The 70961-nt window shown below is 46.6% G+C and overlaps 4 protein-coding genes across 5 annotated transcripts; 3 read left to right on the top strand and 1 right to left on the bottom strand.

Annotated features, from left to right (window-relative positions):
* Positions 1 to 39914: 39914 nt before the first annotated feature.
* On the top strand, positions 39915 to 42916 carry LOC123144210 (chaperone protein dnaJ 6). The gene is made up of 8 exons (XM_044563267.1): positions 39915 to 40175; positions 41260 to 41358; positions 41435 to 41536; positions 41617 to 41676; positions 41768 to 41874; positions 41977 to 42059; positions 42240 to 42330; positions 42459 to 42916. The coding sequence occupies exons 1-8, from the start codon at positions 40065 to 40067 to the stop codon at positions 42670 to 42672; spliced, it is 867 nt and encodes a 288-aa protein (XP_044419202.1). The 5' UTR covers positions 39915 to 40064; the 3' UTR covers positions 42673 to 42916.
* Positions 42917 to 44272: 1356 nt separating this feature from the next.
* On the top strand, positions 44273 to 45143 carry LOC123144213 (arabinogalactan protein 23). Its single transcript, XM_044563270.1, has one exon. The coding sequence runs from the start codon at positions 44638 to 44640 to the stop codon at positions 44866 to 44868; it is 231 nt and encodes a 76-aa protein (XP_044419205.1). The 5' UTR covers positions 44273 to 44637; the 3' UTR covers positions 44869 to 45143.
* A 324-nt stretch (positions 45144 to 45467) lies between these two features.
* On the top strand, positions 45468 to 50114 carry LOC123144211 (zinc transporter ZTP29). Of its 2 annotated transcripts, none has more exons than XM_044563269.1 (12): positions 45468 to 45748; positions 46286 to 46344; positions 46451 to 46543; positions 46633 to 46722; positions 46833 to 46914; positions 47016 to 47071; positions 47269 to 47325; positions 48026 to 48066; positions 48518 to 48585; positions 48666 to 48722; positions 48799 to 48916; positions 49615 to 50114. In XM_044563269.1, the coding sequence occupies exons 1-12, from the start codon at positions 45685 to 45687 to the stop codon at positions 49658 to 49660; spliced, it is 831 nt and encodes a 276-aa protein (XP_044419204.1). In that variant the 5' UTR covers positions 45468 to 45684; the 3' UTR covers positions 49661 to 50114. The 2 variants fall into 2 exon arrangements, with proteins under 2 accessions (XP_044419204.1, XP_044419203.1); XM_044563268.1 differs by having other exon boundaries at positions 46830 to 46914.
* Positions 50115 to 50581: 467 nt separating this feature from the next.
* On the bottom strand, positions 50582 to 61915 carry LOC123144209 (outer envelope protein 80, chloroplastic). Its single transcript, XM_044563266.1, has 16 exons — positions 61266 to 61915; positions 61084 to 61177; positions 60261 to 60343; positions 55350 to 55447; positions 55168 to 55237; positions 54669 to 54762; positions 54507 to 54588; positions 54298 to 54333; positions 53712 to 53865; positions 53478 to 53621; positions 53176 to 53246; positions 52810 to 52888; positions 52611 to 52726; positions 52337 to 52484; positions 51601 to 51670; positions 50582 to 51008 (listed from the first exon to the last, which is right to left on the bottom strand). The coding sequence occupies exons 1-16, from the start codon at positions 61749 to 61751 to the stop codon at positions 50854 to 50856; spliced, it is 1980 nt and encodes a 659-aa protein (XP_044419201.1). The 5' UTR covers positions 61752 to 61915; the 3' UTR covers positions 50582 to 50853.
* Between the last annotated feature and the right edge of the window lie 9046 nt (positions 61916 to 70961).

Below are 70961 nucleotides of genomic sequence, written 5' to 3'. Positions count from 1 at the left end.
TGTTTTTGTGCGGGTAAAATTTCATTGAATTTAAATTAAGGTATATTTAGATTTAAAATTAATTTGAATCTGGCTAGAAATTTCGGGTTGTATGCTGTTTGGGACAGATTTGGAGGCTGACTTGTGGGTCTACTAGGTTGACGTGTACTTTGGCTTTGTCAACTTAGTCCACAAACGATTCTAGCAGCAGTGACCGTTGGATGTTAATCCAACGGCCGTGCTGCTTCTTCAATATCTGATCTTCTTGCTCCAGCCGCCCAAACCAGCTCCGGTGGGACTGCCTGCTCCCGCCTCCCGTGGCCGGCTGTGCTGCCGCACAGGCCGCACCGCCCCACCCTACTTCATTGCTGGCCAGGCCATTCCTCTACTCACCCACACCTCCTGTTATTTTCCGGCGACGGCAGCCGGACCAGTAAACCCTCGTACTCCCCACCGCGTGGGCAACCATTGCCGAGTCTTCCCCGGCTCCGTGTCGTTCCCTTCCTAGGCCTCGCCGTCGTCCACCGCCATGGTGCTCTCGGCGCGGCCTGGTCAACATGGTCAACGAACGACATCCATCGGCCGTGGACTGTACGCGCAAAATAATGATTCCTCCACCTGACAGCTGGGACCCACCGGAAGGTGATAGAGGCAAAGGTGCCTCTGTATTTCGCAAAAAAAACGTTCCCCCCGCTGACATGTCGGACCCACCAGCTATATCTTCGCACGCAAGGAAGTGCCTCCTTATTACGCACAAAAAAATGAATACCCCCTGCTAGCTGGGACCCACCATAGTGGGAGGATGACTTGTGGGCCAACTAAGTTGACGGGGACGGAGGGCTTTGTCAACTTAGTCAATATGAACGATTCTAGCTCCAGTGACCGTACGATGTCCATCCAACGGCCGTAGTGCTTCTTCAACCTCTGGTCTTCTTGCTCCAGCCGCCCAAAGAAGCGCTGGTCGTGCCGCATGCTCCTGCCTCCCGTGGCCGGCTGTGCTGCCGCGGAGGCCTCACCGCCCCCTACTATTCCCACCGCTGGCCAGGCCCTGCGGTGACGGCAGCCTCACACCGCAGCCGAACCAGTGAACCCTCGTACTCCTCTCCGCGCGGGCTTCCACTGCCGCGTCTTCCCCGGCTCCGCATCGTCCCCTTCCTAGGCCTCGCCGTCGTCCACCGCCGTGGTGCTCTCGGCGCGGCCTGGTCAACGTGGTGGAACGACTTCCATCGGACGTGGACTGTACGTGGAGAGGCTGACAGCTGGGTCCACGGCCGCAGCAAGGAAGTGCCTCCTTATTACGTGGAAAATAATGATTCCTCCACCTGACAGCTGGGACCCACCAGACGGGCCACTGTATTTCGCGGAAAAAACGTTTCCCCCTGACTGCTGGGACCCACCAGCTTCATCTTCGCATGCAAGGAAGTGCGTCCGGGCAAAAAAAATGATTCGCCCCCTGACTGCTGGGACCCACCAGCTACACCTTCGCACGCAAGGAAGTGCGTCCGGGCAAAAAAATGATTCGCCCCCCTGACTGCTGGGACCCACCGGCTACATCTTCGCACGCAAGGAAGTGCGTCCAGGCAAAAAAACGATTCGCCCCCCTGATTGCTGGGACCCACCAGCTACATCTTCACAGGCAAGGAAGTGCCTGACAGTCGGGACCCACCTGGTCGAAGCGTACGTAGCGTTGTCATTCCGGTCGCGAACGTGTACGTACATACTGGTCGATGTAGAGGCGCGCACGTGTCATAGTAGAGGCGCGCACATGTCGTAGTAGAGGCACGCACGTAGCATGTACACGTACGTACAACGGCCAGGGTGCAAGAAAGAAAATACGGCCACGTATGTGTACATACGGGCGGGGTCTCGAACGCCTACTCGCGCATACGTACGGCCAGGGCTCGTGTACCTGGCTGGGTCGGAATGGAGAAACAGCGTTGTCGTTGTGTTCATGGGGAGGCAACGGAATGCGTCGTGTTCATGGGGAGGCAACGAAATGCGTCGTGTTCATGGGAAGGCAACGGAATGCGTCGTGTTCATCGGGAGGCAACGGAACGCGTGGGAGCCAACCGGCTGGGTCGAAACGGAATGCGTGGTCGTGTTCATCGGGAGGGCTTGGACGGAACAGGCGATGGAAACGAGGCCTGGCGTATCGCAAAACGGAGGAAACGGACCTCCTACGTTCGAAATGGGGTCCTGTTGATCGGGAGGGGTGTGGCGTACCGCAAAACGGAGGAAACGGACCTCCTACGGTCGAAACGGGGGTCCTGTTGATCGGGAGGGGTGTGGCGTTCCGCAAAACGGATGAAACGGACCTCCTACGGTCGAAACGGGGGTCCTGTTGATCGGGAGGGGTGTGGCGTACCGCACAACGGACGAAACGGACCTCCTACGGTCGAAACGGGGGTCCTGTTGATCGGGAGGGGTGTGGCGTACCGCAAAACGGACGAAACGGACCTCCTACGGTCAAAACGGGGGTCCTGTTCATCGGGAGGGGTGTGGCGTACCGCAAAACGGGACTCCACGGGATATTGTTCATCTCCACCATCGACCTCCTCCAGCCTCCACGGGCTACCGTCGACCTCCTCCAGCCTCCACGGGCTCCTGTTCATCCAGCCTCCACCGCGCGCTACTCCACCGGCTACTGTTCAACCACCCCTCCATGGGCACCCCTCCACCGTCTACTGTTCATCCACCCCTCCACACCACGGGGTCCTGTTCAACCACCCCTCCACGGGCACCCCTCCACCGTCTACTGTTCATCCAGCCCTCCACACCACGGGGTCCTGTTCATCCAGAGGCAACGCCACCGCTAACTATTCATCCACCCCCCCTCGCAACGATCACTGTTCATCCAATCGATCGTCTTCAGTTAGCAGCAGTAGCGAAGGAATCGCTCGATCGGGTTCAGTTAACAGCCATCGATCGATCGCTCGGGTTCAGTAACGCGTAGCCTGCAGTGCAATCGCTCGGGTTCAGTTAGAGCCCAACGCCTCGCTCGGGTTCAGTTAGAGCCAACGCCTCGCTCGGGTTCAGTTAGAGCCAACGCCTCACACACACGCGCGTACGTGTACGAGAGAAACGCGCATCGCTCGGCCGCCAACCTCCCACCGTAACCGGGAACTCCCCGAAATTTTCCTCCCCCTTGCTTCTACCACGGTTTTTCCGTCATGGACGGCCCAAAGAATGTCATGCAGCAGCATCTCCGGCCCGCATAGGACGAAAAGCCCATTTTCTGTCATGATTTTTGTCATAGAAGTAGGAGCCCACCACATCTATGACGATGCCGGGTTTTGTCACAATTATCGTCATAGAAGTGTCATATGTATGACAGAAAAAAATTCGTTCAGCCCAAAATGTCACGAATGTGTCTTTTTTTTGTGATGTTGGGCCACAGCAGGCTTCTTTTTCTGTTTGGCAGCCATCTTGGGGTCGATGCCAGGACGCCCAAGAGCCTTGCGCTTTTCTGCCTCATTGTGAGCTTGAACACATTTCGCTGCGAAGTATTTCATGCGCTCTCTTGAACCTTTTGCTTCCTCACGTTTCTTATGAAACTCCTCCTTGAGGTCATGCAGCATCTGCTTGAAGCTTTGAACATCAGCCATGCTGAGCTTGGCCATGTGCTTCTTGAATTGAGCCTTCTCATAGTCAATCTTGTTCTTCAGCTCGACGATCTTCTGAGCCAGAGCCAGCTCATGAGCAATGGCTCCATGGAAGGTGACGCTGATATCAACTGGCAGTTGAAGATCATCAATGCTGAGGTTGGGGTTGTCAAACCACTCATCGATGAAGTTATTGAGAATATCCACATCAAAGAGGGGCAGATCATTGAAGATCTGCGCCTCTTGCTTGCTCTTTATCAGCAGCTCAAGAGCATCATCACCAAGATCTTCGTCGCCTGACAGATCAATGGCTTCATCTTCATTTCTCAGAACGGCAGCTGGGGTCAGTTCTTGCCCGGAACTTTTGATGGGCTTCTTATTCTTGGGCTTCTCCATCTTCTTGGAGACACGAGAAAGATCTTCAGACTGCACACTGGGGGGTGCAGTGACCAGTGGCTTTGCACGCGAAGCTTTTGGTGTGGCAGGGGGCTTCGGCGAAGCAGGCGCTTCATCAGAATCTGCGTCATCAGCAGAGTGCTCCACGGCTGCCCCTTGAACAACAATGTGAGTGAGGAGGCCTTCGAGGTTGTAGAAGGGCCCGATGACATTTGGTTCAGCATCACGAGTGCCATCAGCCCTTGGAGCAGATGAACCAGGGTTGAAGTCAAGTCCAAGTGCTTTCTTGTTCTTTGCAGCAGAATCTTTGGCAAACTTATAGTTGCGCTTGAACAGATTGTCATCGCGACACCATATCAAAGAGGATGGGTCGGCATTCTCGGGTTGTGGTCCTCGGACCATGCAAGGATAGAAGCCTTGAGCAATGGCTTCGGACTTGGACTTGGGTTGAAGATTTTTATAGAGAATATCTCCCCACGGTCGTTTGATGGCATTCTTCTCTACATACTTAGTAGTGACGAATATGTACTTGAACCATTCCTCTGCCCAATATCTTCGAATCCATTAGATCCGAGTCTTGCGTTCGCCATAGGTTTCTTCAGGATCTGTCTTGTACATTTCATACAGATCAGGTGGCAAATCTTTGGATGTATTCCCACAGCGCTGTCTGCCGCCCTTTCTAGCTGTCTTCTCAGTGGCCATTAAGTTCAAACTGAATGGCTTCAGAACTGTCAAAGGCTTCTGTCTGCTGGTCAGACAAGAACTGGCTTCAGGAGAATTGATGTGACGCTGTAAGAATTCTGCAAATGAATGCAGACTATGAGAACCAAGGGATTCTCCCACGGACATGTACCTGTGACAGCATTAGAGGTGCGAGGGAAGGGAAGAGGTCATATGCATTCTCAGAAGATTTTGAAGATAAATCAGTTTGAAGACATTGTCCTCATAGCGCGAAGACATTCACTTATATGGTGAGAGTTGGTTCCATATTTGTACGAATCCAAGAATAAGTACAAGTGAGGAATCTAACTAGTTGTGAAGCATAAGTGAATATACTAGGCATGATATGAGATTCAGAACAAGATAGATCCAGATATGGAAGTTAAGAAACCACTTTTGGTGAAAGTAGATGGATCTGATGGATCAAAAAGGCAGTAAAAGTAAGATTTAATTACCGCACGAAGAACTTCTAGACGAAGTTGAGAGGGAGGCCGAGCAGTTCAATCTCCCATGCCCTAACTTGGCAACGGAAGACACCTACGGCGGCAGCGGAGAGGACAAGGTCCGCGGCCGGCGTGAGGACGGCGTCGAAGAGGTCGCAGCAGCTAAGCGCTTCTTCTCCGGCATCGATGCGAGCTAGCGAGGCGCTAGGGTTTGTGCGAGGTGGCGAGGTGGAAGAGGATATTGTGACCACGGTGAGTTGAGAATTTATAAGGAAAGGGACAACACAGCGCAATTACGCAGGTGCCCCTGGTGGTTCACATCTAAAGGACACATGGCAAACATGCAACACATTGGAAGTTGTTCCATGTTCCCACGCACGTCTGGACTGTCGGGTGGTCGTTCCGGCTTCTCCGGGTTTTAGGCAGTAAAGATATAGCATTAAAACAGATTCAACTTTTGTCTCTTTATCTTCTGCTGACAAGGACGCAGAGAAGACATTCGACAGTTTCAATAGAATGCATATGATTTGGATAGATGTAATTCGAGGTAGAAGCACAGAAGGGGTTAGGGTCCGATCACATTCACTTAGATCAAAAGAATCAAGCATGAAGACATAGCTATAAGTGAATGTTGTAGAGGACAGAACACAACTATATGTATATATCTGAATAAGACCAAATCAACATTGTGAAGATAAACATGAAGTTAAAACAATGTTGAAGACAAACCAAATGCGAAGCCTTTGCAAATGTGACGCCAAATGAAACACTTCAAACAAAGGTTTGGTGGTGGAGTTACCCACCTTATAGGAAGTATTAGACCCAGACACGGCGCACAATTATCGTGGCGCTTTGAAGTCAAATTCCACGTTAATGTATTCACACTTAGAGTGTATGTCTTCATTGATTGAAGATATACGTTACTTCGTGTATTGCACATTTAAGTCATCAACATGCATAAGTGTTAGGATGTGTGTCCAATTACAGGACATTTGAGGATTCTAAGATATTTAGCTCACACCGCAACTTGCAAAACCTTTTCTCATCCAAGGGCTTTGTGAAGATATCTGCCAATTGCTCTTCAGTGTTGACATGTATGAAATCAACATCTTCCTTCATGATGTGATCTTTGAGAAAGTGATGACGAATTTCAATGTGCTTTGTCTTCGAGTGCTGAACTGGGTTGTTGGCAATCTTGATGGCGCTTTCATTATCGCAGTAGAGTGGCACTTGCTTCAGATGGATACCATAGTCCTTGAGAGTTTGCTTCATCCACAGAAGCTGAGCGCAGCAAGATCCAGCAGCAATGTATTCAGATTCAGCAGTGGAGACAGACACACAGTTCTGCTTCTTTGAAGACCAACAGACAAGTGATCATCCCAGAAAGTGACATGTGCCTGATGTAGACTTGCGATCAACCTTGTCACCAGCATAATCAGCATCTGAGAATCCAACTAGATCAAACTCTGAGCCCTTCGGACACCATAATCCTAGCGTTGGGGTGTAAGCCAGATATCGAAGAATTCGCTTCACAGCTAAGTGATGCGATTCCTTTGGTGCCGCTTGGTATCGGGCACACATGCAAACACTAAGCATTGTATCTGGCCTAGATGCACATAAATAAAGTAAAGAACCAATCATGGAGCGGTATACCTTTTGATCGAACTCTTTACCATTGGCGTTGGGACTCAGATGACTTTTTTGGTTGGCATTGGCGTCATGTATCCTTTGCAATCTTGCATTCCAAACTTCTTCAGGCAATCTTTGAGATATTTCTCTTGAGGTATGAAGATGTCGTTGCTCTGCTGATGGATTTGAAGACCAAGGAAGAACTTCAGCTCACCCATCATGGACATCTGATATTGCTCTTGCATCATGTGTCCAAACTCATCACTGTATCTCTTGTCAGTGCAGCCGAAGATAATGTCATCCATATAGATTTGGCACACAAACAGTTCTCCATCATATGTCTTCGTGAAGAGTGTAGGATCTAGAGAACCAGGTTTGAAGCCTTTGCTCTTCAGGAAGTCTTTGAGTGTGTCATACCAAGCACGAGGGGCTTGTTTGAGGCCATACAGTGCCTTGTTGAGCTTGTATACCATATCAGGATGTTTTGGATCTTCAAAGCCAGGTGGTTGTGCAACATACACTTCTTCTTCAATCTTGCCATTGAGAAAGGCACACTTCACATCCATTTGATACAAAAGGATGTTGTGATGGTTGGCATAGGCTAGTAGTATGTGAATGGCTTCAAGCCTAGCCACGGGAGCAAATGTTTCATCGAAGTCAATCCCTTCAACTTGAGTGTATCCTTGAGCAACGAGATGAACCGTGTTTCTGACAACTTGACCATGCTCATCTTGTTTGTTGCGATAGATCCATTTGGTGCCTATGATATTGTGCTTGTGAGGGTCAGGACGCTTGACCAATTCCCACACATTGTTCAGCTCGAACTGTTGAAGCTCTTCTTGCATAGCTTGAATCCATTCAGGTTCCATGAAGGCTTCAGCAACTTTCTTGTGTTCAGATATTGAGACAAATGCAAAGTGCCCACAGAAATTTGCTAGTTGTGTTGCCCTTGAACGAGTGAGTGGACCAGGTGCATTAATGCTATCAATTATCTTCTCAATATGTACTTCATCTGCAACATGAGGATGAACTGGACGAAGATTTTGCTCTTGCTGATCATTGTCTTCATTTTGAGTATTGGCTTCAGGCTGAGCATTGTCTTCAGGTTGACTAGGCGCAAAAATGATGAGTTCTTCTTCAGCCTGAGCTTCTGAAGGTATGATTTCTCCAGTTCCCATGAGCTTAATCGATTCACTAGGAGGGACTTCATCTAGCACATTTGGCAGGTGCTCTCTTTGCGAGCCGTTAGTCTCATTGAACCGCACATCCACAGTTTCAACCACTTTATAGTGAAAGAGGTTCAAGACTCTATAGGAGTGCGAATCCTTTCTGTAACCAAGCATAAAACCTTCATGTGCTTTCGGTGCAAATTTTGAAGTGTGATGTGGATCCTTGATCCAACACCTAGCACCAAATACTCTGAAGTAGCTTACGTTTGGCTTCTTACCAGTCAGGAGCTCATAGGATGTCTTCTTCAGAAGCTTGTGAAGATAAACACGGTTGATGACATGGCATGCAGTATCAATAGCTTCAGGCCAGAACTTCCTTGGAGTCTTGTACTCATCAAGCATCATTCGAGCCATCTCAATGAGTGTTCTGTTCTTGCGCTCCACGATGCCATTCTGCTGAGGTGTGTATGGAGCAGAGAACTCATGAGTGATGCCTAGTGTATCAAGGTAAAGGTCGAGGCCGGTGTTCTTGAACTCTGTGTTGTTGTCACTTCTAATGTGCTTGATCTTGATGCCATAGTTTGTCATGGCACGATTGGCGAAACGTCTGAAGACATCCTGCACTTGATTCTTGTAGAGGATTATATGCACCCATGTATATCTTAAATAATCATCAACAATGACGAAGCCATAGAGGCAAGCAGTGGTAGTAAGAGTAGAGTGGTGAGTAGGGCCAAATAAGTCCATGTGAAGCAGCTCAAAGGGTTGAGATGTCGGCATGATTGCCTTCGAGGGATACTTGGCCCTTGTCATCTTTCCAGCTTCGCAGGCACCACACGGATGATCCTTCTTGAACTTGACACCCTCAATGCCTACGACCGGTTTCTTCTTCGTGAGTGTGTACAAGTTCCTCATGCCAACATGCCATAGCCTCCGATGCCAGAGCCAGCACTCTGAAGCTTTTGCTAGAAGACATACGGCCAACTGTGGTCCTGCTGAGAAATCTACCACATACAGGTCATCTTTCCGATACCCTTCAAAGACTAGAGACTTGTCAGATTCCATTAGAACAAGGCAACGATATTTTCCAAATATCACAATCATGTTCAAATCACAAAGCATTGAGACAGACATTAAGTTGAAACCAAGGGATTCAACAAGCATCACTTTATCCATGTGTTGATCCTTCGAGATTGCAACTCTACCTAGACCCAATACCTTGCTTTTACCAGTGTCAGCAAATGTGATGTGACTCTTGTCAGATGGATGTAAGGTTGAGTCCATGAGAAGACTTCGATCACCAGTCATGTGATTAGTGCATCCACTGTCCATAATCCATTCTGAAGCATGTGGTGTCATACCCTACAGTGCAGTTAGGGGGATAGGCTTCACCAAGGGTATTGTGAAGCATAAACATTTGTCGGACAAGCGGATTATGAAAGCTCAGATCAAGGTTAGGACTGATAGGATGATTGGCAAGCGATTCAGGAACAAAATACATAGTAAGACCATTTGGGCATTTTATCTTGCGCCCCACAAGATGTTTTAGGTCCCCAGCATAAACATCAGACGCCTTTGATTTCTGGCTGGAGACCTTTCCCTGCAAAAGAGAGTTAAGTTTTCTTAACCACCCACATTTTCAGGGGTGGCTTCGAAGCAATGAGTCTAAGTGCAGCATCTGAGAACTTCGGCTTTGGAGCCCTAGCAAATAGCCTTGAGGAGGTGAATAATACTCATATGAATAAGCAAAATAGTTCTTAGTCTTATGAACATAGTGGTTTGATGAAACACGCTCATATTCATTAGTCTAAGTATGATTTCCCTACAAAACATTGGCGTTAGGGTGACTCTGGTGAGTCCTCTGTCTGTATGAAGCCTTTGGACCATATGAAGCTTTTGGTCTGGGGTTTGTCTTCTTCCCAGGTGGTGTCATGATGACATTCACAGGAAGATTCTCAAGGCAACTTTTGGGTACCCAGATCTTCTTCATAGGTGGCCCATTCCTGCAGTTAGTACCAATATACCTGGCAAACACTTCACCATTCTGACTCTTAAACAATTTATAGTTTGCATCAAAGGATTCATCAATGATAATCGGGTTAGCACAAGTGAAGCCAGATAAGGTGGATGGATCCACCGAAGGTCCCTTTGCAGCAACCCATGTGGTTTTGGGGTACTACCCAGGCTTCCAGTAAGAACCATCAACATTCATTTTCCTCTTGAACCCAACACCCTCTTTCCTAGGGTTTCGGTTCAGAATCTACTTTTTGAGGACATCACATAGTGTCTGATGCCCTTTGAGACTTTTGTACATCCCTGTCTCAAGCAATGTCTTCAACCTGGCATTTTCATCAGCAATAGTAGTGGTATCCTCAATAGAGGGGTTAGTTACCACATCAGCAGTTGAAGATATTGCAACAGCAGTAGCAGTAGAACATTCAGCAACAGAGGTAGCATTATCACGCTCAAGGCATTTTAGACATGGTGGTTCGAATCCTTCCTGAGCGGGACTGATCTGTTGAGCGCGAAGTGACTCATTTTCTTTTCGAAGATCTTCATGAGCCGCTCTCAATTTCTCAAGTTCTTGCTTCCTTTGAAGATAATCGTAGGAAAGCTTTTCATGAGTTGTTGAGAGCGCTTCATGACGACTTTCAAGTTCCTCGTACTTAACATGAAGATTTTTTATGTCTTCAATTAAGGACTGAGATCGGGTCATTTCCGCGTCCAACAGGTCATCGCTTTTGTCTAGCAATTTTTGAATATTTTCCATAGCTTTCTGTTGTTCAGTTGCAATTTTAGCAAGTGTTTTGTAGCTAGGTTTGGATTCACAATCAGAGTCATCTTCACTTGATGTTTGAAAGTAAGCATCGCGTGAGTTTACCTTGGCACCATGTGCCATGAAGCAGTAGGTGGGGGCAGCATCGTCCTTGTCATTAGCATCAGCGTTGGTGACGGAGCCATTGTCTTCAGTGTTGAAGATGGACTTGGCAACGTAGGATGTGGCTAGCGCCAGACTTGCAACGCCAAAGTCGGACTCCTCCTTAGACTCCACTTCTGCCTCCTCAGAAGCAGACTCCTCCTCTGACTCCATCTCCTTGCCAACAAAAGCACGAGCCTTGCCAAATGAGCTCTTCATGTGTGATGAAGACTTGGACGAAGACTTGGAAGAAGATTTTGAGGACTTCTTCTTCTTGTCATCAGAATCATATTCCTTGCTCTTCTTCTTCTTCTTGTTCTCATTGTCCCACTAAGGACACTGAGAGATGTAGTGACCAGGTTTCTTGCACTTGTGGCATGTTCTCTTCTTGTGGTCATGAGTAGAAGCTTCATCATTTCTCGAGCTGGATCTTGAAGACTTTCTGAAGCCTTTCTTCTTGGTGAATTTCTGGAACTTCTTCACAAGCATAGAAAGCTCCTTTCCAATGTCTTCAGGATCCCCAGAACTGCAATCAGATTCTTCTTCAGCTGAGGAAACAGCCTTTGCCTTCAAAGCGCGAGTACGTCCATAGCTAGGACCATAGATATCTCTTTTCTCAGATAACTGGAACTCATGTGTGTTGAGCCTCTCAAGTATGTCAGACGGTGTCGGCGTTCTGGGAACGGGGGTCCCCGGACTTGCCTGCCTGCGGCCCACAGCGTGGCTCTGCGAGCGGGCCCATACGGCCCATCTTCACCAACAAGCATTCGAGACCCTCGCGAGGGGCCAAGCCTCGCAAGGCGGACGACACAGGACCTCCTCGGGAGCGGCCTCACTAGGCTGGCTCGTGAGGGGCGGAGAGATCAAGGCAAGGCAAACCTCGCGAGGTTCCAATGACACAAGCCATGACGATCGAGACCAGGCGGGCGCCAGCGTGCACAGTGTCCTTGCTCCTCTTTGGTGCTAAGGAGGCAAGCGCAGGCGAGGAGTACCGAGGCGTCAAGCAAAGGTTTCCATATCGGTGCAACGAGACCAAGACCAGCAGGACGGCAAGACGGAGGTCATCATGGAGCCCAAGCCAGCGTCACCACCAGAGCCTTTGGCAGGCGAAGACTACTTTTGTCAGGATAAGCTGTACTACCTGTCCCCTTTCAAATTGGCCGTTGTGGCATCCCTTCCCGCTCAATATTTGGGAAGAGGACCAGGGCCTCTATAAATAGGACTAGCCACCACAGTAGGAGGCGGCTCGAACTGATCTTGAGCAATCCTCACCCGCACACCAGCTCACCGAGCACAAGAACACCTCACCTCAGGAGGCTGTTCTTCCCCTTGTACTGTTCATCCTCAGCCCGAGAGGCAATCCACTACACCACACTGGAGTAGGGTATCACACCACAATGGTGGCCCGAACCAGTATAAATCTTGTGTCTCTTGTGTTGCGAGTTCGTCGAGCCAAGCTTAGATATCCCGGTGAGGCTGAGGGCGTGATTTGGTAGGGGGAGATCTTCGCGCGCACCCCAGTGTTCGAACCTTGAGGGTTTTGCCGGAACCCGAAATCCGACATTTGGCGCGCCAGGTAGGGGTGCGCCGGAGCTTTCCTTCTGACAATCTGTGCTTCGCCGCCACCGCGCTCCGCCCACATGGCAAGCGCAGTGCTTTCCGCTTCGACGACCGATGCCAGCGGCGGGGCCAGGGGCTCCGAGCCTTGGCCCCCGCCTTACGACAGGTGCAGTGGCCGCCCAAGTTCAAGCCGGAGATGCCACCACGCTACGGCGGCACGGCGGATCCGCTGGCTTTCCTGCTGGCGTACGAGGAGGCCGTCCTCAAAGCTGGGGGCGACGACAGGGTCATTGCTAACTGGCTTCCCATGGCCCTTGCGGGCGCACCGCGTGCCTGTCTGCTCACCCTCCCAGGATCTTGCGTGGCGTCTTGGGAGGAGTTGCGCGACCTCTTCACTGCACGCTTCGCAGTGTCGGCACCCCACGCTGTGGCGGCCCTCCTCGGTGGCTCGCAAGCGCTGTCCTCAGACCATCACATCAAGTCGTTCCTTCGCCAGATCGGCGCCACTTCCAAGCGCCCGGGGGCTCCCCTGGGCTGGGCCGCGCCCGAGGCCGACCTCACCTTCGACTCAGGGGATCATCCCGTCTCCACCGCCGGCTTGGGTATGCTCCCAATGCTTTGCACACCCACCATCTACAATGTGTCCGTCACCAAGACCCTCGTCGACGGCGGCGCCGGCCTCAACTTGCTCTTCGTGGAGGCCTTCAGCCTTCTTCACGTACCACTCGAGCGGCTCCGCCTCAGAAAGCCTTTCTCAGGAGTTGGCGGTGGCACTGCCCACTCCCTGGGACAGATCCGCCTTCCTGTCACCTTCGGCACGCGCGACAACTACCGCACCGAGCTGGTCGACTTCGACATCGCCCGCATCGTCCTCCCGTACAATGCCATCCTCGGGTACCCAGCCCTGGCTCAGTTCATGGCGGCGACCCATCCGGCCTACAACCTCATGAAGATGCTCGGGAGCAAGGGTGTCCTCACAGTAGTTGGGGACACCAAGGAAGCCCTGATGACGCTCAAGCTTGCCCTCAAGGCCGCTGCGACGGTGCAGCCCGCCGACGCGGACACCTCCAAGGCCAAGGAAGCCGCACCAACCAAGAAGAAGCAGTTGTTCACTCAAGACAAGGCAGAAACCAAGCAGGTGCCTGTCGAGGAGGACGGGTCCTCGGGGGCAACCTTTACCATAGGCGCCAACCTCGAGCCTGATCAGGAGGAGGCGCTGGTGAAGTTCTTGCACGCGAACAAGGAAGTGTTCGCTTGGGAGCCCAATCAGCTGGTAGGGATCCCAAGAGGGGTGATAGAGCACCACCAGAAGGTGTGCCCCGGCGTGTGCCCCGTAAAGCAGAGGGTGAGGCGGCAGTCCACGGAGAAGCAAGCTTTCATCGTCCAAGAGACCCGCAAGTTGGAGGCTGCGGGTGTCATTCGTGAGGTTCGGTACCCCGAGTGGCTGGCGAACCCCGTCGTCGTGCCAAACAAGGGCGGGAAGGAGCGCATGTGCGTCGACTTCACCAACCTCAACAAGGCCTGCCCCCAAGATCCGTTCCCGCTTCCACGCATCGACCAGATTGTCGACTCCACCGCCGAGTGCGACTTGCTGTGCTTCCTGGATGCGTTTTCAGGATATCACCAGATCAAGATGGCGGTAGAAGATGTGGAGAAGATAGCCTTCCTGACCCCGTGTGGGGTGTACTTGCATGCCATTCGGGATGTGCAACGCAGGCGCAACCTTCCAATGGCTGATGCACATTGCCTTGGGTCGGCAGCTCGGGAGAAACGCTGAAGCTTACGTCGACGACATCGTGGTGAAGTCTCGGGAGGTGAGAACTTTGATTCAGGACCTGGAGGAAACCTTCGCGAGCCTCCGCCAGGTGGACTTGCGACTCAACCCGGAGAAGTGCGTGTTTGGCGTCCCTTCCGGCAAGCTACTGGGCTTCCTCGTGTCCCATGGGGGGATCGAGGCCAACCCAGAGAAGGTCAAGGCCATCGAAGACATGAGTCCACCGCAAACCCTCAAGGAAATGCAGAAGCTTGCTGGACGGGTGACTGCGTTGGGACGCTTCATTTCCAAGCTAGGAGAGCGCGCCCTACCCTTCTTCAAGCTGATGAAGAAGAAGGGCCCATTCGAGTGGACCCCGGAGGCCGACAAAGCATTTCAAGACCTCAAGAGACACCTCTGAGACCGGCCCCCCAGTGATGGTAGCGCCACGAACCCTCGAGCCCTTGGTGCTCTACCTATCTGCCACACCCCACTCTGCCAGCGCAGTGCTGGTGGCCCTCAGAGAAGCGCGCCAGGTCAAGGGCCCGCCAAGTGAAACCTCCAAGCCGAACGAAGCGGCACGGCACCAAGGCGAAGCTCCTGAAGCAGCGACTGCTTCGACGGACCACCAAGCCCCTGAAGCCGAAGACCCCGAAGAGACACCTCAACCCCCGGAAGCCAAAGACTCCGTCATCTCTCCCGCCCTCGTTAAGCACCCAGTGTACTTCGTCAGCACAGTGCTGCGGGATGCGAGGGCATGATACCCCATGCCTCAGAAGATCCTACTCGCGCTCCTGGTGGCCTCGTGCAAGCTGCACCACTACTTCCAGGGTCACCCCATCAAGGTCGTCTTGGCTTACCCGCTGGAAAGAGTGCTCAGGAGCCCCAATGCTGTCGGGCGAGTCGCTGAATGGAACATCGAGCTGCAAGCGTTTGACTTGGAGTTCAGCACGACTAGGGTCATCAAGGGGGCTGCGCTCGTAGACTTTGTGGCGGAATGGACCGACGCCCAGAGCTCGAAGCAGGCGAGAACCAATCCCTATCTCCAGGGAGCAAAGCCCCGGACGGCTGGGTCATGTACTTCGACGGCGCATTCTCACGCCAGGGCGCGGGGGCTGGAGCGGTGCTCATCTCACCCACCCAGGACAAGCTCTACCTACACCGTGCAGCTCTGCTTTCAGCAGGGCGAGAAGGTCTCCAACAACATTGCAGAGTACGAAGGCCTAATAGCCGGCCTGAAGGCTGCGGCGGCCCTAGGGGTGAAGCGTCTCACCATCAGGGGCGACTCGCAACTCCTCGTCAACTTCTCCAACAAGGTATACGAGCCGAAGGACGAACACATGGAGGCATACCTCGCGGAGGTGCGCAAGATGGAGAAGCAGTTCCTGGGCCTGGAGTTGCAGCACGTGCCCCGTGGCACCAATAAGGAAGCCGACGACATCGCCAGAAGGGCATCCAAGCGACGGCCCCAAGAGCCTGGCGTCTTCGAGGAGTGGCTCTTCAAGCCATCGGCAACACCGCCGCTCTCAAGAGCAGCACTACCTCGGGAGGAGCTCCCTCAACCACCTGCCTCAGGAGCCCCGGCCTGCGGCCCGACCTCGGGAGCGCGCTTGCTCTTGGCGCTCGAACCTCAGGAGGGGTGCTGGATCAAGGAATTCAAGGAATACCTGGAGAAAGGGACTCTGCCGGAAGAGGAGGAGGACATGGAGCGTGTGGCCCGACAAGCCACGACGTACTGCATCCGGGACGGTGAGTTATACAGGAAGCGGCCAAATGATGTTTCCCTGCGTTGCATCTCCAAGGAGCAAGGAAGAGAGCTGCTGGCCGACATACACGGCGGGGACTGCGGGCACCACTCGTCGTCACGAACCCTCGTCGGCAAGGTGTTTCGCAGTGGTTTCTACTGGCCCACGGCACTCAACGACGCGGCTGAGCTGGTGAGGTCCTGCGAGGCCTGCCAGTTCCACGCCAAGCAGATTCATCAGCCGGCTCAGGGCCTCCAGACCATCCCACTCTCATGGCCATTCGCGGTCTGGGGGCTGGATATCTTGGGCCCGTTCCCTCGAGCGCCCGGGGGCTACCGATACCTCTACGTTGCCATCGACAAGTTCACCAAGTGCGCGGAGGTGGAAGCCGTCCGCACCATCCCAGCTGGCTCTGCGGTCAAGTTCATCAAGGGTCTCATGAGCCTCTTTGGGGTCCCCAACCGCATCATCACCGATAATGGCTCGCAGTTCACCAGTAATCTCTTCAAAACATACTGTGTTAACCTTGGAACACAGATCTGCTACGCTTCAGTGGCGCACCCCCGGAGCAATGGTCAAGCCGAACGCGCCAACGCAGAGGTCCTGAGAGGCCTCAAGACCAGGACCTACAAGAAGAAGCTCGAAGCCTGCGGCAGGGGCTGGCACGATGAGCTCCAGTCTGTGTTGTGGTCCATCCGCACCACCTCCACCAAGCCAACGGGCGAGACCCCATTCTTCCTCGTCTACGGAGCAGAAGCAGTTCTCTCTCACGAGGTCAAGCATCGCTCCGCACGGGTCCTGGCATTTGATGAGAGGCAGCAGGACGCCACGCGGGGGATGGACCTCGTGCTGGGGGAGGAACGCCGCCGCAAAGCTGCACTGCAGGTGGCAAGATATCAGCAGGCGCTGCGGCGTACCACTGTCGTAGCATCCGCTCCAGGACGCTCGAGGTGGGTGACCTCGTCCTGAGGCGGGTGCTCTCCAGGGAAGGGCTGCATAAGCTCTCACCCATGTGGGAGGGCCCGTTCAAGGTCGTCCATGTCTCCAGGCCTGGCGCCACGTGCCTGGAGACGCAGGACGGGGTACCCATCCAGAACGCTTGGAACATCCAGCACCTCCGGAAGTTCTACCCATGAAGAAAGGTCGAGCGCCTGTGAAGAAGGCCCAGTGCCTGTGAAGGTCTCCGCTCGTGACACTCTCAAGTAATAATGAGTGGGGATGTACACGCCCCGGAGTCTCAGGAGTGCCGCCCTCGGGCCTCGGGGGCTCCCTTCCACGTCCTAGTGGCAGCACTTAGCTCCGCGCTGGTGAGAAGACATGAAGACTAGACTAGGTGCCGGACACGGCTTTTCATTTGCTTTCCGCAGTTGGCTCGCCCCTCTTTAATTGAAGTTTGCTTCTGGTGTTCTTTGCTGATTTGGTTCCGTCGCCCTCTTCCTCTGTTTTCGTCTTCAGTTCAGCCTGTACTCTCTCTCTCTCTCGCATACCTCGCGAGGAGGCTGGACAGGTGCCCTCATGAGCGTTTTTCCTTTTTTTGCTTTTCGCGAGGCACCCTCGTTCGAGCTCGCAAGCTGGCTCACCTCTCCTAATCCGTGCCCCTCGGGTACCGCGATACGAAGTGCTGGGTCAAGGCCAGCGGCGCCTGCGACCAAGGCTCGGGTAAACGACAAGCCTCCTAACGAGTTTTTTGCAGTTCCTAAGCGCCTACCAGGCCAAGGAGGCCTCGACCGGCACCAGGAAGCAAGCACCTCGCGAAGAGGAGACTACTCTAAGCACGTCAAGCTAAGTTATCTCTACATAAAACGACGATGTCGCGACACAGCACAGGAATGATAAACATAGCATAATAACTGAGAAATCATAGTTCGTTGCACGCCCCTCCGGGGCCCCATACTGGTTTCTTTCTTAATACAGGAAGGAAAGGAAGAATGAAATAAAAGCAGCGCGTGCCCCCACAGCGGTCCGCGAGGGCGGGCTCTTGGTGCCGTCCCGAGCTCAGCCGGACCCCTCCTTGCGCTTCACGGAGGCGCGGCGACGAGACGACCCGCTGCCGCCTTTGAAGCGGGCGCGGCAGCGTGGCGGCTGGTCGTAACCACCGCTGCTGGAGCTGTCGCCGGAGGAAGAACCGCCGTAGCTGGACGAGACGTGGTCGGCACCAAGGGCGGGTTCGCCTTCATCCTCGTCGCGACCAGCGCCAAGGACGAGCACTTCGTCGTCGTCGTTGACCTCGGGGCAGCACCCGGCGCGGTGACCATCTTTCCCGAACACCCTCACATAGAGGGTCGCATCACCGTCGTACTTGAAATGGAGGGTGCACCGCCTGCCCAGGCCGCGCGCGCGGGCAAACGTCTGCCAGCCGCGGGCCAGGGCTATGTTGCCTGCGACGGAGACCTCAACCGCGACCCAGGAAGCCCTGCTGCAGCAGCCATCCGCCTGCAGCCAGAGCCCGCCTGGACCTGTAGCCGGCAGCTCGACGGCGAAGAAGCGCGGGAGCTGAAGCCAGTTGCCGGTCGGGTCCTCCGACCAGACGACGAACTCCGGCAGCACCTCCGCCGAGTGGAAGCGCGGCCGGCCGCGCGACCACGGCACGTCTCCCTTCACCGACAAGGCTGCCACGACCGGGGCGACCCCCACACCGCGAAGCGGCACCGCCGCGGCTGCGGAGGGCCGCGGCGGGGGTCGCGGTGTGCTTGCGGGGACGGCCGCGTCCATGCTTGGGCACCGGGGAGCCGGGCCCCTCCTGACGGGCCTTTCCCTTCTCCGCGGCGGAGAACCTCTTCGACGGCGCCATTGGTGTCGCTATTGGCAATGGAGCAAAGGGGGAGAAGCGAGAGGAATGGGAAGAGATGGGCGACGGGGGCTCCGCCCCCCTCCACATTTATAGCAGGAGAAGGCCAACCAGCACCCCCACGATCGCAGGCAATGATGGTTTTACCTTGCATGCAGCAGGGACTCGTCAAGTCGGGCAGTTGCCGAGGCAGCGTGGGGAAGCGGAGACGCCCACGTCCAATCAACCGTCACGCATCGACCGAGGCCGTAGGCTATTGGGGCCCGCGGCGCTCCGCACTTGCCCTTTGGCTTCGCCTCAAAGCCAAGTCCGAGCATGCCTTGGGCCCGGGGGCTACTGTCGGCGTTCTGGGAACAGGGGTCCCCAGACTTGCCTGCCTGCGGCCCACGGCGTGGCTCTGCGAGCGGGCCCGTACGGCCCATCTTCACCAACAAGCATTCGAGACCCTCGCGAGGGGCCAAGCCTCGCGAGGCGGACGACACAGGACCTCCTCGGGAGCGGCCTCACCAGGCTGGCTCGTGAGGGGCGAAGATATCAAGGCAAGGCAAACCTCGCAAGGTTCCAATGACGCAAGCCATGACGATCGATACCAGGCGGGCGCCAGCGCGCACAGTGTCCTCGCTTCCTCTTTGGTGCTAAGGAGGCAAGCACAGGCGAGGAGTACCGAGGCATCAAGCAAAGGTTTCCATATCGGTGCAACGAGACCAAGACCAGCAGGACGGCAAGACGAAGGTCATCGTGGAGCCCAAGCCAGCGTCACCACCAGAGCCTTTGGCAGGCGAAGACTACTTTTGTCAGGATAAGCTGTACTAGATGTCCCCTTTCAAATTGGCCGTTGTGGCATCCCTTCCCGCTCAATATTTGGGAAGAGGACCAGGGCCTCTATAAATAGGACTAGCCACCACAGTAGGAGGCGGCTCGAATTGATCTTGAGCAATCCTCACCCGCACACCAGCTCACCGAGCACAAGAACACCTCACCTCAGGAGGCTGTTCTTCCCCTTGTACTGTTCATCCTCAACCCGAGAGGCAATCCACCACACCACACTGGAGTAGGGTATTACACCACAACGGTGGCCCGAACCAGTATAAATCTTGTGTCTCTTGTGTTGCGAGTTCGTCGAGCCAAGCTTAGAGATCCCGGTGAGGCTGAGGGCGTGATTTGGTAGGGGGAGATCTTCGCGCGCACCCCAGTGTTCGACCCTTGAGGGTTTTGCCGGAACCCGAAATCTGACAGACGGATCGAGAGTCTTGAAGTCAGGGCGTTCTTGAATCATCAGGGCTAGGGTGTCAAATGAGCTGTCAAGTGATCTCAGGAGCGTCTTGATGATTTCATGCTTGGTGATCTCAGTGGCACCGAGAGCATGAAGCTCATTTGTGATATCAGTGAGTCGATCAAATGTGAGCTGGACATTCTCATTGTCGTTTCTCTTGAAGCGGTTGAAGAGGTTGCAAAGGACACTAATCCTTGAGTCTCTCTGGGTTGAGACGCCTTCGTTGACCTTGGAGAGCCAGTCCCAGACTAGCTTCGAAGTTTCCAAAGCGCTCACACGGCCATACTGTCCTTTGGTCAGATGACCACAGATGATGTTCTTGGCAGTATAATCCAGCTGAACGAACTTCTTGACATCAGCAGGGGTGACACCTTCACCAGTCTTGGGAACGCCGTTCTTGACGACATACCAGAGGTCGACATCAATGGCTTCAAGATGCATGCGCGTCTTATTCTTCCAGTATGGGTAATCAGTGCCATCGAAGAAAGGGCACGCAGCAGAGACCTTGATTATCCCTGCAGTCGACATAGCTAAAACTCCAGGTGGTTAAACCGAATCACACAGAACAAGGGAGCACCTTGCTCTGATACCAGTTGAAAGTGCTAGTTATTCACTAGAGGGGGGTGAATAGGCGTTTTTTATGAAAGTCTTCAAAACACGGGGGCTTTGAAGACAAACGATAGAAATGAACCTATTGATATGCAGCGGAAGGTAGACTACACTAGACAAGCCATAGTCAAGTAAGTAATGAAGTGAAAGTACGAAGACTATAAGCAGCTAGGTAGTATAGATCAGGATGGAAGATAGTATGAAGCCAAACAATAATAGTCGTCACACAGTGAAGTCAATCAGATAAAGCAAGCAGGCAATGACTTCACGAAGACAAACTGTAAGTAAAGAGAGGGAGAAGATAGAACCAGTAGCTTGGAGAGGATAGGGATTTGTTGGACCAGTTCCAGTTGCTGTAACAACTGTATGTCTGGTTAGGGACGTTGAGATTCAACTCAGAAGACCGCATTTTCACCTTATTCCCCTTAAGCTAAGGACACTTAGTCCTCGCCCAATCACTCTGGTAAGTCTTCAAGGTAGACTTCCAAACCTTCACAGACTTTGTTCACCGGCAATCCACAATGACTCTTGGATGCTCAGAACGCGACGCCTAACCAGCTGGAGGATTCACAGTCCTCAACTGTAATAAGTCTTCTGATCACGCGGATAGAAAGACTTCAGTGATGCCTAACACTCTTTGGCTCTGGGTGTTTTGGGCTTTGTCCTCGCAAGGATCTCTCTCTCAAATGCTTCGGAGGTGGGTTGCTCTCAAACGACAAAAGCCGTGCACTAACTCTGAGCAGCCACCAATTTCTGGTGTAGGGGTGATACGTCTCCAACGTATCTATAATTTTTTATTCTTCCATGCTATATTATATTCTGTTTTGGATGTTTAATGGGATTTATTATACACTTTTATTATTTTTGGGACTAACCTATTAACCGGAGGCCCAGCTTGAATTGCTGTTTTTTTTGCCTATTTCAGTGTTTCGCAGAAAAAGAATATCAAACGGAGTCCAAACGGAATGAAACCTTCGGGAACGTGATTTTCGAAACAAACGTGATCCATAGGACTTGGAGTCTACATAAAGCAATCAACGAGGAGAGCACGAGGCGGGGGGGCGCCTACCCCCCCAGGCGCGCCCTCCACCCTCGTGGGGCCCATGTTGCTCCACCGACGTACTTCTTCCTCCTATATATACCCATGTACCCTGGAAACATCAGATACGGAGCCAAAACCCTATTTCCAGCGCCGCAACCTTCTGTAACCGTGCGATCCCATCTTGGGGCCTTTTCCGGCGCTCCGCTGGAGGGGGCATTGATCACGGAGGGCTTCTACATCAACACCATAGCCTCTCCGATGATGTGTGAGTAGTTTACCTCAGACCTTCGGGTCCATAGTTATTAGCTAGATGGTTTCTTCTCTCTCTTTGGATCTCAATACAAAGTTCTCCTCGATCTTCTTGGAGATCTATTCGATGTAATCTTCTTTTGCGGTGTGTTTGTCGAGATTCGATGAATTGTGGGTTTATGGTCAAGTTTATCTATGAACAATATTTGAATCTCCTCTGAATTCTTTTATGTATGTTTGGTTATCTTTGCAAGTCTCTTTGAATTTTTAGTTTGGTTTGGCCGACTAGATTGATCTTTTTGCAATGGGAGAAGTGCTTAGCTTTGGGTTCAATCTTGCGGTGTCCTTTCCCAGTGACAGCAGGGGCAGCAAGGCACGTATTGTATTGTTGCCATCGAGGATAAAAAGATGGGGTTTATATCATATTGCATGAGTTTATCCCTCTACATCATGTCATCTTACTTAAAGCATTACTCTGTTCTTACAAACTTAATACTCTAGATGCATGCTGGATAGCGGTCGATGTGTGGAGTAATAGTAGTAGATGCAGAATCGTTTCGGTCTACTTGTCGCGGATGTGATGCCTATATACATGATCATACCTAGATAAGCCACTAGTGAAACCTATGGCCCTCGGGTCTATTTTCCATCATATTAATCTTCCAACACTTAGCTATTTCTATTGCCGTTTATTTTACTTTGCATCTTTACTTTTACTCTTTATCATAAAAATACCAAAAATATTATCTTATCATATCTATCAGATCTCACTCTCGTAAGTGACCGTGAAGGGATTGACAACCCCTTTATCGCATTGGTTGCAAGGTTCTTATTTGTTTGTGTAGGTGCGTGGGACTCGCGCGTGGCCTCCTACTGGATTGATACCTTGGTTCTCAAAAACTGAGGGAAATACTTACGCTACTTTACTGCATCACCCTTTCCTCTTCGAGGGAAAACCAACGCAGTGCTCAAGAGGTAGCAAGAAGGATTTCTGGCGCCGTTGCCTGGGAGATTCGCGCCAAGTCAAGTCAAGATTTGACTCCCAGCAACGAGCCATTTATGGCGCCGTTGCCGGGGAGTCTACGCACAAGTCAAGACATACCAAGTACCCATCACAAACTCTTATCCCTCGCATTACATTATTTGCCATTTGCCTCTCGTTTTCCTCTCCCCCACTTCATCCTTGCCGTTTTATTCGCCCTCTCTTTTCCGTTCGCCTCTTTTTCGCTTGCTTCTTGTTTGCTCGTGTGTTGGATTGCTTGCTTGTCACGATGGCTCAAGATAATACTAAATTGTGTGACTTTACCAATACCAACAACAATGATTTTCTTAGCACTCCGATTGCTCCTCTTACCGATGCTGAATCTTGTGAAATTAATGCTGCTTTGTTGAATCTTGTCATGAAAGATCAATTCGCCGGCCTTCCTAGTGAACATGCCGCTACCCATCTAAATAGCTTCGTTGATTTGTGTGATATGCAAAAGAAGAAAGATGTGGACAATGATATTGTTAAATTGAAGCTATTTCCTTTTTCGCTTAGAGATCGTGCTAAAGCTTGGTTTTCGTCTTTGCCTAAGAATAGTATTGATTCATGGAATAAGTGCAAAGATGCTTTTATCTCTAAGTATTTTCCTCCCGCTAAAATCATCTCTCTTAGAAACGATATCATGAATTTTAAGCAACTTGATCATGAACATGTTGCACAAGCTTCTGAGAGGATGAAATTAATGATACGTAATTGCCCTACACATGGTTTGAATCTTTGGATGATTATACAAAAAAATTATGCCGGATTGAATTTTTCTTCTAGAAATCTTTTAGATTGGGCCGCGGGAGGCACTTTTATGGAAATCACTTTACGAGAAGCTACTAAACTCCTAGATAATATTATGGTTAATTATTCTCAATGGCACACCGAAAGATCTACTAATAAAAAAGTGCATGCGATAGAAGAAATTAATGTTTTGAGTGGAAAGATGGATGAACTTATGAAATTATTTGCTACTAAAAGTGTTTCTTCTGATCCTAATGATATGCCTTTGTCTACTTTGATTGAGAATAATAATGAATCTATGGATGTGAATTTTGTTGGTAGGAATAATTTTGGTAACAATGCGTATAGAGGAAACTTTAATCCTAGGTCGTTCCATAGTAATTCCTCTAATAATTATGGTAATTCCTACAACAATTCTTATGGAAATTTTAATAAGATGCCCTCTAAATTTGAGACTAGTGTTAAGGAGTTTATGAATTCGCAAAAGAATTTCAATGCTTTGCTTGAAGAAAAATTGCCTAAGATTGATGAATTGGCTAGGAACGTTGATAGAATTTATCTTGATGTTGATTCTTTGAAACTTAGATCTATTCCACCTAAGCATGATATCAATGAGTCTCTCAAAGCCATCAGAATTTCCATTGATGAGTGCAAAGAAAGAACCGGTAGGATGCGTGCTAAGAAAGATTGCTTTGTGAAAGCGTGTTCTTCTAGTTTTTATGAGAATAAAGATGAAGATCTAAAGGTTATTGATGTGTCTCCTATTAAATCTTTGTTTTGCAATATGAATCTTGATAATGATGGGACTGGAGATGAGTCACCTTTACCTAGAAGGCGTCCCAAAAATTAGGAGTTTTTAGATCTTGATGCAAAAATTGGTAAAAGTGGGATTGAAGAGGTCAAAACTTTAGATATCAATGAACCCACTATTTTGGATTTCAAGGAATTTAATTATGATAATTGATCTTTGATAGATTGTATTTCCTTGTTGCAATCTGTGCTAAATTCTCCTCATGCTTATAGTCAAAATAAAGCTTTTACCAAACATATCGTTGATGCTTTAATGCAATCTTATGAAGAAAAACTTGAGTTGAAAGTTTCTATCCCTAGAGAACTTTATGATGAGTGGGAACCTAATATTAAAATTAAAATTAAAGATCATGAATGCTATGCTTTGTGTGATTTGGGTGCTAGTGTTTCCATGATTCCAAAAACTTTGTGTGATTTGCTAGGATTCCGTGAATTTGATGATTGTTCTTTAAACTTGCATCTTGCGGATCCCACTATCAAAAAACCTATGGGAAGAATTAATGATGTTCTTATTGTTGCAAATAGGAACTATCTTCCCTTAGATTTCATTGTTCTTGACATAGATTGCAATCCTTCATGTCCTATTATTCTTGGTAGACCTTTCCTTAGAATGACTGGTGCAATTATTGATATGAAGGAAGGGAATATTAGATTCCAATTTCCGTTAAGGAAAGGCATCGAACACTTCCCTAGAGAGAAAATAAAATTACCTTATGAATCTATTATGAGAGCTACTTATGGATTGCCTACCAAAGATGGCAATACTTAGATCTATCCTTGTTTTTATGCCTAGCTAGGGGCGTTAAACGATAGCGCTTGTTGGGAGGCAACCCAATTTTATTTTAATTTTTTGCTTTTTGCTTATGTTTAGGAATAAATATTTGATCTAGCCTCTGGTTAGATTTGTTTTTATGTTTTAATTAGTGTTTGTACCAAGTTAAACCTATAGGAACTTCTTGGATGATAGTTATTTGGTCTTGCTGAAAATTCCAGAAACTTTCTGTTCACGAAAATAATTGTTAAAAATTACCAGAACCTGATATAATATTGATTCCAATTGGAGCAGATCAATAAACAAATTATTTAGGTCGTCCTATTTTTCCTGAATTTGTGGAGTTCCAGAAGTTTGCGTTAGTTACAGATTACTACAGACTGTTCTGTTTTTGACAGATTCTGTTTTTCGTGTGTTGTTTGCTTATTTTGATGAATCTATGGCTAGTAAAAGAGTTTATAAACCATAGAGAAGTTGGAATAAAGTAGGTTTAACACCAATATAAATAAAGAATGAGTTCATTACAGTACCTTGATGTGGTGTTTTGTTTTCTTTCGCTAACGGAGCTTACGAGATTTTCTGTTGAGTTTTGTGTTGTGAAGTTTTCAAGTTTTGGGTAAAAGATTTGATGGATTATGGAACAAGGAGTGGCAAGAGCCTAAGCTTGGGGATGCCCATGGCACCCCAAGATAATCTAAGGACACCAAAAAGCCAAAGCTTGGGGATGCCCCGGAAGGCATCCCCTCTTTCGTCTTCGTCCATCGGTAACTTTACTTGGAGCTATATTTTTATTCACCACATGATATGTGTTTTGCTTGGAGCATCTTGTATGATTTGAGTCTTTGCTTTTTAGTTTACCACATTCATCCTTGTTGTACACACCTTTTGAGAGAGACACACATGATTCGGAATTTATTAGAATACTCTATGTGCTTCACTTATATCTTTTGAGCTATATAGTTTTTGCTCTAGTGCTTCACTTATATCTTTTAGGGCACGGTGGTGGATTTGTTTTATAGAAACTATTGTTATCTCATGCTTCACTTATATTATTTTGAGAGTCCTACAAAACAGCATGGTAATTTGCTTTAATTATGATAGGCATTCAAGATTAGTATTTTTTTTCTTATTAGTGTGTTGAATACTATGAGAAGTTTGGTGCTTGATAATTATTTTGAGATATGAAGATGGTGATATTAGAGTCATGCTAGTTGAGTAGTTGTGAATTTGAGAAATACTTGTGTTAAAGTTTGTGATTCCCGTAGCATGCACGTATGGTGAACCGTTATGTGATGAAGTCGGAGCATGATTTATTTTTTGTTTGTCTTCCTTATGAGTGGTGGTCGGGGACGAGCGATGGTCTTTTCCTACCAATCTATCCCCGTAGGAGCATGCGCGTAATACTTTGCTTTGATAACTTGTAGATTTTTGCAACAAGTATATGAGTTCTTTATGACTAATGTTGAGTCCGTGGATTATACGCACTCTCATCCTTCCACCATTGCTAGCCTCTCTAATACCGCGCACTTTTCACCGGTATCATACACCCACCATATACCTTCCTCGAAACAGCCACCATACCTACCTATCATGGCATTTCCATAGCCATTCCGAGATATATTGACATGCAACTTATCACCGTTCCATTTATTATGACACGCTTCATCATTGTCATATTGCTTTGCATGATCATCGTATTTATTATGACACGCTTCATCGTATTTATTATGACACGCTTTATTATGACACGCTTCATCATGATCATGTAGCTAGATGGCTTCTTCTCTCTCTTTGGATCTCAATACAAAGTTCTCCTCGATCTTCTTGGAGATCTATTCGATGTAATCTTCTTTTGCGGTGTGTTTGTCGAGATCCGATGAATTGTGGGTTTATGATCAAGTTTATCTATGAACAATATTTGAATCTCCTCTGAATTCTTTTATGTATGATTGGTTATCTTTTCAAGTCTCTTTGAATTTTCAGTTTGGTTTGGCCTACTAGATTGATCTTTCTTGCAATGGGAGAAGTGCTTAGCTTTGGGTTCAATCTTGCGGTGTCCTTTCCCAGTGACAGCAGGGGCAGCAAGGCACGTATTGTATTGTTGCCATCGAGGATAAAAAGATGGGGTTTATATCATATTGCATGAGTTTATCCCTCTACATCATGTCATCTTACTTAAAGCATTACTTTGTTCTTATGAACTTAATACTCTAGATGCATGCTGGATAGCGGTCGATGTGTGGAGTAATAGTAGTAGATGCAGAATCGTTTCGGTCTACTTGTCGCGGACGTGATGCCTATATACATGATCATACCTAGATATTCTCATAACTATGCTCAATTATATCAATTGCTCGACAGTAATTTGTTCACCCACCGTAATACTTACGCTCTTGAGAGAAGCCACTAGTGAAACCTATGGCCCCCGGGTCTATTTTCCATCATATTAATCTTCCAACACTTAGCTATTTCTATTGCCGTTTATTTTACTTTGCATCTTTACTTTTACTCTTTATCATAAAAATACCAAAAATATTATCTTATCATATCTATCAGATCTCACTCTCGTAAGTGACCGTGAAGGGATTGACAACCCCTTTATCGCGTTGGTTGCAAGGTTCTTATTTGTTTGTGTAGGTGCATGGGACTCGCGCGTGGTCTCCTACTGGATTGATACCTTGGTTCTCAAAAACTGAGGGAAATACTTACGCTACTTTACTGCTTCACCCTTTCCTCTTCAAGCGAAAACCAACGCAGTGCTCAAGAGGTAGCAAGGGGGTGGGCTATTTATAGCCAGGAGGCAACCCGACCTGATTTGTCCGAAATGACCCTGGGTCACTAAGGAACTGACACGTGTCCAATGGTCAGATTTCAAACACACGCGGCAGCTTGACTTGGGCTACAAGTAAAGCTGACTTATCCTGCTCTGGATAAGATTTGCTCTCATTGTCTTCGCTCGAAGACATAGGATTTGGTTGAGCATCACTTCAGTCACTCTGACTTTGTTCACTTGGACCCCACTTAACATTATGGTGGTTCCTATGACTCAACAAAGAAGAAAAGGAAACTACGAAACAACTATGTCTCTGCACTCCATAGTCTTCATGCGATGTCTTCTCATGTCATAGTCTTCATTGTGAATATCTTCACATACCACCATTGTCTTCAATGTCTTCACACATTTTAGGGGTCATCTCCGGTAGGTAAACCGAATCAATGAGGGACTACTACCTGTGTTATCCTGCAATTCTCACAAACACATTAGTCCCTCAACCAGGTTTGTCGTCAATACTCCAAAACCAACTAGGGGTGGCACTAGATGCACTTACAGGTGGCACCGAGATGCAGAATCGCAAGCGGTTACTGCAACTCGGTGTGACCGAAAGGTTCAAATTGGTTGCACCGAGATTGAAAACCTATATCAACTCAGTGAACTCGGTGTGACCGAAATGGATGAATCGGTCATACCGAAATGCACAGAGAGGTTTTGGAAGTTTAAGTCTATAACGAATCGGGGACTCCGAGTGCTCCTCACACAGAGTGGTTCGAATCTGACTTGATCAAACTTTGTGATGTAGCATGAATAGAGTTTGAGATGAGAAAGCATAGATAGCTAGAGGAAGTTCTTAGGCATTCTTGCCCATCCACTTGGCAAAAGAAAAAAAGAGCCAATAAATCAAAGCAACAAGTGGATGTCCTTGAATGAGTAAAATATGCAATCAACACGCTCACACAATAAAATGGCAAATGAAATATGTGACAAAGCATGCACAAACACTCTAGCATCTATCAAGCAATTGGCGATGACTAGGTCATCTATATATGAGTATATTGACTTAGGAGTCAAATGAGAACATTTGATCATAAGTCATACTCATCGTTAAAGCACAAGTGGGGTTACCACTTTTACATAAAGCATTGTTGTGTTCACATCATTAGAGTTGCTTTAGCTCGATTGTTATAGTAAAGCTCCCCCTAGATGTGATATCCCCCCTAAGAGGGATGAACTAACCTTGGGTTTTGTCGATGATGACTTCATGTAGATGTTGAAGATGTGGATGCTCAATGTTGATGTAGATCATTTGGAGCAGTCCATTGGAGTGAGTTGCACTTTCAATACCTACACGGGTTAGTCCCACAAGAAACAAACAAGGATATCCATACACATAGAGTGATGTTCACACAATATGATGTCCATGAAAGCATTAGGTTACCTTGTCCCTTGTCTTACCAACAAGAGGGTTTGTGACTCCTTGAACTAGTGCAAGATGTGGAAGTTGTTTGCACTTGTCGTCGCCAAAATGATATGAGTGAAGTATGTTGGCGGAGTCACCCTCAAGAAATCTCTAGTTCTTCTTCTTCGGGATCCACATCATCTTGATGGGAATCCTTGGAGTTATAGTCGTACTTGACGTGGTAGAACTTGATGTAGTCTTGGGAACCCACTTGACCAAGGCCTTAGGAGCTTATTCAAATGCATCAATCTCCTCTTGAAGCTTGTCCTTGCCTTTTTGCTTGTGGTCTTGTGGTGGAAGATCATCTTGAGCTTGTGTTCCTTGGAAAGAAGTAGAATCATACTTCTCTTGTTGAGGAACAAACTTCGTCTTGGGGTATTGATCTTCTTCCCACTCAACTCCATTGGCATTGAACTTTTGTTGAAAACCAACACCTTGATTCTTCCGGTGTCTTCCTTGCTTGCGTACAGTTTCCTCAAATTGCTTACTCCCGGCAAGGCTCTTGTAAACACCTTTCTCTATGATTCCCTTCAATAAGCTATTTTCTTGCTCAAGTGTAACTTGGCTAAGAGAATCATTAGTGGAATCAAGAGAACTACTATAAGCAACAACATTGGATTTAGCATGATTATTGTTACTACTAGATGAAGAATCTTTCTTACTCTTCTTGCTAGATTTAACTTGTGGCATGTAAGTAGACAAGAGTAAACGCTTGGCAATGTAAGAAGAACTTTTCTTGCGAAGATCATCATTGATTGCTTTTAAGAACCCATGCTCTTTCTCAAGGTTGAGCTTTTCAAAGCGTAACTTTTCATGAGTCTTTAAAAGTTCTCGATGATCTTCCAAGGTAGTTTCATGAGCTAACTTAAGAGTGTTTAGTTCTTTAGTTAGACACTCAATCTCATTCTTATCATCATCATTTGTTTTATCTTGATTATCATGATTAATAGCAAGTTCATCACAGTTTTCATCACTAGAGTTGTCAACAAGTAAATCATCATCACCTAGCAAATCATCTTCATCACTATTGAAATCAACATACTCAGGGTGTGATGCCTTTGGGCCTTTAGCCATGAAGCATCTTCCAATTCCTTCATTTGGTGAATCAAATATGTCGTAGGAGTTGGTTGACACAAGTGATAGACCGGCAACACCTTCATCTTGAGTATATTCGGAGGCGGAGTGATAACTTCTTTTGGAGTGATGGTCGGAGTCAGAGCCGGATACCCATTCACCAACATGAGCTTGATGTCTTCGTTTTGTGTAGCTCCTTGATGATTTGTCCTTCCTATCCAAATCCTTGCTTCTCCGAGAGGTTCTTCGTTCATAGCGATCATCCCTACTCCTTCTCTCTCTTGGTGGTGATTCTTCTCTTCTACTTCTTATTTTGGGTGAATCTTCTCTTCTTTTGTAGGGAGCCGTATACTCATTGGAGTAGTGTCTGGGTCTTCCACAATTGTAGCAATTACGTTCACGACTCGAAGATCTTTTGTCATTGTAGGACCTTGACTTGGAACTTCTTTCCTTGCTTCTACTCTTGTAGAACTTGTTGAAATTCTTCACCATTAGGCTCAATTCCTTATTGAAGGTTTCTTTCTCACTTGAAGATGTGGGAGCATCGCATGAGGCTTTGTAAGCACCACTTGACTTGTTGTGAAGCTCTTCCTTATCCTTGAGTGACATCTCATGAGCAACAATTCTTCCAATGACTTCCGTAGGCTTCAGATCTTTGTAGTTGGGCATCATTTGGATCAATGTGCACACGGTATCATATTTTCCATCCAAGGCTCTTAGGATCTTCTTGATGATGAATCTATCGGTCATCTCTTCGCTTCCTAAACCGGCAATCTCATTTGTGATGAGAGCAAGCCTAGAGTACATTTCAGCGACACCTTCACCATCCTTCATTTTGAACTTGTCAAGTTGACTTTGGAGCACATCCAATTTGGATTCCTTGACGGAGTCTGTACCCTCGTGCATATCAATCAAAGTATCCCAAATTTCCTTTGCATTCTCAAGACGGCTGATTTTGTTGAATTCTTCGGGGCACAATCCGTCGAAGAGGATATCACAAGCTTGAGCGTTGTATTGCAACATCTTCAAATCTTTCGCGGTAGCTTCACGATTCGGTTCTCTCCCATCAAAGAATTCACCTTGCAAACCAATACACACAATAGCCCAAACGGCGGGGTTATGTCTAAGAATATGCATTTTCATATTATGCTTCCAACTAGCAAAATTAGTACCATCAAAGTAAGGACCTCTACGGTGGTAATTTCCCTTGCTAGACGCCATACTCTCCTAGGTTGTGAAACCAAGGCTATGATCACCAAATGTTATGGAAATCACGGCAAATGGAGACAAAAGCTCTAATACCACTTGTAGGATCGAAAGTATGTCTAGAGGGGGGGTGATTAGACTACTTGACCAAATAAAAATCTAGCCTTTTCCCAATTTTAAGTCTTTGCAGATTTTAGCAACTTAGCACAAGTCAAGCAATCAACCTACACATGCAAGTCTAAGAGTATAGCAGCGGAATGTAAAATGTTGCACATGAAGGTAAAGGGAGGAGTTTGGAGGGAGCAAACGCAATGTAGACGCGGAGATTTTTTCCGTGGTTCCGATAGGTGGTGCTATCGTACATCCACGTTGATGGAGACTTCAACCCACGAAGGGTAACGGTTGCGCGAGTCCACGGAGGGCTCCACCCACGAAGGATCCATGAAGAAGCAACCTTGTCTATCCCACCATGGCCATCGCCCATGAAGGACTTGCCTCACTAGGGTAGATCTTCATGAAGTAGGCGATCTCCTTGCCCGTACAAACTCCTTGGTTCAACTCCACAATCTTGACGGAGGCTCCCAAGTGACACCTAACCAATCTAGGAGACACCACTCTCCAAAAGGTAATAGATGGTGTGTTGACGACGAACTCCTTGCTCTTGTGCTTCAAATGATAGTCTCCCCAACACTCGACTCTCTCCCACAGATTTGGATTTGGTGGAAAGATGATTTGAGTGGAAAGCAACTTGGAGAAGGCTAGAGATCAAGATTTATGTGGTTGGAATGAAATATCTTGACCTCAACACATGAGTAGGTGGTTCTCTCTCAGAAAATGTATGCTGGAAGTGTAGGCATGTTCTGATGGCTCTCCTCACGAATGAAGAGTGGGTGGAGGGGTATATATAGCCTCCACACAAAATCTAACCATTACACACAATTCACCAAACTCGGTGGGACCGAATCAGAAAACTCGGTCAGACCGATTCAGTTCAAAATGTGAACGTTAGGCTTTTTGGTGGGACCGACATGACAACTCGGTGGGACCGATTTCATTAGGGTCAGGGCATAGCGTAATCTCGGTGAGACCGATTACACAAACTCGGTGAGACCGACTTTGGTAATAAGCTAACCAGAGAGTTGGTCAGGAAAACTCGGTGGGACCGATTCGCTCATTTCGGTGAGATCGAAATGTTACGAAGGGGAAACAGAGAGTTTGCATTTCAAACTCGGTGGGACCGATCGCTCATCTCGGTTAGACCGAAATGTTACGAAGGGAAACAGAGAGTTTGCAATCCCATCTCGGTGAGACCGAGATCCCTATCAGTGAGACCGAAGTGACTAGGGTTTCTGGCAGTGGCTATGTCAAATGAACTCGGTGGCGCTGGATAGAACATTTCGGTGGGGCCGAGTTTGACTTTTGGTTTTGGACATATGTGGATATGAGAAAGTGGTTGAGGGCTTTTGGAGCATATCACTAAGCATTTTGAGCAAGCAAGCCATTAAGCAACACCTCATCGCCTTTTGATAGTATTGGCTTTCCCTATGGACTCAATGTGATCTTGGATCACTAAAAAGAAAATGTAGAGTCTTGAGCTTGAGCCAATATATGTCCTTAGCATTTTGAGGGGTCCACATTCCTAATCCATGCCATGCCAATCATTGAACTTTCTGAAATGATCATCTTGAAATAGCATTAGTTCAATGAGCTATATGTTGTTAGTAATTACCAAAACCACCCAGGGATAGTTGCACTTTCACTAACAAAGATTTTATTTCTTCGAGTCCGGCCGTTGCAGCATTCGTCCACTCAAAGTGGTCGGTGCGTCGGAGCAGGCGATACAATGGCAATGCCTTTTTCCTAATCTGGAGATAAAGCGGCTTAAAGCTGCCACGCACCCGACTAGTTTTTGGACATGCTTGAGGTCTGTTGGTATAGCCAATTGTGACAGGGCTCGGATTTTGGCTGGGTTTGCTTCAATTCCTCTATTGGAAATGATGAACCCAAGCAGTTTTCTGGCGGGGACGCCAAAAACACACTTTTCCGGATTGAGCCGTATGTCATATGTTCGGAGGTTGTCGAATGTGAGGCGCATATTGTCCACCAATGACTCGACGTGCTTAGTTTTGATGACTACGTCATCTACATATGCTTCAACCATCTTGTCGATTTGCTTCTCCAGGCATGTTTGAATCATGCGTTGGTAAGTGGCGCCGGCGTATTTGAGCCCGAAGGGCATGGTGTTGAAGCAGAAGGGCCCGTATGGGATAATGAATGCCGTTGCGGCTTGGTCGGATTCCTTCATCTTGATTTGATGGTATCCGGAGTATGCGTCGAGGAAACATAGTGAATCGTGTCCTGCGGTTGCATCAATGATCTGGTCAATACGAGGAAGGGGGAAGGGATCCTTAGGGCAGACTTTATTGAGGTCTTTGAAATCGACACACAGGCGCCAGGATTTATCCTTCTTCGGTACCATCACCAGGTTTGCTAGCCAGTCCGGATGTTTAATTTCTCTGATAAACCCGGCTTCAAGTAGCTTGGCTAGCTCCTCCCCCATAGCTTGTCGTTTGGGTTCAGAAAAGCGCCGCAACGTTTGCTTGACTGGTTTGTATCCCTTCAATATATTGAGACTGTGTTCGGCCAGCCTGCGTGGGATTCCTGGCATATGCGAAGGGTGCCAGGCGAAGATGTCCCAATTCTCGCGCAAAAACGCGCGCAATGCAACGTCGACCGTAGGATCCAGCTGTGCCCTGATGGAAGCTGTCTTCTTGGGGTCCGCCGGGTGAACTTGAAATTTGACTATCTCGTCTGCTGGCTTGAAAGAAGTGGATTTAGACCTTTTATCAAGAATTACATCGTCTCTATCCACTGTGGAGCGCAGAGCGGTGAGCTCCTCGGCCGCCAGGGCTTCGGATAGTGCCTCGAGGGCCAAGGATGCGGTTTTGTTTTCGGCGTCGAGTGCTATGTCCGGATCACTCGCGATAGTGATAACACTATTGGGTCCGTGCATTTTGAGCTTCATGTACCCGTAATGAGGTATGGCTTGAAAGCGTGTGAATGCGTGAAAGAACATGCGGTGCCCCCATGTTTGGTTTTGGTAATTGATGACAATCTCTATGGACTAATGGTTGCCTTGAGTTATATTTGAAGGATTTGTCCATAGGCATTTCTTGAAGTCCATGTGTTGGTTTCAAGGAGTTTATGTGGTGACCAAGGTGTTATTAAGGAATTATCCAAAGATTGGTCATGTGAGAGTTGAGCTTATTGCAAGCATGTCTTGAAGAAGAAGATTGTGTGATCATTCATGTTTACCTTCAAGACATCATCCAAATGAAGAGAGTTGGAAAGATTCAAGGTTGATCAAGACTAAGTCAAGAGTGAATCAAGTTGATCAACACACAAAGCGCACAAGATGTACCGAGGGATCAAGCGATCCCATGGTATGGTAAGCATTGTCAATTACGCTTTATGTACTAACCCATGGTCTTCGTGAGAGTTCTTTGTGGGGTTAGGTTGCGGTGTGCAAGTTCAAGTCAAGCGGGCAAGTTCAAGTAAAGCATCACGAAGAGATCAAATGTTTGAAGCCATTGTGGTGACAATGGACTTGTGAAGATGTGTGGAAGGGTGGCTCACCCATAGTGGAGTATGGGGGAGCAATCAACTAGTCTTCATCGAGCCAACGCAATCAAGAAAGGTGGTCCATCTTGAGGGAGTCAAGATCGTCATCATCTAGCTCAAGTGGACCATGTGCAAGGCAAAGGTTTGCTCTTGATAGGTTTTCTATTTTACCGATCTCATGATGGTAGTTGGGAGACCGGGTTATAGGATCGATTGTCGTACTATCAAGGGGGGCTCTCGATGAGTAGCTTGATCGTATCATTCATAGAGAGCTCAAACCATTGCATCCTTGCATCATCTTTATTGGTTCTTGTTTGGTTCTTCTCTTTGTGAGTTTTGGAGCTTATGGTCATCTTGATGACAAGCTCGAGTTCATCGAAAACGGAGTTCACTCGCATCTTCTATGATGTTTTCGATGTTGGAGGTTATGCCGGTTCTTCTCGGTTGGAGGTTTCACTCCTCTATTTGTTGGCATACCTCCCCTGCCTCTTCTTACTATAACCAGTCGCTGTTTTGATGCTACTCGTCGTCTTGTATCCAACAAGCTTGAGTTTGCTCAATTCGGAGCTCAAATGAAGAAGTTTTGGCAGTTCTGTTTTTCTCCCTGCGGTAGTACCGCTTGTAGCGTCAAGCGGTAGTACCGCTCCAGTACCGCTCTACTACCGCCTCGATTTTGGGTCTGCTCTTTTCGTGTCGGGTCCAGCGGTAGTCGTGCGGCAGTAAGGCACGGTAGTTCCGCCTATAAGCGGTAGTACCACTCCGGTCAAGCGGTAGTACCGCTACTGCACTACTGCCACCGTACTCTGATCTGTCCTGCCTCCTTTTGTCCCGTGTTCTGCTCCTCCAGCGGTAGTACCGCTGGGGTGAGCAGTAGTATCACTTATCGGCGGTACTACCGCCCCAAGGTTCTTGTTTTGTTGCTCCTTATCACTGCTTCTTCCGCCCGAGCGGTAGTACCGCTCGTGTGCGGGCTGAGCACTTAACGGTTGGATTTTCCCCCTCCTATAAAAGGGGGTCTTCTTCCCCAATGAACCTTATCCTTTGAGCTCGTGTTCTTCCCCCATTGTTGACCTTCTTCGAGCTTGCTAACTCTCAATCCCTCCATGGATTCTTGCTAGTTTTTGAGGGAAAAGAGAGAGGAGATCTAGATCCACATTTCCACCAATCACTTTCTCCTCTATGTGAGGGGAACCCATTGGATCTAGATCTTGGAGTTCTTGGTGTTCTCCTTCTTGTTCTTCCTCTCATTTTCCTCCCTAGCATTAGTTGCTTCGGTGGGATTTGAGAGAGAAGGACCCGGGCACTCTGTGTGCCCTTGCCATTGCATTTGGTGCATCAGTTTGAGTTCTCCACGGTGATACGTGGAAGTTACAAGTTGAGAAGCTTATTACTCTTGGGTGCTTGGTGCCCTTGAGCTTGTTCCTCTTGGGTGCTTGGGCGCCCTAGACGGTTGGTGGTGTTCGGAGCTCAATCATTGTGGTGTAAAGCTCCGGGCAAGTGTCGGGGTCTCCAATTAGGTTGTGGAGATCGCCCCGAGCAATTTGACGGGTACCGGTGACCGCCCCCAAGGGTTGCCAAAGTGTACGGGTTCGGTGACCGCCCCCAAGGGTTGCCATTTGTACGGGTTTGGTGACCGCCCTCAAGGGTCCCTTAGTGGAATCACGACATCTTGCATTGTGCGAGGGCGTGAGGAGATTACGGTGGCCCTAGTGGCTTCTTGGGGAGCATTGTGCCTCCACAACGCTCCAAACGGAGATTGGCATCCGCAAGGGTGTGAACTTCGGGATACATCGTCGTCTCCGCGTGCCTCGGTTATCTCTTACCCGAGCTCTTTACTTATGCACTTTACTTTGTGTTAGCCATATTGTTTCTCGTCATATATCTTGCTATCACCTAGTAGTTTGTCTTGCTTAGCATAAGTTGTTGGTGCACATAGGTGAGCCTAGTTGTTGTAGGTTTTGTGCTTGACAAATTAACCGCTAGGTTTATTCCGCATTTGTTCAAGCCTAAACCGTAATTATTTTAAAGCGCCTATTCACCCCCCTCTAGGCGACATCCATGATCTTTCAATGCGTCTCGCCCTAACAGGGCATGATATCCATTGTTGAAAGGGGCCACCTGGAAGATTATCTCTTCGGACCTATAGTTCTCTGGCGTGCCGAATACCACGTCGAGTTTAATTTCCCCGCGCATATTGCTTCCTGACTGGGGATAATTCCTCGAAAAGTTGCATTGCTTTGCTCGATGCGACTCCTGTCCATTTGCATTTTATTGAGCGTGTCTTCGTAAATGAGGTTTAGTCCGCTGCCGCCGTCCATGAGCACCTTAGTGAGACGAAAGCCGTCTACAATTGGGTTTAGAACCAAAGCGGCCGGTGCTCGGACTGATCGGGCCCTTGGCTCGTCATTGGTGTTGAAGGTTATCGCCATATCGTTCCAAGGATTTATTATGGCTACATGATTGACTTCGGCGAGGTCGCGGAGTGCCCTTTTATGCCGGTTGTTTGAAGAAAAGGTCTCGAAGACCTTAAACATGTTGAGGTCATTATCCTCGGGGGAATGCCTCGCCGGGGTAGTGTTGGTGAGAATAGCCTCACCGCTTTTGGCTACCTGCCGGAGTATCCAACATGCCCGAAGGCTATGAGTTGGTTCGGAATTTGGCGTCGTGTGTATCTGACAGGGCTTGTCGAGCCATTCGTCAAGGATAGTTTTGTGTCCCGGTAAGGGCTTAGTTTTCCTTTCCGCGAAGTAATGATCAGGTGCCCCGTAAGGGTGCATCCTTTTTGCCCGGCCGGTGGTTCCCACCGAACTGTCTGGGCTTTCCAAGCGCTTTCCATTGCGTAGTACTTCTGTACTATGTGTGCCAAATTTGCAAAGTGCAGTATGCGGCGCCGATTGAGGGCATTAATGATCCCCTCGTCCGTACAGTTGTGGCAAAAGGCTGATACTGCATCGTCGTCGCAGCAATCCTTGATCTTGTTTTTAATAAGTAGGAATCTAGCCCAAAAGTGATGGACGGTTTCCTGGGATTGTTGTCGTATATACATTAAATCGCATATGTCCAGGGGACCGGAATTGCTTGGAGAGTATTGATTGTGGTGGGTGGGTGGTCTTAAATCCGAACCCTGACCTACTGTGGAATCCGGATTTTGAAAATTTCCTGAGATTGTTGGCCCAGGATCCGGAGTGTCCTGGGGTTTTTTAAACTCGGCACCTAATTCTATGTTCGGAGGACAGATGATCTCATCTTGACGATGAGTGTCCGGCTCGTAGGGCTCGAAGATCCGGACATAGTTTGTTTTCAGCATAGGAGGAGTAGTATCCTCAAGTTGTTCTTCCACAACAGTCACCAGGTGGGTGACAGGTGGAGACCTGATTTCCCTCTGATCGGGTTTAAGCCCAATCAGATCGTAATCTGTTGCGACCCCTAGGGCGGCGATGCGATCTAGCAGTTCATTTAAAGACGAGACATCCGCCGGATCCATCTTATCAACACTTTCAGGGTTGATGCGGAGGTGATTTTTGGCAATCCGAGGGACCGTCTTGGGCTTAATGGTCGGGCGGGCGCCTATGGAGAAATTGCCAATCTGGAGGATCTGCCCGGGAACTAGGGCCCTTCCAGAGGTGATTTTGTCGCTGACGACGAGGCGAGCCATCGATCCTTCCGTCGACAACACAGATGAACTCTCAATGAAAGCACCAATGTCGGTGTCAAAACCGGCAGATCTCGGGTAGGGGGTTCCGAACTGTGCGTCTTAGGATCGAAGGTAACAGGAGACAGGGGCACGATGTTTACCCAGGTTCGGGCCCTCTTAATGGAGGTAATACCCTACTTCCTACTTGATTGACTTTGATGAGTATAGGGGTTACAAGAGTTGATCTACCTCGAGATCATAATGGCTAAACCCTAGATGTCTAGGGTGATTGATTATGATTGCCTCTACGAACTAAACCCTCCGGTTTATATAGACACCAGAGGGGGCTAGGGTTGTACAAGGTCGGTTTACAAGGGAAGGAAACTATACACCCAAACGTCAAGCTTGCCATCCACGCAAAGGAGAGTCCCATCCGGACACGAGGGAAGATCTTCGATCTCATATCTTCACGGCCCATCAGTCAGGCCCACATCACATAGTCCAGACGCCCGAGGACCCCCTAGTTCAGGACTCCCTCAATGGGAACAACCGCCCATGGAGGGAGAACCACCATTGAATATCAGCTCAAACATCCGAATGAACAATATTCTATCCAAGTGGTGTTCTCAGGGTTTTGCTGATTTTCTTCACCGGCCTGCGAGCCTCTTCTGAGGTCGTTTTACTTCTGTAATAGATGCGGACTAGGCGTCTTGGCTTGATTATTATGGTTTTCCCTTTGGTAAGGACAAAATGCCGATTCTGCTCTCTCGGAGTTGGAGAGTTTCTATAATACTAACTTGGTACTCCAGTCGTGTGGTTTCTTTCTATATGAAATGGAGCCGGGGAACCCCTTTTCATTGAAAAAAAAAACATACTATTATCTCCCCGCTCACCCCCCGCACCCCAAGCATTTTGATCGGGACGGTACCGGTACGGGAGTCCGCCAATTTCCGGCGCGCGGGAAAATTTCCCGCACTCGCGCTCGAGCCTCGCCCGCTATAAGAAAGAATCGCACCACCACGGTTTCCTGCTCCACTTCCCCCACTTCCGCCGCCTCCCACCGAATGGGCCGCAAGAGGAGGGCTAGGGTTTCCAGCGACAGCGACGGCGACGACGTCGAGATGAACGGCGATGAGCCCGCCCCCGCCGCCGCGGAGAGCAAGAGCCTCTACGAGGTAATACCTCCGTCCAGACCCTAGGGCTTCGGATTCCGGCGCTAGTGTTCGATCTAAATCCTGCACGGATGTTTCGGATTCGTGGATGAACAGTAATGGCGTCGTATATACGTTTGTTTGATGTCGCTGCCCGCCCAGGGCTGTCCGCTGTTAAGTCAGGTGCTCCCTTGGTAGGAATTTCTCGTGGATCTCCATGCTAATCGCTCAGTTGTTAGTATTATATTTGGGTATTATGATTAAACATGCGCACACAGGAGGTTAGCCCCGAGATATGGAGTCCTATGACGTTACCTGCGTGTATAAACCCGGACACGTATCTTTCCCCTGCTGTCATGACATTTTTTAACACAAAACAGTAGCCTAGTGAACCGCAGTCAATTCATATCAAAACCGGACACATGCCCATTTCGGATCCAAAATATGCCGGGGTTAAAGGATCACATGCCGCACATATTGGTTAGTAAGTGTGCTAAAGGGCTTTTATCCTTGCCCTGTTTCTGCGGTCAAGCAGTTATGTGGCTGGATGTGAAAGGGAGATGTTTGCTTGGGATTTTGGAGTTAGGATCTGCTGGGCTGCTATATATATGTCGATCCAGGAACATACAATTGTTCAGTTAAAGGTGTCAATTGTCCTGTAAGTCATATGTTAGCAAATAGGAACATTTTTATTCACTTTATGGATCAGAATTCAGTCCTCACTTCCATGAGTTATAAAGTTTCTGGTTCATGTCCAGTTAAGCCAAGATATAATTTTTTGTTACAAGAACAAAAGCTGCACCGTGCTTGCATTCATGGTTTCTTCTCAAACATCATCACTAGTTTTTTTTTGTTTCTGCAAAGTTGCAGTCAGTTGGTGGATACAACTTGATTGCACTTACTATGGTAGAAAACCCATGTTTAAATAAACATGCAGAGAGCTGCAAGGGTACATGCAGTCCATGGCAGCGACCTCAAATTGGATTAAGTCTGAATTTCTACAGGAGTACTTTAATAAACAATTGTTATGCTGATATGCTCCACTTTGCTGATCTCATAGTATGACAGACATCTCATTTAATATGCTTGTTTTTCCTTCTTTCTGCAGATATTAGGGGTTGCGAGCACAGCTTCACAACAGGAGATAAAAAAGGCATATCACAAGTTGGCCTTGCGTCTTCACCCAGATAAGAATCCTGGAGATGAGGTAGGATTTCAACCCTGAACCTTTGTTGTAGTAAATACGTACCATGTATCTGAATTGAAATGCTATGTGTTGTCAGGAAGCCAACGAAAAATTTCAGCAGCTGCAAAAGGTGATATCTATTCTTGGAGATCAGGAGAAAAGGGCATTGTATGATGAGACTGGAATTACTGATGATGATGTGAGCACCTAATCCTAGCAATTTGGTTTCCACCTTTGAAGTTTCTGTGTAATATTCTCAAATCTTTTCCCTTGTGATAGGCACTGGTTGGAGAAGCTGCAGACAATCTCCAAGCGTACTTCAGAACAGTGTACAGAAAGGTATGTGTTTGCTCCATGCCAGTGAGAAACTTACGTTGCCCATTTGCTTATACAATGCATGATGAACTTGCTTTGTCTAAATTATTCTCAGGTCACAGAGGCTGACATTGAAGAATTTGAAGCTAAGTATAGAGGGTCAGACTCTGAGAAAAAGGATTTAAAGGAACTGTACACAAAATTTAAGGGCAACATGAACAGGTGATTGATGCTGGATTAAATGTTTGTTCCAAAACTTGATACTGCAACTGAACAACTGTGTTTCATTTCTTTTTTTTTCTAACCCTCTGCCTTTTTGTGCAGACTCTTCTGCTCAATGATTTGCTCAGATGCCAAGCTTGATTCTCACCGCTTCAAAGATATAATTGATCAGGCAATTGCTGAAGGTAAATAATCATATGCTGTTGCCACTATGATTTTTCCATATATAATTGATTTATTGTCCCATTTTCTTCATACAATCTACAACGAGGTGCTAGTAAAGTGCTTGATTTTACATGTTTGACTCAACCGGCTCCTCAAAACTTCTGTATGCGCAATTATCTTACCGCCTCCTTTCTTTGTAGGCGAGGTGAAGTCCACCAAAGTGTATGCGAAATGGGCTAAAAAGATCTCTGAGATAGAACCACCCACAAACCCATTGGAGAGGAGAGTGAAGTAAGTTCCCTACTAGCATTTATCCATCCCTTGAAACACTTCACTCGAGTTTGATCCTCTCAAGATACTAGTCGCTATCACCTGCTTATGTGAAGTCTGCACTGTTTTGTCTCCTGAAACTGCCATAGGAAAAAGAAGAGCCAGGAGAGCGACCTCATCCTGGCGATCTCGCAGCGCAGGGAACAGAGGAAGGAGCGGTTTGACTCTGTTCTGTCATCTATAATGTCCAAGTGTGATGACAACAAGGCGGGCAGCTCAGAGCCCACGGAGGAGGAGTTTGAGCGCGCTCGGCAGAGGCTTGAGAAGAAGCGCACCAAGGGGCGCAAATGGTATGAATCTTGACATGCATGCGCAAATGATATGAATCTTGACATGCATGCAGGCCCTTCGAGAAAAGATGGGTGTTGAGTGGAGTGGAGTGGAGGGGTTGTGTCGCAACTGTAGTGTCGCTTTGTTTTATGAGTGGGCGTGTGTATAAGTAACTGAATGCAAGTGTGGTGTGGTTTTAGATGTGAACAACTGTGGAAGTGTCCTGTCCCATGAATGAAATGAAATCCCCGGCATGGCCAGGTGATAGTCTGTTCAATTCGTGTGTGATCAAAGTGGTTTTGATGCCTGCCGAAGGGAGATGTGAGACGACAGGTCGTGGGTATGAATTATTACTATTCAACCGATCAAACTCATTGATACACGTATTTTTAATCAAGCTGGTACTACTATTTTCTTCCTCAAGGGCAAGGGAATCGTTTGGTAATCCAATTCAATTGATCAAACTCATACCATGGGTTGATTAATCATCATATTAGATAGTTGGATGTTGATTAATCAAGCTGGTACTATGTGCCTAGTATCTAATTTATCTTAGATAGTTCGATGTTGATGTAGTGTTAATGTAGTTGGTAATGGACTGTTTATTATGCTATGTATGGTGTTAATTTGGTAATGTTGTTTAATTATGCAATGAAGTAGTTAAATTTGCGTTTGAAATGATTCTTTATCAAGAAAGTGTGTTTGATTTTTTTCTGGATATCAAGTCTTTTTTTTGACAAAACGTCGACGGAGCAAATTTTCATTTTAATAAGTGAGAGGAGTTTTACAGAGGACTAGAGTATAGTAACAACAACATCTGCAGCGCCGCAAACAGCAGCAGCAGATATGGTCTATCCATTACAGCGCCGCAAACATTTACAGCGCTTCCAACAGCCATTGACACGGACCATGGAGGACGTCGTGGACAACCTAGGATTAAGTTTTGGATGATGCGCTAGACAAAGAAAACGTTCAATTCAGAATTAAAGGATGAGTAATGACAGAGAATTAAGTTACTATCAATGATCCATATTACTTAGTGTTGATTTAGCATAAAGTTGTACTAAATCAACGATATTGATATGGATCGGGTGAGTACAAGGGATGGGCAGTGATGCTCTTATATCGTGGTACTCGAACGTTCTTCACAGGTACTAGTGGCACCCGATCGCACTTGATTGAACTGTTACTGGGCACTGCTATTTGTGCTTGATTTTCTTCCTCCTGTCACAAGCTACTAAACAATATACTTCCACATTCTATGTCACATGAGATCAAAACGTGGAGGGGCAATTGTTTGATAATCGAATTCAACTAATCAAACTCATATTCTGTGGGCCGATTAATCATCATCGTTCCATTTTTCGTCCTTGCACCTCCATGACTTCGTCCTCGGTATCTGAACACGCATAACACATCCATTTGAGGTAGTAGTCATGTCTCGCATGTGGACTTAGGGAATTCACTAAGAGCAAGTTCACCTCATGTTCAATGGCGCGTGCACGAGCTGTTGTGGTAGGTTCACTCGATGGTTGGGGAGCTGTGCAGTATCCATGGGATGACCGTAGGTCGTTTGATAATCGAATTGAATTAATCAAATTCTTATTCCGCGGGCCGATTAACCATCACCGCTCCATTTTTCCAAGCACACAAACGAAGGTAATGTCCTCCGCATGCTCCCGCCGCGCGCTAATGGCCACCCGTACGGAAGCTGGGCACCCTAATTTGGGCAGAGCGGCAACCGACGGCCAGGCGAGGCCCTCTCATGGCCGCTCGCGCGCCCTACAAAACGCGGCGCCGCGCCACCCCACCCTCTCCCAGGCCTTCCAGAGAGCGACCGAGCCGCCCTCCCCCCACCGCCCCGCTCCCACCACCGGAATAAACCGCGCCTCGCCGGCCGACCTCTCCTCCTCGACCGCCTAGCCGCTTGCTGTTTGTTTCTTTTGCGCAGGCCCCGTGCAACCGTACCGTACCCGCGAGGAGAGAGAGGCAGAAGCCATGGAGATGAAGAAGATCGCCTGCGCCGTGCTGATCGCCCTGGTGGCCTCCGCCTCCCTGGTCGCGGCGACCTCCCCGGCCACGGAGGCGCCGGCCGAGTCCCCCGGCGCGACCGGCGCGGCTGCCAGCGCCGCGGCCGGAGCGACCGCCCCGGCCACCAGCGGCGCCTTCGCCGGCGCGCCCGGCGCCGCCGCGCTCCTCGTCTCCCTCGTCGCCTACTACCTGCACTGAGACGGGCCGGAGCTCGCGCTCCCACGTTCCCACGCGGCGCCACGCAGACGCGTCGGTTGATTCAATTTAATTTAATTTCAATTCACCGATCAACTAATGACCACTCTATGATGATTACACCACACATTATCGGTACTATGTAACTGCGCTTGTAATTCTTCTTTTCGACCCGTTTGGTAAACTCAACCCAATCCGCGTCTGTAACCCGTGGCTAATGGCGCCGTGTTATCATTTCATTCGAACAATTGAATGATATTTGTTGTGATTCTATTCTACCTGTTCGTGTTGCCTTGGTCTCTTCTTTCCTTTTTGTTTTGATGATATGACATCGGGTTCTTGATTGGCTTGTGGCAGTCGTGACGGTTGCCAACGGGCTTGTTTGGGTTGGAATCTTTGAGAAGATTATCGTTTTCGGAATCTATAGTCTTTGAGAAGATATATAAATTGATTGCCGTCAAGAGCAGGAAAATAATAGTAATTCGACAAAAACGGTCGTGGGAGAAGGTGCAGTGAGCACCATGATTCATGCCGCACAGACCAGTAGTGCCACGATTTTCACTAGTATTTCAACATGCCTTTATTAATTTCAATATTCACTACAAATAGATTGAAATGCCACAAAGGCAGTTGAGCAGTTCGTGATTAGCAGTTCCCCTATTCCTCCCATCCCCCTATTCCTCCCATCCCCATCCTCCCTGATGATCCCCCCGCTCCACTAGTCGTATCTCCCTCTCCTCGCCTCCGCTCTCCTCCCCTCTCTCCGGTCCTCGGCCGGCGGCCCCTCAAACCCTAGCCCCGAGCGCGAGCGCGGCGGAGATGGAGCAGCACGTGCTGGTGGCGCTCGCCCTCTCCTTCGTCGGCGGCCTCAGCACCTCCCTCGGTACGCGCCACCCCGCCACAGATTCTCTCCCCCCGAGCCCCAACTCGGCTGCTTGCCTGCCACCGTGCCGCCTGACTTGAGGATTTTCAGTGTTTGCGCGGCCTTTTCGGGGATAATTCTAGCATCTTCTTGTTCAGTCGTGTTATAGAATTATTAGAAAGAACCTAAGCAGTTTTGCAAAGTGACGGAGTTTTGTGCCGTGTTACATGAACCCAAGCAGGACAACTAGTCATCAATCGCCGCGGCCCAATATTCATCAGAATGCATAGATAGATGAAGCTAGTAGTCCAGGGGCCTGTCAGACTGATTTACAGAGCGCCAAAGCCAGTTCCACACTGAGGCTATTATGGCTTTCCTATCGTTTTTACGACGCTCAGATACAGGTAGTAACGGCAAACCGCAAACCTTGCTTGTTGGCCTAACACGGTTGCCCATTGCGCCTCCACGTCCTAGTTAGCAGTTTCTGACGCTTCTACTTGATATCCTGCGAGGATTCTTTGTGACCGCTTAAGCTGAGCTCGAGATTTGTGTCCTCAGGTGCGCTGCTTGTGATCGTCAACCCTTCCCCTGACCTTAAGAGGCTCGGCCTCCTCCAGGTCATCATCAACTGCCTCTTTTAAGTTATTGATTATCTGTCGTTTAGGTGAGTAGTAATGGTTGTCTGATCGTTCGTGCTCTATGTGTTGCTCATGCTGCATGCAGGGTTTTGCTGCTGGACTTATGTTGAGCATCTCGTTTCTAGACTTGGCACACAACGCACTCAACTCCATTGGCTTCTTGAAGGCCAATCTATGGGTGGGTTGGATCTTTCTTGAAGTTCTAGAATCTGTTTCATGAAATGAAATTTCAGTCTATCTCAGATAACACATTGCGGTATTTTGCAGTTTTTTGCAGGAGTTCTTTTCTTTGGGTTCGTTGTCAAGTTTATTCCAGAGCCAACCTTTGTGCCAACAACTGATGCAAGCAAGAAAAAGGTTGGAATGAACAATCCTCGGGGATGTTTCCAGCATCATTCATATCAAATCTGTTTTCTAACCAAAATAAGTGGGCTGAATAGAAGTTGGTTTTCTTTTGTGGAAAGCAGACTGATGATGACGGGTCGGGCAAAGATATGATGAAAAAACATCGCCGGCAAGTCTTATTCAGTGGCATCATTACTGCTGTTGGTAAGTTACTGCCTCTGTTTTTATATACTCAGCATATTAGCTTTGACTGAAGTCAAACATTCATCACAATCATTTGACTTTGTACTTATTCTGAGCTGCAGGAATTAGCTTGCACAATTTTCCTGAGGGAATGGCGGTATTTCTTGGATCCGTGAAGGTAATGCCATCGTGTATTCATCTCAGTGTAGTGGCATCATTGATTTGCTAAGAGGACGTTTTGCACCTTGCATTTTGTTACAGTAGAAAAATTGCTGGAGCATAGCTTGGTTGTTTTGGTTTTCGAAGAGTTCATGCACCTTTTTTATTATTATTTATAGCTTGCACTAATTATATTCGGTTATAACAAAAATGCAGGGTCTTCGCGTGGGAGTTAACTTGGCTTTCGCTATTGCTTTACATAACATACCTGAGGTATATAAATCAACCTATCAGCCTTTCTGGTTAAGTAGCCTAAGAATTCTTGTATGCAGTTATAATTGCATCATTGGCACTTAGGATAGCCCTTGGGGTGCTCTTTGTAAGAAGATTCAACTGCCATAAAAAAAATTGTTTGTTATACTGCACCAGGAAGTCAATATATAGGTTTGATATATGAAAGCCTAATCTCATGGCAAACTAATTCATGACAAGACAAGAGGGCCATGATGAATCTTAACTCATTTGCAGTGCTTGTTTTGCCATGAAGTTTCGAGTATTTTGATATTTGCTAGGTCTCTGCACTATCCAAATTCTATATTTTTCCTTTTGATCTGTGTAGTTCAGTTTGATTCTTAGTGACCATACTAGAATTAGTTGGTATCAAACATATCATTACGTACAAGGGAGAGTTTGCAAATTGTGTTAGCAGGATCTATTATTTTGAAACAAATTACTACACAGAAAATTAAATAATTCCATTTTATGAAGAGAAATTAAAAAGAAGCTATAGTTCTACAAAATCATACTCCCTCCGTGCCAAAATAAGTGTTGCTGATTTAGTACAAAATTGTACTAAATCAGTTACTTATTTTGGGACGGAGGGAGCATATCCGAGACTCCTGACAGTCTGACATGTTGCCAATTTCCTTTTTGATCTACTATCCTAACTAGTTGACACTTTTTACCTTCTCAGGGGGTTGCTGTAGCTCTGCCACTCTATTTTGCTACCAAAAGGTACCTGTTTTCCCCATGTAGAGATGAATAATTAGTGAAGTTTGTAGTTCACACCAGCTTTCACAAATGAGTCTTGAGTCCACTACCGCAAATGCTATGAATTATTGGTTTTCTGTAGCCAAATGTTATAAGTTGGTTACACAAAAATAAGTCATGCTTGTTATGCATTATTATTAAATGACATACAATCTAAGAACTTCTCAAATGTGGTGAGCCGCGCTGATCTTGGCTATGTGAGCTTTATCTGTTCCTCCAGTCTTAAAGGGCAATTGGATTCCAAAGCACCTACAAAGCATGACAATGTTTGAAATGATTGTACTTTAGAAAGAAGGGAAATTAGAATTTGCATTTATAGCTCAATATTTCCTTTTATTCCTAGTGTAATTATTGGACTTACTTTTTTGCAGCTGATAATGTTTCTCTGTGTTTCCTTCTTTCTTGCATATAAAAGCAAATGGCAAGCATTTAAATATGCAACACTCTCTGGTTTGGCTGAGCCACTAGGAGTATTTTTTGTAGGTATGCTATTTTTGTGAGCCTTTCTCGAAGATTATTCTTTAATAACCTGTCGACCACTGATGCAAATGTAATTATTGCAGCTGTCTTGTTTCCGAGCAACTTAAATCCTGAAATTCTTGAAGGCCTACTTGCATCAGGTTAGTCTGTTGGTAGAGCTAAAACGTGATATTTCATGCTTAGTACTTTGTTGACTTCCCATTTGTCTTTACGCAGTTGGTGGTGTTATGGCTTTCCTCACTTTGCATGAGTTGTTACCTCTAGCATTTGACTATGCTGGCCAGAAGCAAGCTGTCAAAGCAGTCTTTGTTGGCATGGCCGTCATGTCTGCGAGGTTTGTTGATGTTTCTGAACAAAGGGCTTGTCTGTATAGTTCTGAAGCACTTCTACTGTGATTTGAGAAAAAACAACTAATATCTATGTAGAGGGTGGTAATTGAGTTCTTGTATTCTAGTTGATAGTATCGTAGCAGATTGACATCATATGCTGTTGGCAGTGAGTGCATCATAGAGAAAATGAGTAAATGACTTATGTTCTATCATCTATAGGGTGTTTATGGCATGAAGGTTGCATTAGTATAATAATATGTTTGCAGCAGTGTTTGACAATAGGCTTAAACATACCGGTCCCTTTACCCAAACATGGCATAATAATATGTTTGCAGCAGTGTTTGGCAATAGCCTTAAACATACTGCTCCCTTCACCCAAGCAAAAATATGGATCTGAGTAAATTTGGTCAGCAGCCATATGCATTAATGTAATCATCAATAGTCATTAGCCAAATGCATCCGTGTTATACCCATATTCGCACAATTCTAACCTGTCATACGCATTTTCACAGTACAAATGCATAACCCACATTCCTTCACACTTCACAGCACATGCTAATTTTGTCACAATTGCTTTTCATTATTACGTTGTTATACACAGCCCCATGCCTTGAAAGCAGAGGATATTGTTATATTTTTGGAAAATAAGCAGCACACATTATTCTTTTCTCTACATACCTAATTTGCGATTCCACATTGGCAGCTTGTATTTCCTGGAGATCAGCCTACCGAAGGAGATCAGCTTGTAACATATGACTGCACCACTGCAACTATACCAGGTGTTCATAGTGTCTTCTGAAGCCCGAGAACTTTGCCACACATCAACCTTTCTTTGCGCTCTGAAGGCAAGGACCAAGAAACACGATGGGATTGCGTTGGCCATGTGTAGCATACACTATTACTCCTGGTCATTGTGTCTGACCGTTGTTTACTAGGAAATATAGCAGTGTGGCGACCCATATGCGGTGGCTGGACATCCCTCATTTTGTTGTTTAAGAGAACCATATGGGGTGAAAGATACAACCGTTGGGTTTGTTGTCCAGTAAGAGGATGCAACTAGAACTGATTTGTGGCATTTTCGCCGGCCGATTTGACACTTGTTAAATACCTGCTCACAATCATGGCTCCAGACTGCAGTTGGTCCTGTTAACCCTTTTGATTGTGTTGAAAATTTATACATCTTCAATTTCTTTTCTCTTGCCATATAGAGTATTTAAAAGCAATCTTGCTTTGGAGTACTGTTTCCAACTGGCTTGTTGAAATGATGTTGTGTTTGCCTGCTAGAATTTCTAGACTGAGTCTACTTAGATTATGATTTCACCCAAAGGTAGGTGCAGAGAAATTAGTAACTGTACTTGAAGAATCAATCGCCTTCACCAAATTCTCTCTTGCCGTGATTGTTTTGCTGTCGTTCACGAGATGTTGCACATGACCATTGTGGTTAGTTACAGCTCATAACACGACACTGATCGTATCAGATTATTATTACAAACTTGGAGATGAGGAAAGTCCATCAAGCTGAGCATGGGACATTCCCAGGAATATGTGTTGGCCAAATTGTTCAAAGTTTCAAACAACCTAGCAGGATGGCTACCTGGAGGTGCTGCATTACATGGGAACATGGCTTGCTGGATTCAAGCAAGCATGCGGCACATTACTGACACAGGTCCTCAATTTTGATTTCTTAGCTCAAATTTTCATATCAACAAAACTCACTGCGACTTGCCAGCTGGAGAACCTTCTCTGGTTGTGGCTTCCAGCAAAGTTTACACAGGATTGAAGGAAAGGAGAACTGTATATGTTCAGGCAATCTGGGCTACACAAAATTTGCTTTGGGAAACTTCTATCGACATCGCAAAGACGATGGCACTATCCCTAACAGTGCAAATGCTCAGTAAATCAGATTAAGGCTGACAGATCAAATAACAGACACCTCGATAGTTTAATTTCTGTGCCCAACCCCAAAGTGAAATCGTCTTGCTTGTTTGTCGTTGAAAGCGTATTCAAGTCTCAAAGGTCCCAGCGGGGAGTCCACACGGATGCCAACACCATACCCGTAACCGCTTCCTGGCTTCCCACGCGCTCCTGCTGGGTCACCTAAAAAAACAAAACGACGAGAGATTGCGCAAATGAGAAGAGGAGCTGATACATCAAAATTGCTCTACAAAATCTGGAGGTGGAACCCCTGTCAGGCCTGTTCCAGCAGCAGCAAAATCTTCTAACTAGAATAAGGGCCAAAAGCAATAGTTTTCTTCATTCTGAATCTGAATTAGAGATAGGCCCCGTTTGATAGTAAAGTATTTTCTAAGTATTTTAAGAATACTACAGTTTTTGAGATCACCATATTTTTATTTACAATGAGCTGTTTGGTTGCCCCTAACAACTGTGGTTTTACTACTATAGTATTGGGAAAACTGTAGTTTTTTCTCTGCATAAAGAAAAGAACCCCAGACCTCTTTTTAAAAAACAGAGCTGCTGAGTGCTTAAACACAACGGCTAGGCAGCAAAATTTGCAGCGTTGTGGGGCAACAGCCAAACAGGTTCTATGTATTGTCAATACTCCAAAATACTCGGTTTTGGTAAAACCATGGTTTCTCATACCTACACTGAAAATTACTGCAGTTTTTGATACTTTGGTTTATATAGTACTTTGCTATCAAACACAGAATTTGAGTACAACATGACTTACCAGGAACTGTTGGACCAGAGCCAAGATCACTACCATAGTCACCAAATACCACACCTTCCAACGGACCAAACTACACAAAAAATGACAACTGTGAGTAATCAAAGCAGGCTGATTTTTTTCTTTATTGCAAATCATACGGCAAGCATAACATGCATCAGAGTAGCACAAAAACTAGTCAAATGCATTTGATGTCACGGCAGGTAGCAATCATGAATAGTCCACGATTAAAGTACTAATGTTCCAGCCATGAAATCATGTATGACAAGTAACAAATCATTGGATCATTAACACTAGTACAGAAATAATTCAAAATAGTTTGTCATTGGCAAGTAACAAATCATTGGGTATTCAAAATAGTACCCTCCTATGCGTGGCTAAGAAGAGCCATGCATGCACAGGTACCAGGTCGCACGCATGCATAATGCAGTTAATATGTGTCCAACATGGATTGGAGATGTTACACTGAACTGCATGTGTATTTTTTTTTGTCTCAAACAAAATAATCGATTTACTGTTATATTCTTAAATACGAGCAACTAAGACTTCATCCTAAAATTGCAAACTAATTCAAATACTACACTTTTAGTTTTTTCTTGGATATGTGTGCATTGATGTTGCTGACTAGGTCCTTATGAGAATAGCATATGGTTGTGTGCATTTTATCTAGAGGTGTTTCATGTGAATGTTCAGTTTAAACAAATAACTTAATATTGCGAACAAGAGAGGCAAGGCTTACCAAGCGGCAAGAGACTTCACCACTACCAACTGCATATGAGCGGCCAGAACCAACAGCACCTTCTTCATATCCTCTTACACTGTTTGTCCCACCAATTGCAAATGCTTCATGAGGCGAAAAGTTTCCCTCCACATGACCTCCAGAAGCACTGGATCATAGAAGAAAATGATATATTAGGTAACATAACAACAAAAATGTAAGTCCACTGTGTGCAGACCTCCAGGTTAAACTGATGTCTTCACTATTGGTATGGCATGGCATGCCTAAAACATACCTTAGAAGAAGTCGGGCAGGACCAATTTCATAGCTCTGCCTCAAACGGGCTGTCACTCTGTTGAAACTAAGCCACTCTGGAAGAATGGGCAGACCTTGCTCGACGTTGAAAACGAACTGGAAGCAGTAACAACAGTAGGATATAAGAAATTGTCACAGCAAGATTAGAAAATAGTAAAATGCAGAGGATAAATACTAACCATTGTAGAGCTCTGATCTCCAGAGTCTGTGTAGACACTTTCAAGCTTAGCAAGTAATGTATCATCATAAGGATTTCCGCTGCATTTTCATGACAGGACTATCACATTTCGAATAGTAACTTAATCTGACAACTGTATTCATGATGTACACTGTTATGTACTCCCTCCGTCCCTAAATATAAGTCTTCTTAGAGATTTCTATATGAAGTACATATGAATGTATATAGACGTATTTAGAGTGTAGATTCACTCATTTTGCTCCGTATGTAGTCCATATTAGAATCTCTAAAAAGACTTATATTTAGGAACGGAGGGAGTATATACTTGTGACAAACTAAAGTTGAATGAGAAATCAGGATTTGAGACCTTGCAGTTAATTGGCTGTTATAAAAATCTCTGATCATAGGATTGCCTTTGTCATCACGAGCACCAGCATGCTGCATAGAAAGTGTCAACAGAAAGCAGTTAGGCTATTTTTATGGAGAGGTAAGCAAAGAAAACAGTAATGCATATTTATACGGTTCAATCAACAAAGTTAGTACCAACATCACATGAGTACACGACTATGTCTGCTTTAGACTTCTGCTACAACTATTAATACAACTATATAGGCGTACATGCAGGGGAAAAGGTGAATCGATTACTACAACTCTTATTCACGTGTTTACCTGAAATATCAATCCAAGAGTACCACTCCATTTAGGCCTGAAAGGTCGACTATATTCAATGCCAGCAGTTACCCGTCCAATTGTAATAGGACTATGGTCAGGATGCTCCCCACCATGGATAAGTGTTCCAGGGGTCCTAGAGTTCTGACAAGGAAAACTATCGTAAGCGCATGCACATGATTCACAGCTGATTGAATCATCGAACTGTGATGATATCATACTAAAGGAAAATACCTGAACCATGACAGTTCTGGAAGTCCTCTTATTGTCACCGTCAATCCAAGGGTCAGTGTAGTTTAAACGAAATATAGAATCTATTTGGCCCCTCTCTAGTGAGAGATTCAACTTCTTGTTCCTCCCAAAAACATTCCTCTGAGAATATGCAAAGCTGTTTAAAAACTCCAGTGTGAGGTAAAAAAAAAGATTTAGAACTTCCTAGTTTAACCAGGCAGGTATAAGATAAATAACAAAATTAAAAGCAACATCTAAAATTGCCAGTTCTAAAGTCATGCTTGGGTTTTGGAGGGTCATCTTAACTTTAGCCCTACAATGTGATGGCGGGGCTTGAGAATAGCTCATATCATGAGCACGAGCCCCTTTCTAACTGATACATTTTAAGCCTATACTTAATTATCAACAGGTTATATGTCAGGTTGCTTCTTGGAATTGTTATTGTTATTTTAGAAAGGCTCGAAGCTCAGTTGGAGCTAAGAACGATTATATCTTCAAAATATTACCATGGCAATATTATTACATAATTAAACAAGCCACATTCCATCCCAGAGGAAATAAGATAGTATTTACTGAGGAATCTACTGACCTGCCTATTAATCCAGAAAGAGGCCCATTCGTTATCCTGCACAGAAAATAGCATGATATATGTTAAGACAATTGTTTTGTATATATGCTACATATGGTATTCGAAATCCAGTACATAACAAACTACCTCAGTGCCTCACTGGTTAAGAAACATACACTATGAAAGCATACAATTCACTCAACGGGGTTCACTAAATAAACAGCACTAACCCACTCGAAATGCCACCACCAGCAGAGAAACCACCGGATTTGCGTTCAACAAGATTCATGACAAGATCCACCTTATTAGAATCTGCACAAGACAATAGATAAGAGCACAGGTACTTGAGAAAGACCAGCTTCAAGAAAATGGGAATTATAAATTAGCTTCACCTCCCACAGGCTGCGGAATTATTGTGACATCCTCCATAATTCCCATAGTGAGTATTGTTTCAACATCTCTTTTCACCTGTGCTCTATTGTATGCCTATTTTCATCATTAATAAGATAGGTAAGATGTCCATTACAGCATCAAGGCTAGAGGACAGCAGTTTCAAATTGACATCAAACCAAGCCTACATACATAAAAACTATACAAGCATGATCCGATTCCAACCACATTTGGTATATTGTTGACATCCTTTTAACAATAGTACTTGTAGTTTTGGTCATGGTATTTGCATAGCAACTTCCACACCACACTAAAAATACTTAAACGTACATCACCATATACCTATACCCAAGTGTGAAATGAGAAATGTTCATAAAATCATGCCATTTAAAATTGTGCAACGAGGACATAATCAAAATAAACATTCATGGATATCATCAATAATACGTCCAAAGTAGATTAAAATACAAATAGAGCAAGTAACTTCTAAAATGCTCTGACCTGACCCTTCTTGGTGGTAAGCTGCTGAAGTATGGTCTCTGGTTTTGTTTTCCCGATAGTTGGTTCACCACTAAAGATAGAGAGATGGAAAGAGAAAGAAGATACAAATGATCAGAGTAATACATGGCCATAAAACACTAATCAGCAAAGAGGATCTCACTAAGTCAAGCTATGATTCTCACGTTCTTCTATCTAGAAAGCGAATATTGATATTATTAACCTCAGCTTCAGAAACTTGCAGCCTTAGAATTCCTCCAGAAAGGATTTCAGCATACGAAACCTGAAATAAAATCAAGTGCCTTCATTGATTTACCATTATGTAGCAATAAAATATTATTTTACTAGCTAAAATTGTAAATAATATTACTTTTTACCAAAAAATGGTAGGCACCTAAATGTTTGCTAGACACAACTAACATGTTAGCAACTCCCACACATTCAATTTTTTTCTCGCATCACGTTTCTAGTTTGTTACAATTAAGAACATGTAGAATCAAAAGCATAGCGTGACAATTATGTTCAGGATGATAACAAGAGCAGCAACCTTTTCTTAATTAATGCCAAGGGGGATAAGACTCCGTTGAATATGGAATGGGGGGATGAGCGCGATCCTGAGTCTGATACTAATGAATATACTCTGGTGAATCCAGGAAGAAAAGAACGAGGAAACCTACGGTGAATGTCAATAGACCTATCACTAGGAGTCAAAAGAATAAGGATGCGTCCTTGAATAAAATAGGTAACCTTGTTCAGCCTCCTAACAAGGTTACCAGGGGGAGGAAAACACTACGGTTATTAAATGAGTGGTGTATTTTGGAATTGTAGGGGGGCAGGGAAAAAAGGGATGTCCACCTGCCTCTCCGATCTCATTAAGGACTACTCCCTTGATTTCTTGGCGTTACAAGAAACTATGAAAAAGAATTTTCATAATAGTTATTTTAGAAAAGTTGACCCCTATGATCTCTTCACTTGGCGTTGGGTCCCCTCGATAGGTAAGTCTGGTGGTATCCTTTGTGGGATAAAAAAAGAGAAATTTGAGGTTGTTTCCTGGAAAGTGGGTAAGTTCATCTTACAAGCCACTGTGCATGATGTTGAAAAAGATGTAGTCTGGGCCCTTTTGGTAGTATATGGAGCGGCTCAAGAGGATTTCCTTGTCGAAATGGCTTCCTTCTGCTCCCATATTGACATCCCCTATGTTATAGGTGGTGACTTCAATATCCTGAGAGGGGGAGATGATAAGAACAAAGATATGAGACGTAATCCATATGTTGATAAGTTCAACTCTGTGATCAATGCTTTTAACCTTAGAGAGATCCATCTGACCGGTGGTAAGTATACCTGGTCAAACCATCAAGCACATCCTACTCTTGAAAAGTTGGATAGGGTGCTTATGAGTTATGCTTGGGAGGATTTATTCCCCTTGGTGTCGGTTCGAAAACTTGTAAGAGACATTTCTGACCATAACCCCCTTTTGCTTTCCCTGAAAGCTGATAGACCCGAATCCCCTAAGAAAAAAGAATTCCATCCTGGTGACGGCTGAGCAATGAGCTTTTCTTGCCTAGAGCCAGAGAAATTTGGGAGCAGCCTGTTAATTCGAACGACCCCATATACATCCTTAATATCAAACTGAAAAGATTCAAGAGATATTTTAAAGGATGGGGGTCTCATATCTTTGGCCACGAGAGAAAAAGGAAGAAGGAAATTCGTAAAGAACTTGAGGAGATCGAAAAGATAGAGGAAGAAGGTACTATTGATGCAGAGATGTGCTGCCGTAGGGCCTCCCTTTTGGCTGAGCTCAATGTGATCCTCACCAATGAAGAACTCTTTAGACTTCAACAATCTAGGGAGAGGTGGCTTCTGAAGGGTGATCAAAATACTGCATATTATCATCGTATTGCTAATGGCAGAAAACATAAGAAGACTATTCAATCCTTTACCAACGGTGAAAATGTGATTGAGGGCACCAAAAACCTTCTTAATCACGCTACCGCCTATCATAAAGAGCTGTTTGGGGCAGCTCCAGGCAACCTTTTTCACCTTTCCCCTGACACCTGGGGAGATCATGAGAAACTTAATAATGAAGATAATGAGTTTCTGACCCGTCCTTTCTCTGAGGAAGAGGTCAAGGTAGCCTTGTTCGGTATGGAGAGTAATAGGGCTCCTGGTCCTGATAACATTCCAGCAGAGTTTTATAAATCTTGCTGGGACTTTGTGAAGCTGGATATCATGCGTATCTTTGAGGCTTTCCATGCGGGAAAACTGGATGTAGCCCGTCTGAACTATGGTGTGATCACCCTGATTCCTAAGATGGCGGGGGCCAAAAAGATCCAACAATTCCGTCCTATATGCCTTCTCCGTTGTCCCTATAAACTGATTACAAAGGTGCTGGATAACCGTGTAGCTATCTACGCGGATAAATTGATCAGCCGTCACCAGAATGCTTTTATAAAAAACAGAAATATTATGGATGGAATTTTGTCTTTGCATGAGGTGCTGCACCATACTCATGTTAAGAAAAAGGTTGGGGTGGTTTTGAAACTAGACTTTGGAAAAGCCTGCGACAAAATTAATTGGGACTTCTTGTTGGAGTGTCATAGGATGAGGGGCTTTAATGATAAGTGGTGTGAGTGGATTAACAAAATCCTGAACAATGGCACGGTTAGCATCAAGCTGAATAATGAGACTGGGCCATATTTTATGAGCCACAAAGGGGTTCGTCAAGGTGACCCCCACTCACCTTTCTTGTTTAACCTTGCCGTTGAGTGCCTTTGGAAAATGATCTTTAATGCTCAAAAAGAAAAGTTGATTACTGGTCTAGCCCCTGATCTGATTGAGGGTGGTGTAGCTGTGTTGCAATATGCGGATGATACGGTGATATGTTTTGAGCATGACACCTCTGCTGCAGTGAACCTCAAACTGCTCCTATATATGTTTGAGCTCATGTCGGGCCTTAAAATCAATTATCTTAAGAGTGAAATCTTGTGTGTGGGAGGTGACAACAGCATCCTAGATTACTATGCGGAGCTCTTTAATTGCCAAATAGGGCATTTTCCTATGCGATACCTTGGGGTACCAGTCAGTTTTTCCTCTCTTAGATGCCTTGAGTGGATCTTTGTTGATGAAAAATTTGGCAAATGCTGTGAGTCCTGGATAGGTAACGCTGCTTCCTCGGGTGGAAGACTCACCTTATTGAATTCCTCCCTTTCTAGCATAGTGTATTATTATATGGCAATGTTTCTTCTCCCTAAAACTTTCATTGAGAAACTGGACAAACGCAGACGTCGTTTTTTCTGGCAAAGTATGGGGGGGCGCAAGAGATATCACTTGGTTCGTTGGAGTAGAGTTCGCCGCTCTAAGGACAAAGATGGCCTGGGGGTGAAAGGCTTGCGTAAACAAAATATCAACCTCCTTGTTAAATGGTGGTGGAAACTCGATACCCAAGAGGGGCTTTGGCAAGATATTGTTAAAGCCAAATATCTGAAAAGGGACACGGTCGCCACGGTGAAGAGTAAATTTAATGACTCTCCTATTTGGAAAGACATTATGAAAGTGAAAGAATATTACATGCGTGGCAGGATAATCCACATCAAGTCTGGGAATGTGGCTAGAGTCTGGGAGGACTCCTTGAATGGGCTGCCCCCTATGTGCATCCAATACCCTCAATTATTTAGCATATGTACTATGCCTGAGATCACGGTTGATAAGTTGAGGGGGGTGGGGGTAGGTGATATGTTTCGCAGGAGACTAAACCCCCCTCTTGATGATATGTGGAATGCTATGCGTGCGGCTGTGCTGAATATTCCCTCCTCAGCAGAGCCTGACCAGGTTGGCTGGGCTCCTGGACCTAACCGTCGATTTACTACGAAATCCATGTACAAGATGCTTGAAAGCAATCTAGCAGGGTGCGATTTCCAGTGGATATGGAAATCCAAAGTCCCCCTAAAATCAAAATCTTTCTATGGCAGTTGTTCCAGGATGCTATTTTGACTAGAGATGTTATGAAGCGTCGAAAGTGGCCTGGCAATGCTAAATGTTCATTTTGTGCTGAACGGGAGACTTCCCAGCACCTCTTTTTCCTTTGCCCAGTTTCAAGAATTATCTGGCGCTCGGTGGGGGCGGTCCTGGGCACCGGCCTATGTCCCAACAACTTATGGCAATATTATTCATGGTGCTATATATATCTTCCTGATGGTGCTAAGTTCTATACTTTTGGGCTAGCTGCTGTTTGCTGGGCTATATGGAACAGCCGCAACAGGGCCACCTTTGAGTTTAAACTGCCTAAAACCCCTTTTGAGATCGTTTTCTCCGCATGTGTCTTCATCACCTATTGGGCAGGTCTCTTGAAAGGACCGGACTGTGAGGCAATGGAGCGGGGGGCGCAGATGTTGAGGAGCAGCACAAGCAACATGATGATGATCTGCGCTGCTGCGACGGAGGATTCGGCAACGACCTGAAGATCGGCTTCAGCTTCATGCATCTCTCCGTCTCCGGCTACTTGTCCAGGAGGATGTGCTGTTTTGTTTTACTCCTGCGCGAGTGTGTGACCTGTGGGGGTCTTGTATTTTGCAAAGTTTGATGCTGGAGTTGTTGGTCCTTGTGAGATATAGGTGTCGCCGGGTTTTCGCCCCATAGCAGGTGTCCCGTAGGAGAGTTCCTGTGGTGGGTTTCCCGGCGATGCGTTGAACTCGCTTTCCCCTTTCCCGCTTCCTTCTAGTTTCTGCTCTGGGACTATGTATTTCCGTTATTCAGTTAAAGGAAAGGGGTTATGCCCGGTTAAAAAAAAAAAGGAAGTAACAAACAACAGGTAAAACAGAACGATGTTGTATGCCCTACCAATTTGGAACTGGTGACAGGTGAGATGTAAATGATGGCAAGTGCATTACAAAAACAGAAATTGACAACTCAAGTCCTGTGGAACTAGAAGGCCAAGAATATATAAAGCATATACACTTGTTCCTTAAGACAAGTGCAGCAGATGCCTATTGTTCAGCAATGTTCTCAAACAAATTGCAATACATCACCAAATAGAAGAAAACAAAAAATTATGCACAATGGTAGAATATGAATATATATTAATTGCTTTCCCCACCTACCATGCCAGTAAGACCGCGCTCCTGATACCATCCGTTAATGGACTTAATCACTTGATCTAAATGTCTTATGTTGATTATTTTCCCTGCATAATGCAACACCAATCATAGGTCTCAAGAACAAATCTTAGAAGCTAATAATAATAGACTAATATTAAAAAATCCTTTCTCTTTCTTTTAGAGAAATAATATTGAAGAAACACGCAGGAGGAACTACATGTTCTGTTAAAGAAGAGATATACGCCCCACACTAAAATGGAGAGGACTTGAACCAAGGCTGTAGAATTGTACACTCTCCCACCAAACTGAGGCCCACTCAGTTCCTAATTCGGTAGTTTTACATCATTTCTCTATAAAGAAAGGATACTGAGAGATTATGTCACTGTAGATGGACCTATTTTACCATAGATTCCTATGCAGTGTAGAAAAACAGGCTTTAAGATTAAAACTAAACCAACAACAAGAACCATGTGAGTCCGCATAAAAGGCGTGCTTTATTTGCCATGTCGCTTTTGCATTGTAACTGTCGCATAATTATGCTGCACCACAATCTATTGGCATCATAATAGGAGCAAAACGGTGATAATTTTTCAATGCAGGCCTCATTTTAGACCAGTGTTACATCAGATAAAATAGGCATGGTAGGGGTAATTCTCTTATGCATTCTAGATATCTCTGTGCCAGACAAATTTACATACTTAAATGGCCTAAAGCTAACATGCAGTGTTGGTTCATGTAGCATTGTGCAAAGTAAATCAATACACTCAGTTACACAAATGAATAATCATATCTAACGTAACAGACTCTTAAACATGAGAACAAGTACCATGGCGGTCGCGAAATGAGTCATCTAGGAACTTGGAAGGCAGCATGTTGGCACCCTCACAGACCAGCCCGTGGAAGTCCTGGTTCGGCTCCACCTAAACAACAGAACATCCCAAATTTCGCAACCTTCAACTCCAAAAATAAGCCATGGGAAAGGGATTGGGGAACAGGCAAAATCCTGACCTCAAAGACAAGGCGAATGCCGTCGCGGGTGTCGACAGCAACGGGCATGCAGGAGCGGAAGAGGCCGCTCTCCACCACGCGGTGCACATCCTCCTGCACCTCCCTCACCGTAAGCGCCGCGTTGGGGCGGCACGCTCGCAGGGCCCCGGCGGCCGCCTCCTCCAGCTCGGGCCTCTCCAGGGGCTCCCCGTCCTTTCCGCGCACCGCCACCTCGCTGATTAGAACCCGCTCCTCGCCCCCGGCCCCGCCGCCGTCCTTCCCGTGCCTCCGCGGCAAGGGCGCGGTCGGACTCTCGGCCCGCGCGGCTGGGACGCGGGGGAACGACGCGGCGACGCGGCGGGCCGCGGCGTCGATGGCCCGGCCGATGTGCGCGAACGGGGGGAGCGCGGCGGAGAGCAGGGCATGCGCCGGGGCAGGGGCCGGGGAGGCGCGCGGGAGCTTGACGCCGGAGGAGATGAAGCGGACGCCGTCTCGACGAGGCCCCATGGCCGCCGCGCCGGACGTGTGGACTACGGTGGCGGGGTTCGGCGGTGGGATAGGGTTTAGGGTTTTGGTGACGAGGCGGGGGAGGCCGCGAGGGTTTCGCCCGCCATGGCTGATCGGGGGACGGAGGCGTAGTGGCGGCGACTGGCGAGCTGTGCTCCGGAGTGGACGGTTTGCTGATGGTGCAACGGCAGCCGTTCGATGTCCTCCTGTGATCCGTTCGGTGAAGCCTGTGCGTGCATCTGATCCGTTGGCTGGTTTTTATTTTTTTGAAATAAACATGTACTTTATTTATTAGAAATAATTGTTACCTCGTCAATAAGTAAATGTACAATGTCCCTCACAGGCTCCTCAAACCAGTCAAGTAGTAACTGAAAATTTCGCTAGACTAACAATTTCATGAGCCACCTTATTTGCTTCCCTATTACAATGTTTAAATCTAACAAGCGGAAAATCACAAGCTATGAAATAGCAATCATCGAACGTTGCCGCCGCCGCCCCGCCGAATGTCCTCCATTTTCCATTGTTTCAATCACCTTCAGATTGTCAGAATTAAGACAAGACGATTGCAACCCACCTTTTGTGCAAGGAATATGTCAACTCTAAGAGCCAAAGCTTCTGTTGTTAATACATCAGCACACCACTCAATCCTCCAGTTTCCACCAACAATGAATCTTCCATTATCATATCTGAGAACAGCTCCAGCTGTGCCCCTAAGTAAATCATGGTCATAAGAGACATCAACATTAAGCTTAACAAAACCCATAGGAGGTCTTGTCCATCCTCCTGATTTAGTAGTTGCCTTAGGGGAGTGTGCATTAACATAGTTAGCCATTATAGCCCGGGGACCCATGAAAATTTGGTTTGCATCTTGAAACTTTCCTTCATGAACCAGTTTGCGTCTATCCCACCATAAGTACCAGGCTGTAACAGCGATCAGTTCACGTGCTTTTGGAGAACCCATTATCGCTAATTCTTGTTCTGGCACAAGTAGTAAGAATTCCAAACCCGCCTCTCCCGCATGATCAGTAGCACAAGCTTTATTGATCACCTCATGTAATCCTAACTTGCCCCATATCTCTTTTGCCTTTTGACACATGAATAAAACGTGTTTTGTATCTTCTGCCTCCTTTGAGCGTGATGGGCAATTGGGCGATACTTTCATGTGCCTATTCGCAAGCGTAACACGGCATGGGAGGGTTCCATGCAAGGTACGCCAGATGAAAATTTTAACCTTTGCCGGACAAGATAATTTCCAAACCTTACCCCAAATAGGATTAGCCTTGATTCATCCCATACCATCATCATGTTGCAATTTTGTTCTATGTTGCTTGTTCCATTCCTCCAAATAAGCTGACCATACAGTGAAAACACCATTTTTTATATAACTCCAAGCAATGAAATTCGACATATTATGCATCGGGTGGGGAATTGCGAGCACCCTTTGAGTATCAATTGGCCACAACGTTTGATTCACCAAATCTTCATCCCAAGAATTCGTGACTGGATCGAGATCAGAAACCCTTGACAGAAGGTGCCCCCTTCTCGGAGTAATGACCCTCCTATTCACACAGTTCGGGATCCATGCATCTCTCCAAATATCAATATTTTGTCCATTTCAACCCGCCAGATATAACCATTTTTAAGCGAGTTTACTCCCGCCATAATACTTTGCCAAGTAAAAGAGGAGCCCTTTCTTCGTTTTGCATTCATTAAATCCCCTTCCGGGAAATATTTAGCCCTCAAAATCGATGCACATAAGGACTCGGGATTATCAATCAGGCGCCATGCCTGTTTAGCTAACAAAGCCAAGTTGAAACAATGTATATCTCTAAAACCCATACCTCCTTGATTTTTTGGTACACACATTTTCCACCATGCCATTCAATGCATTCTCTTCTTGTTGTCCTCGTCACCCCACCAAAATTGCGACATCGCGTCAATAATTTCTTTACAATTTTTTTAGGACTTTTAAAGACGGACATGGCATAAGCTGGGATAGCTTGTACAACAGATTTGAGCAATATTTCCTTTCCTCCAGCAGATAACAATTTTTCTTTCCATCCACTTATTTTCATGATGATTCGATCGATCAGGAATTGGAAACAATCACTTTTGTCCATACCCACATTAGCAGGTAAACCCAAATATTTATCATTAAGTGCTTCAGTCATAATATTCAGAATTGTACAAATTTGCGCTTTATCTTCCACATTTGTATTGGGACTAAAGAAAATACTGGACTTTTCAACACTAACCATTTGCCCCGAGGAGGCACAATATAGATCCAAAACTGATTTCAAAGCCTCCGCATTCATAACATTTGCTTTCATAAGGATCAGAGAATCATCTGCAAAGAGAAGGTTCGAAACCGACGGTGCGTCTCTACCGACCTTTATTCGAGAAATATTTTCATTCTCCTCCGCTTTTGCTAAAAGGGCAGTCAGTCCCTCCGTACATAATAAGAACTAGATGATGCCCCGCGCGTTGCTGCGAGATTTTTTTCATAAATTTTCAAAGAAAGGTTAGGATCCAAACTGAAGTGCCAAAACAGTACATTCTAGAAAACCGACGATCTAAACTAAGGTAAGGTCAAGAGGTCAACATATGACTCACATTGGAAGTTTACAGAAAAAGTCTGAATGATATATTTGTACTTTTGTATGCCTCAAAACACCTAGAAATATGAGAATGTTTTTCACTTACAATAGGTGGTGATTGTTAAGGGGGTTGTGGATATGGTCTAAGCAAGAATTTTAGAGATTAGAATTCTATCAATCAACATGTACTGTATGATTTCTCATATACATTTGCAAGGACCGTAGGTGTTTTTTTAAAGGGGAATAATCCGACCTCTGCAACATTATGATACATGAATAGTAGGTGTGCACCCGTCATTAAAGTGAAGTGTGCAAAATTACCAAATTGAATCATCGAACGCTGCCTAATTGTTTAGGATTGGTAAAATAATCACCCTCTTCAGAGCATTGCATAACTTGTCGAGGGAAGAATGAACATAATCTGCAAGATGTAAAACACAGGTAGCATAATCTGTGTGTATTTTCTGTATCATATAAGATCTGAAAGAATCAAAGTGCTACTTGCATGGTTAATAAAAGACTACCTCGCACAACATGGGAGCCCGCCTCGGTCAGGCAGTGGGCGACGTACACGACCTTGAGATCGCATTGCGGTGAGACGGCAGCCAACGACGTGCGGACCAAGCAGCAAGAGATGATCGGCTCCCGTGGCGATGATGGGCGGCGCCGGTGAGACAGCCAACAACAACGCGTGAAGTAATCAGTAATGGATCTCCGTCTCTCGCGACGATGATCCGCGGCTGTGAGACCGCCGATGACGACGTGCGGAGCAAGCAGCAAGGGATCGCCGCTCGCCGGCTTCCGTCACGATGATCTGCGGCGGTGTTGAGACAGCGGTCGTCGACGCGCGAAGCAAGCAGCAAGGGACCGCCATCTCTCGCGGCGATGATCTGCAATGCGCTGATGACGATGAGCAGAGCAAGAAGCAAAGGATCGACGTCTCCCTCGACGATCATCTTGCCTTGGCGCCGCGAGCAGTTAGTGCGGTCGCAAGGTAGTATGGTCCTGTGGGCAACGTTCGACAGCATGACGAAGAGCGTGGAGAGCTCGGTGGCGGCATGGGCGATCGACGCGCGATGACGCTGTTCCTGGTGCTGCTCGGCGATGTCTCTTCCCCCGGGACTCTGCATTTATATCCGGTGCGTGTGCGTCGCTTGAGAGCTCCAATTTAAACTCTGGCTGTGAATGTTGAAGGGGAAAAGACAACAACCATGGAGATCCATAACTCTGGAGTTCGGACCTACTACCTTTTATGCTCCACATCCTAACGCCTCGGTTATTTATCTTCCCTAATTAACTGCAGCAGAGCATGATATTTACTTTGGGTCGTGCATACAAGCACGATTGCATGTTCCTGATTTCAAGCACCCTCTTCCTTCAGTTATCCAGCTAGTGGATTTCTTTACCTCAAACGGCACACGTATAGAAGGGAGACCGAGGGAAAAAACGGTTGTTCTTATTCTCTGATGCAGGAAAAAAAACCTATTGTTCGGCCTGTAGAAACGGAGGACGCTTCATGGCCCGCTAGCCTAATAAGTTCTGTACGTTGGTAATGACAGAATGACATGGCATCATACATGTTAAGAATTAGAGCCATGTGATGCTGACGTGGCATGAAGACGATGCGGACATTGTGCATGTTAAGAGAATTGATAGTAATGGGGATCAACTTCTTAAGAATGGAAGATAAGTATAGAGATAGAGGATCTCCTTGCCTCAATCCTCTAATGGGTTTAAAACTCTCAGCTTCTTCCGTATTAAAACGAACACGGTATTCCACAGAGGATACACATTGCATAAGATTTACCCAGTTTTCTTGAAACCCAGTTTAAGCATAATTTCCTTCAGAAAAGACCACTCTACCCTGTCATACGCTTTGTGCATGTCCAATTTGATTATGCATTGGCCCTCTTTACCATTCTTTTTTCTCTAAATTGTATGGAAGCATTCATATGCCACTAGAATATTATCAGTAATCATACGTCCGGGCACAAATGCACTCTGGGTCATGCTAATGCTAATGATTTCTGAAAAGATTATCTTCAAGCGCGCCGCAATCATTTTTGAGATCACTTTATATACCACATTGCATAGACTTATAGGTCTAAATTGAGTTACCTTGTCTAGGGATTAACCTTTGGGATCATTACTATTGCAGTATCATTGCAGCCCTCAGGTATCGAGCAAGTGTTTACCGCCTGGAGTACCTCTTTTGTCATGTCATCCCCAAATATAGGCCAAAATCTTTTATAAAAAATGGCGTGCAGACCATCCGGCCTAGGCGCTTTTAAATCTCCAATATCAAAGTGGGCCTTTCGTACATCATCTTCTGTATAAGAGGCTAGAAGGGCCTTATTCATTTCATCAGTCACTTTCCTTTTGACAAGGGATATAACCTCCGGATTCGGTTGAACCACTTCTGATTTGAAAAAGGTTTGAAAAATACCCCCAAAATGTGATTTTTCATCTACGTGTCTTGTACCCAGACACCATTCTCATCAATTAATTTTTTTGATCTGGTTTCTCTTCTTTCTCGCCGTTGCCACATTATGAAAAAAAGAAGTATTACGATCACCATGTAATAGCCCGTTTGCACGACCCCGTTGTAGCTAGTATATCTCTTCTTGTTCCAAAAGATTTTTAATAAGGACTAGGGTCTCCTTTTGTCGCGCTTGAGTTTCCGCATTCATAGGGCCCTTCGCAATTTTTCTAGATTTTTTTAGTCTTTTAATTCTATTTTTCGCCCCCCTTAGTATATCACGATCTCAGGTATGCAAATCCGCGTGCACCGCCCTGGTACGTTCAGCGAGAGACGGTCCAATGCCTAACATCTTCGCTTTTTCCCATGATGTACGTACTATTTTTAGGAATGTCTCTTCTTTGAGCCAACGAGCTTCAAACTGTTTTACTCGTCCTCCAGATTGATTAAACATGTTACAATCATAATATTCTGTATCCAAGACAAGGGGTCGGTGATCAAAATGGACATGTTCTTCGTTTTAGCCCGTGGGAATTTGTTCGCCCACTCCACATTACAAACCCCACGATCAAGTCTCTCCCTAATCTCACCTCTTCTCCAAGTGAAGCAATCACCAATATAGCCCATATCTTCTAGACCGCATTCTCCTAAGCAATTACAAAAGTCTCTCATCATTGCATTAGGCCTCACATTCCCTCCCTCTTTTTCTGAAGACAATAATATTTCATTGAAGTCTCCCAACATTATCCAGAGGTGATCACCCTTATCATGCAGATTGCGGATATCATCCCAAGAAAGATTACGCTCATTCCAATTCGGATAACCATAAAAACCTGTAAAATGCCACTGTACAACATTTTCATTCATAAATAGAACATCAATAAAATGAGCTGACTCATAGTTTAAAATGACTGTATTCATCTTTTGATAAAACAAAACAAGGCCACCGGCCCGACCATCACTTTCCACTACAAACATAGCATCAAAATTTAGAACACGACGAAGCTCATCGGCTTTACATTTATTCAAATGAGACTCAGAAAGGAGAATCAACTCCGCCTCGACACGCCCTTGAAGGTCCAAGAGCTCGCGAACTGCCGTGGGGGAGAGCATACCACGACAGTTCCATCCTATGATTTTCATTTGGCCCGGCGGACCTCCTTATCGGAGGCCGCCGATGCGCCATCATCTCCAACAGATTCTCTCCTCTTCTGCACGTAAGCTTCTTCTTTCTCCTCTACTTCTCTCGCTACATGTGTCACCCCCATTCCCATCCCTCACTGCTTCCACTCTACCCGTACAAACTCTCTTGGAAGAGACACTTATATCTCCGTACAAAATACACTCATAGCTATCCATCATTTTTTCAAAAGAAAAATCTACTTCACTACCAGCCGGAGGCGCATCAACAAGATTCTTCCTTTTTTACCTATGATATTTTTGCGAGCTTCGTTTGACCTCTCATATCCTCTCTCCTTCCTTTCTTTCCTCCCCCTCCCCTTTGGCTTAACCTGCGTGGGTATCTTTTTAGCATTAAACATGAAAGCAGTACTATTGTTTGTATCTGTAGTGGCCAGCCTTGCAGCAACAGCTCCTGAGAGTGCCTCCAGCACACCCGGTTTGAACAGGAGCTGTTCGGAGTAAACTGGGCCAGGAAAAGCAACAGAAGAGGCACAATCAACTGCACCCAGCAGCTGGGTCGCCTGGCCCTTCTGGCCGGCTGGGATCTGCCAAGAAGCAGCAGCTTCAGGGATCACGTTTGGTGCTCCAGGTCCACCCAAACGTACTTGTACCTGGCCCTCCTGGCCAGGCAGTACATACGGGAGGGAAACACCCCCCGCAACCAGGCCAAGACCCTCCTGGCCAAGCCTGGCAGTGGTGGTTTGAGCAACAGCTCGGTCCACCTGACCAAGCTCAGCCCCAGCAGGGGTGTTCAGGGGCGCCACAGTAGCCCGGCCCTCCTGACCGAGCGGCAGCGCGCCTGAATGGGAGACCCCCTTTACCGCCAGCTCCATGCCAAGGTTGGCCTGGTCGAGAGGGAAAGTCGCCAGGTCCTCCTGACCCGGCACAGCACCAAGGGAGGCCCCCTGGGGGCGACAAGGGCCCGGCCCTCCTGGCCGAGCGAGTGGCCTACCTTGGCCGTCGTCGTGGGCGTCGCAGCACCCTTGTCCATCACCGTGAGATCACTCACAGCTTTGGTCACCTTGACCACCATTCCCTCCGTGGCTCTAGATATGGTATTGTTGTTTGAGCCACCGAACATAAGAGCTCTCTTACTTGACGCTTGACCCTTCCAGTAAGCATCCACACTAAGGTTTTTTTGGAACAGATGCTACTCTCCTATCCTTAGGGATCCCACAGAACCTCTCAGACATGTGTCCTACAAGCCCACAACACTCACAATACGATGGTAGTTTTTCATATCTTACATCATACTGAATACTCTCTTTACTACCTAAGGGCGTGAATTCTACTTTACTTTTGAGAGGCTCATGTAGTGGAATTTTAACACGTACACGCAGGTACTTTTCTACTATCATGTGATCCCGACGAGATACAACAATCACCTCCCCAATTTGGCCCCCTAGAGACCGACCAATACTCTCAGTTTTCAATTCAAAAGGGAGGTCACGAACCTGTGCCCATATGGCCATGACTCCGAGGTCAAATTTCGCCAGGTCACCCATGCCATCAAACTCAGCGAAGATAATGTCGTCGCGCTTGTAGTGCCATGGCTAGGCCTTGAGCACGAAACGCTTGTCCTCCTCAGAGGTGAAGTTGAGGATGAAACGACCGTCCTCGCTGGCCACTTCTTGGATAGTAACCGCACCTTGCAACTTCCATGCCGAACAAGCACGGAGTTCATCCACGAGGATTCGCGGATCTACTTGGAAGGGCGATAGGAAACGCCCCACCACCAGGGATCCGCTGACAGCCCTCCGTGCAGCCTCCAAGTCAATGATCAGCGGAGAACCATCACCTCGGGGGCGCCTCGGCACGCACCTCCCCTCATTGTCTGACGTAGGAGGCAGAACAGAGAGGTCACCCCCAGAGATGATCACCGGCTCACTCTGCCCCGTCGGCGCTGCCTGCACTCCCCCCAAATCTCTCCCTTCTCTTTCACCATCTCCGCTTGCTTCTCCATGTCTCCCCCACCCAAGAAAGATGAACCTGAGAGAAGGAACGGGATAGAAAGACACTTGTTTTCCTCTATGATATGAGCTGGAGAAAGGAAATGCAGTTCCCTGGAGCTGATATAGCTCTTGTTGATATAGGCCCCTTTTAACCCATCCAGGGTAAAGATTGGGAAGAAACTGACATAATAACCAGCAAATAAATGGTCATGAAAAGGCAGTTTCCAAAATGAAAACGCGTTGATTACTCCTATTCCCCTAATTCTGTCGGATCCCTCAGCCCACTGATTCTTCTTTCCTCTACTAACGGCACTCCAGAAAACAAAATCTCTCCTATCCCAAACAAAAGAAATCACTTCCAAAACAAAAGAACTCACGCTGAAAAGCACCCCTCCTCCTTTGACAGATAAAAATCCCTCCCTACTAACTTTTCTAGAATCTGCCAGCAAATTCGATATGTTGCCAAAATTGTTGTGGACGTTAACAGCTAAATCGGGAAACTGATGGCCTCTGTAGAATTGGATAGTAACCGCACCTTGCAACTTCCATGCCGAACAAGCATGGAGTTCATCCACGAGGATTCGCGGATTTTACTTGGAAGGGCGATAGGAAACGCCCCACCACCAGGGATCCGCTGACAGCCCTCCGTGCAGCCTCCAAGTCAATGATCAGCGGAGAACCATCACCCCGGGGGCGCCTCGGCACGCACCTCCCCTCATTGTCCGGCGTAGGAGGCAGAACAGAGAGGTCACCCCCAGAGATGATCACCGGCTCACTCTGCCCCGTCGGCGTTGTCTGCACTCCCCCCGAATCTCTCCCTTCTCTTTCACCCTCTCCGCTCGCTTCTCCATGTCTCCCCCACCCAAGAAAGATGAACCCGAGAGAAGGAACGGGATAGAAAGACACTTGTTTTCCTCTATGATATGAGCTGGAGAAACGAAATGCAGATTCGTTGGATGGTTAATACTACTACCAGGGATTTGACGCGACCAAGATTAGC

The sequence above is a fragment of the Triticum aestivum genome, chromosome 6D, assembly GCF_018294505.1.
Source record: "Triticum aestivum cultivar Chinese Spring chromosome 6D, IWGSC CS RefSeq v2.1, whole genome shotgun sequence".
NCBI classification, from domain to species: Eukaryota; Viridiplantae; Streptophyta; class Magnoliopsida; order Poales; family Poaceae; genus Triticum; species Triticum aestivum.
This window is presented reverse-complemented; position numbering and strand designations above follow the sequence as displayed.

Coding starts and splice junctions, on each gene's coding strand:
- LOC123144213 (XM_044563270.1), top strand. CDS start 44,638: ATGGAGATGAAGAAGATCGCCTGCGCCGTGCTGATCGCCCTGGTGGCC.
- LOC123144210 (XM_044563267.1), top strand. CDS start 40,065: ATGGGCCGCAAGAGGAGGGCTAGGGTTTCCAGCGACAGCGACGGCGAC. Junction 41,359..41,434: donor ATAAGAATCCTGGAGATGAG/GTAGGATTTCAA, acceptor ATGTGTTGTCAG/GAAGCCAACGAAAAATTTCA. Junction 41,677..41,767: donor TCAGAACAGTGTACAGAAAG/GTATGTGTTTGC, acceptor AATTATTCTCAG/GTCACAGAGGCTGACATTGA.
- LOC123144211 (XM_044563268.1), top strand. CDS start 45,685: ATGGAGCAGCACGTGCTGGTGGCGCTCGCCCTCTCCTTCGTCGGCGGC. Junction 48,723..48,798: donor TGAAGGCCTACTTGCATCAG/GTTAGTCTGTTG, acceptor GTCTTTACGCAG/TTGGTGGTGTTATGGCTTTC. Junction 48,917..49,614: donor ATGGCCGTCATGTCTGCGAG/GTTTGTTGATGT, acceptor CCACATTGGCAG/CTTGTATTTCCTGGAGATCA.
- LOC123144209 (XM_044563266.1), bottom strand. CDS start 61,751: ATGGGGCCTCGTCGAGACGGCGTCCGCTTCATCTCCTCCGGCGTCAAG. Junction 54,334..54,506: donor GGTGGTGGCATTTCGAGTGG/GTTAGTGCTGTT, acceptor TTTTCTGTGCAG/GATAACGAATGGGCCTCTTT. Junction 53,247..53,477: donor CTCTTGGATTGATATTTCAG/GTAAACACGTGA, acceptor CTTTCTATGCAG/CATGCTGGTGCTCGTGATGA.